General features: G+C 41.4%; 1 protein-coding gene across 1 annotated transcript; it reads right to left on the reverse strand.

The window, feature by feature from the left end:
• Window positions 1–38,404: 38,404 nt before the first annotated feature.
• Window positions 38,405–40,170, reverse strand: LOC147446204 (uncharacterized). The gene is made up of 6 exons (XM_086524676.1): window positions 40,152–40,170; window positions 39,841–40,071; window positions 39,413–39,774; window positions 39,128–39,328; window positions 38,835–39,062; window positions 38,405–38,767 (listed from the first exon to the last, which is right to left on the reverse strand). The coding sequence occupies exons 1-6, from the start codon at window positions 40,168–40,170 to the stop codon at window positions 38,405–38,407; spliced, it is 1,404 nt and encodes a 467-aa protein (XP_086380802.1).
• Between the last annotated feature and the right edge of the window lie 31,919 nt (window positions 40,171–72,089).

A 72,089-nucleotide genomic window follows, 5' to 3' on the forward strand; every position in this document is an offset into this window, starting at 1 on the left:
GCCTAAACAGAGAAGATGCCTAGCTAGTGCTCTTTTAGTCCACCTCGGATGGCTTAGCAACTAAACGGTACTGTTAATTTGCTGACAACCACTTTAGAACCTTGGCAACTGTAAGGCAATAAGTCTATGAAGCTTTCAGACCACATGATTTTAAAGAGAAATTCTTGGATGAGTTGGCCAACTTGGTGCTCCAACCTGATAAGACATTTTTAGAGTTCATGACGAGAACAAAGTCTCTGGTGGCCAAGCTTCCCCAACAACCACAAGAATTCAACTCTAGAGGAGTTTGTCGCCGTCACTACCAGAATAGAGGGAGCAAGACAGTTATTCAAGGACCTTGCTTAAATAGATCCCACCTCGGTCCTCATGGAAAGTGCCTTTGTGAACCCCTTGATTTTCATACGCAGGGAACTCAAAACACTAGAGTTACAACGATCTCTTCAAGAGGAGAGGTCCTTCTCTCTTTGACAAGAGAAGTCGTCAAGAAGCTTTGGACCAAATCAAGGGAGATCTATAAGGGCTTCAGGCACAACAGGAGTCTAAGCATTTGGTCTGGTATAGCTCATGTTGCTCTCCAGGGCATCCTCCACACGAATACCCACTTCGGGATTAGTGCCACCTCTATGAAAAGTCTGGACATGAAGACAAGGATTTTTACCACCTAAAGGGATTGTGGAAACTACAACACAGGCTTGCTCCTACTCTTCAACAAGGGCTAGTACCTACATACTTCTGAGTGCAACCATTAGAGTCCTATATGATATCCTACCCCACTACTCCCGTCATTGATTATAGATGCACTCGTCTCATTGTATCCATCTTGGGGCAACAATTCTTAGAAGTGATAGTGTATGGTGGATTTGGCATCAACCTGATGCTTGAGTTCACTATGTTGACATTAAGTCTGTAGCCTACCCGACACGCCCCCTTCATAGTTACTTTAGCTGGCTAGAGGACAGTCTACCCATTGGGCATAGTGGACAAGGTGCCTTTGCATGTATAAGGCTTAACATCTAGCTTGGAATTTGTTGCGGTTCATCTTCCCCAGGTTGAGGGTGACTTTCCTTGCTCATTGGCACACCATGACTATGACACACTAAAGCACTGCATGACTAGGGAAATGATGCAATGTGGACTCATACTCGCCTTGAAGGGGGTATCGATCCGGTGTGCATCATAATTCCTTGTCCATGGAGTCCAACCCTGAATTGGAACAACCCACTCCACCTGATGGATCAGAGGAGGACCTGAGGGCCTTTCACTTGTGAAGTTTATCTTTCTTGGCCGTCCACTTGGCTGGGTAATTCTTAGTGACTAAGTTATACTCCGATCAATGAGCTGACTCATCCTCTACATTGTGTTGGGTGTGTGTTGGCTACCTATATTTTGTTGAGGAGTTTCCTTATTGCCTGTCAAAGTTGACGATGGCCTGTAGGGTGCAGCTCCCTTTGTGGCTTCATTGCCTATCCCAATGACTCAAGTTGGTTGATAGCAAGATGTTGCAATGATGGCCCCTTTCCTATGTTTTTGCCTTGCATGTAAGAAATAGCTTTAGTGCTTTGTAAAATAGAATTTGCTAGATCCATGGTGCATCTGTTGTATAGGGATATCTGACTTTTGAATCCATCCCTTGCCAACAAACTCTCATGCTTGCTTTTAGCAAGGTTTGTGCACGAAGTGTTGGGTCCCTCGTCATTAGTTTTTATGCAAGTCATGATGCCACACCCAATGGGCATGCAAATTTTCCACTAAATCATTCATGAATACATGTATGGAAGGTTCTTGTCCATACAATGTCCATTGCATCACCATTGCCGTATTAGACATGACTCATATGCCACTGTGTCCCTAGATGGTGCTTTTGTTGAGTTTCAGGCCCATGGCCCATTATGGTCGGGCGGCCACTTATTGTCTTGTGTATAATGAACAATAAGGAGGTGAGAGGATTACTCTCACAAGCTCCACCAAAGAACTCTGCGTATTGTTCTTCTCTTCCCCCATTCTCATTCCTTCCCTTGCAATCACCACCTCTGCTCCATAAAGTGGTATTAGAGCACAACGGCTCTCCTGGGTCCCATAGGTGCTTGCACGGTTTTCTATTTTGAGCTAAGGCTGAAGGCCTTGCAGAAGTGGAAAGTTATGTGAAAGGAGGAGCTCGACTAAGCTGGAAAATCTATGGAAAGGGGATTGAAGCATTAGATTCAATTTTCTCTAAAGGCTCACAACGTTACAAGATTTGTGTTAAATCTTTTAACGCTAAGGTTCTCATGCAGCAAATCGTTGGCAGCATTTGGAGACATCGCAAGGCAACAACGTAGGCTTATCAAAAGCGCTACTCATAGAGAGAGATTGAGAAAGAGAGAGGGACAATAGCGCTATAGAAAATTTCAGCATGGCATTAATTTTCAGCATGGTGTTAACTTCCTCAGCAACAAATGTTGCAGGGTGGCAACATAGAGAGAGAGAGAGAGAGAGAGAGAGAGAGAGAGAGAGAGAGAGAGAGAGATTCTGGCTTCTTCGACATTCCGGCTTCTTTGACATCGGCATCTCGTCTCCGGGTTCCTCGCCTTCGGCTTCTTCAACATCCGCATCTCGTCTCTCCAACTCCGGATATACAACATTCGTTCTTTCACACACACACACACACACACAAAAACACACAGTGTGTGTGTGTGTGCACACCCAACATCATTCTCAACATTGGCCTCGACTTCGACCTTTTTGACATCAAGTTTTCTCTCAGTCTCGGCATCGGGTTCGGTTTTCGGCATCGATTCTCGCGATTTGACATCAGATCGACTTCACTTCTTATTGCGGCAGATATTCAACATCCGACCTCAACCCTGAGCGTTTCCCGCGGATGAGCACTTTCTCGCGAACGGTCGTGCTTACCACACGCACAGGTGAGGTGCCTCTACCATAAAGGAGTGACACCGGCATCGGTATCGTGCGCATCGATCGCGCTCTACGACACGATTTTCGGCTATGATACCTTTGGCGGCTTATTCGACTAGAACATTTCCGAACGGCGGCGAAAATAGGCACATAGCAACACCGACACATAGGTTACAGGTTATAGGGGGCTTTTTAGCCAATTTACACACATATTCTCCAAGTTTCCAGACACAGGTTTTTCACAGGTGATTTGGCAGTCATTTTGATAGCAGTTTCTATACGGACATATGCATTTTTGTGTGGGCACACCTAGTGCTACTGAGCTCCTTTGAGAGCAGATATCCCCGCAAGGATCACTTTTACTGCATGCAATAGTTTTTGGCGCCTGTTTGAGCGCGGTTCACTCATGTACATTGAGTTGCGGACACTGCCCATTGTACTACCTGTGGAGCCATTTTTGGCTATTTCGGCAGTTTTTCCCGGCTGTTTCTGAGACTCGGACCAAAAGAGCCCTTTCTAAGACTGTGGCTAGTCCATTTGTGTCTGCATTAGCCTTTTGGAGGGTCGATAGCATGAGGTTTTCTTTGAGCTGGGGTATTCTTAAATGTTGAGATACTTTCAGTGATACAGGTAGCTACAGTTCCACTTTACGGTATCCTCGCCATAGGACATGTATCTGGATGGTTTTTTGTGCTTTTGTCGTCGAGTTGGCGGTCGCACGGCAGTGGTTTTGTGCAGTACATGCCCAATGATTGTTATTTTGAGCAGTTTATGCGGTTTTGACTTGAGTTCTGACTCCTCATACAAAGGAGACTCTCCCCGATTTTTCTTGCAAGTCTGCCTTATGTGTTCTTGGCAGTTCTAGTTGTTCTTACACAATGATTGTACTACATTTTGGTTTGAGTTTTTGCTCCTATACTAGGGGAAACTCTGCTGAAATTGTCCCAAGAAATTTGCCATAAGTTTTTGGCTACATTCTCTGAATCATGGCTGTGAGTAGTGTTTCCGAAAGAGAAGAGTACTACATAAAAAAGTTTGATGGCTCAAACTTTGTCATTTTGCGGCACCATATGCAAGATGTTTTGATCAACAAAGGCTTGATCTCACCCTTGCGTGAAAGAAGAGAAAATGTCTACACTAATGATGAGTGGGTTGACTTGAATGAACGTGCTATGGCAACCATTTGCCTGCATCTTGGTGAATCCATTTACTTTACCACAATGGGTAAGACCAACGCCGAAGATTTCTGGGATGCTCTATGTCAGGCTTGGGATGGCAACAACGCCTCGAACAAGGTTTTCTTGATGAAGAAATTGATGTGCATGAACATGAAAGAAGTCAATAATGTTAGTTCTCATCTGAATGAGTTCAACAAGTGTTTTCACAGCTTACTTCAAAAGGTCTCAATTTCAATGATGAAATGAAAGCCATTTTCTTGCTATGTTAGCTACCATAGTCATGGGATACTTTCAACACAGCCATAAGTAATTCTGCACCCAATGGCAAGCTAGATTAAGGTAGTGTTGATGATGTGTTGCTAAGTGAAGAGATTCGACGTCAATCTCTTGATGCAAGTGGGCATGGTGATGCATATGTGGCTACTGGAAATCGTGAAAAAAGGGAATTTCAAAGGCAGCGTGGTCATAGCCGCGATCGTTCGTAGGATCACAGACAAGGTCGTAGCAAGAGTCGCAGCAAAGAAATGCGAAATATAGAGTGTTACTACTGCCATAAAAAGGGACACTTGAAGAAAGATTGCCGCACAATGCAGTGTGAGAAGGGCAAAGAGAAAGCAAAATCTGACAAATCTAAAAGCAGCGTAAAGATTGAAGAGCTTAATGTGGTTGAGTCTCCAGCCATTGAAAAAGTTTTGAAGTGTCAAATGATGTGTTGATTTTCACATTGATTTGAGTCATGATGCATTGTTAGCTCATGATGAGTGTTATGTGCAAAACTGGATTGTGGACTCAGGTACTAGCTTTCATGTGACTCCTCACAAGGAGTGGTTTTCTATGTACACTTCCACGCATGGCACGGGGAAGCTACGCAATTCTTATGAGCTCGATATATGCGGTGTGGGTAGCATCAAGTTTTCTATGCATAATGGCACTGAGTTTATGCTACATAATGTCAAACATGTACCCAAATTGACAAAGAGTTTGATGTCAGTTAAACAACTGGATGATTTGGGTTACACTACCATATTTGCTCATGGTTCTTGGATTATCAAGAAGGGAAATCTTGTCATTCTTAAAGGCCAGAAGTCTGGCTCGTTGCCCACTTGCCTAGGTAATAAGGAATTAGTGCATAACTTATAATAGTTTCTAATTGATATGTATGCATAGCTACATTTAGCTTATATACCAAGTGTTGATCTCTCTCTCTCTCTCTCTCTCTCTCTCTCTCTCTCTCTCTCTCTCTCTCACACACACACACACACACACACACACACACACACACAACAATTAGCCTACCCCCAAGAAGTTGATGTGTGTTAACGAGACGTGTTGATAAGTAGGTAAGAGACTATCTTTCTAAGTGAAATAGCATCAAAATAAAACCTTACTTCAACGGGAAGGAAGGATTTTTCTCAAGAATCTCTAGAAGAAATGAGGAGATACCATTGTGTTGATATGAGGAGAAAATGCATTTATTTAGAGTCATTGCTACCACCAAACATAAGAGGATTGTCTCTAGAGCTGCTTCTACATAGCAAATTTGGAGAATAACTCGAAATTTTGAGGAAGATTTCAATGGCGAGAACTCCCAAGGATGATAACAAGAGATCATTTGGTATGTCCAAGAAGACATCATCCTTGACAGTCTTCGACCTCCTTAGACAAAAGAGCAAGCCCTTGTCCAAGCTCTTGCTCTCCTAGAGATCTATGGCTATGAGTGGCCAAAAAGACAATGAGCAAAAGTATCATCACCCACTCACACATGTAGCATAGCAGCATTGGATATCACCCAAATTCTTAGATTTGTCGATCCAAGCTTAGCTACCTAGGGATGAGGAATCCCAAACTCTGAGCGAACTTTTTCGAGCGATGCTAAAATCGAGTGAGTAAATGAGAGGCACTTTATCAAAACACACATAGCCAAGAGTTCATGTAAGTCAATCATTTCTTCATTTGAGAGCCCAAATAAATTGGCCCTATACCTCCTAAAGATGGCGGTTAGATTTAAGAATGGATATGCAAGAGGAAGGTGCTAGCAAGCCTGACATTGGATAACTTTTGAGCTTGTTCTTTCTTATGTTTTTTGCTACCAAGTAAACAAAACCTCATAGCTTTTCCATTGCTCAAAGGAATTTTGTAATTTTATGAAAATCATTTTTCTCAAACGTTGGTCTAAAATAATACTCACATGTTGTCTACATGCCTTTCTATGTATCATCACTTGACCTTCTAGGCATCCCTCTCCCCCCCTTGTTTTGCACTATATTTAAGTATTTTTCAACTCTTTGCTCATGGGCCAACCTTATTAACCAACTATTGTGAATATCTTAGGGTGTTGCGAATTGAGACCATTGCCTATTTGTTGCTATTTGGTGACCAGTATCAGTATCCTTGTTGAGTTTTATTTATATTTTATGAGGAAACTACCAAGATCCCTAAAGACAAAATTGAAGGTTGATTGCATGTAAGAAGTTTGTGTTGCGTTGACTGTTGCATGCTTGTCTCTCCGCCTTTCTTAAAAGGAAGAATCTTAATAAAATCATTGAATTTTGTTCTGCACTTTTTCTAATCCCCCCCCCCCCCCCCCCCTCTCATTGTGTATGCAATAAACAAAGACTCCAAAGTCTAGACCCTTTGTTTGCATGTGAAAAACCTCCCTCCCCTCTCTCTCTCTCTCTCTCTCTCTCTCTCTCTCTCTCTCTCTCTCTCTCTCTCTCTCTCTCTCACCCTGAATGTGCAACATGCCTTTGATGGCTCTATGGAAATTCATGTGATGTAGCCTACACACAACAAGATGTAGCCTACGCACAAAAAGACCCTGCTCCTTCTCAGCAATGCTGCCTCTCCATCCCCTCTAATCACAGATCACAAGCCTCACGTCCACCATGCCCACTAAATTGACAGAGCAGAGTCCCCCCCCCCCCCCCCCCCCTGTTGGGGTATAAAGCCCAATGTGGTCGCCCAGGTAAGTGGGTGGGCCGCCAGGTATGTACACATATTCTTTTGTAAAAACCTAATAAGAACTCACTATGCTCTACACATTACAGTAGAGCGAGTTCACCATATCGTCGTGCTCTTCTTCTCGCACTCTCTCTCGCTTCGCACTTCCGCTCGTACTCCTTGAACTGGTATCAGAGCTCAGATCGAGGCTCGGGGCAGCACTGCAGGAGGCTAGAGTCACCAGCTAAAATTGGAGCAAAATTCGACAAGCAAAGACACGGCCCCAAATCTTGTGGGGGGCCCGTAGGGCTTGGTGTGCTCAGAATTTCATTCTGAGGTCATCTCGGTCACCGTTCGGCTTCGACAAAGTTCTGCGCAGGCCATTTTCGACTACGTGGTCTCAGCGGGTGCAGATCCAACTCTGCAAATTTGCGTTTTTCGGCCTACGACTGCAGGTGCTGAGGATATCGACACTCCCAGACTGTTGATTTGTGGCTGTCTACACATCGAAGGACGGCTCACAGTTCTTGGAGGCGTGTCACATACGACACGGGCGCATCTACACACAGACTGTAGTCGACATCCACTAGTTCATTAGGTAGCTTGTGTTTGCTGCTTGATATTCCAGATTTCATCCTGACATTGCAGGTACTTCCACAAGGGATGTATTGTCAGAGATGATGTATGTCTGTTGAGGGTTTGCTGGCTGTGAGTCACGCAGCAAACAACCGCCGGTTACAGCATACATTGGGAAATTTGTGGATGTATGACTTTGTGGGAAGTCTATGTACTGTCAGATTTACTGCAGCCTTTGTTGAGGGTCGAGTTTTATTGAGCTGGGGGATTCTTGAATGTTGAGATCCTTTCGGTGATACAGGTCTTGGAGCGATCCCTCGAGCACCCTTAGATAGGCAGCTAGGATGTATTGACTATGAGTTAGACAGTTGGGATTGCATCTTTGCTTTACTGTCGTTGAGGCATTGTCGCAGTCTATGCTTACAGGACAGTGACAGGACAGTCAGAGACAGTACAGGTGCAGGACAGGTTTACCCACAGCTTACAGTGTTAGAGAGACAGTGGTTTTTTGAGCTGTTTTCTGGTCTGTTTTTAGTACACCAGAGCCATTTTACAAAGGAGACTTTGGCAAAATTTCTGCAGAATCTGAAGCTTTCTTGGTTCATTTGACAGGTTGATATTGGTTCAGAGGTCAGTTTACAGGGGAAACTCTGCCGAATTTTTCCAGAAAAGTAAACTACTGTGAAGCGTAGCTATTGATGGATCAAAGGACACTGCTCTTTACAATATCAAGAAACTGGATGGAACCAATTTCCCATTGTGGAAGAAGCAGATTTGGCACGTGTTGGTACAAAAGAAGCAGATAAAACCTATAAAGCTCAAGGGGATAAAACCAGAAGATATGGACGAAGATGAGTGGAGCGAAATGGATGAATTGGCACTTTCTACCATTATGCTGACTTTGGCAGAAAGCGTTTACTTCAATGTAGCATACGAGATGTCGGCTTATCAAGCATGGTTAAAGCTGAGTGATCTTTATGAGAAGCAGAGTGCAGCTTCACAGGTATACTGGCTTAAGAAGCTTGTTGACTTGAAGATGAAAGAAGGGACACCTATGTCCAATCATCTGAATGAATTCAACACAATCTATAGTCAGTTGTCAGCTCAAGGTGTCAAGTTTGATGAACCTGTTAGAGCTATGTTCCTGTTGATCACATTGCCGGAAAGTTGGGACACTTTTCGCACAGCTTTGAGTAATTTTGCACATCCAGATGGTTTGAACATAGCAGGTGTAGAAGGAAGGCTGCTTACTGAAGAAACCAATAGAAAGACAATGGACAAAGGCAAAGGAACGGCCTTAGTAGTCAGGGGAAGGACCAAAGAAAAGTACAAAGGTGGAAAGAGGAATCAGTCTCGTAGCAAGTCCCGCAGTGCTAAAGGCAAGAGTGACATAGAATGCTACCATTGTGGCAAGAAGGGTCACATGAAAAGAGACTGCAGAGAATGGAAAGCAGAAAAAGGCAAAGAGAAAGCTGAAGACCATGGTGAGAAGAACAAGTCCTCAGTGAAGATTCAAGAAATAAATGTGACAAACACTGTTGCAGAGGATGACAGTCTAGTGTCAGGAGACATCTACTTCTTGAAGAATACAATGGACTCAGCTCTTTTTACAGCATCTGATGGAAATGCACTGAGTGACTGGATTATAGACTCAGGGGCATCACTTCATGTGTCTCCAAACAAGAAGTGGTTTACCTCTTATGTGACCACTAAAGATCATGTTCGGCTAGGCAATGGGCAGACATGTGAGATCTTAGGTGTTGGAGATGTTCAATTGAAGTTTCAGAATGGCTCTTCTTTCACGCTGAAGAATGTGAGACATGTTCCCGCAATTACAAAGAGCTTGATCAGCACAGGTTTACTTGATGATGCTGGCTACGTCACCACTTTTGGACAGAACATGTGGAAGATATCCAAGGGTTCTATGACAGTAGCACATGGAGTAAAGTCTGGAGGACTTTACATGATTTATGCATCAAATGTCTCTAAAAATGTAATCAATGTAACCGAGCAGCCGAACGTTTCTTTGTGGCATAGCCGGTTAGGACATATGTCCAAGAAGGGAATGGAAATCTTGTCTCGTTCTGGTTATTTGCCTGGCTTTTAATTTAATGATTTTGAATTCTGTGAACATTGTTTGTATGGTAAGCAAACACAGCAGCCACATAAGCATAGAAGCAGTAGAAGAGATACACAGTTGGCACTTGTTCATAGTGATTTGTGTGGACCTATGCCTAACCTATCTCTAGGGGGAGCTTCTTACTTTATGACATTTATAGATGATTACTCGAGGAAAGTATGGGTTTACTTTCTCAAGCACAAGGATGAAGCGTTTAGTGTTTTCAAAACGTTTGTGACACTTGTGGAGAATCAGAGTGGCAAGAAGCTTAAATGCTTACGCACTGACAATGGTGGAGAGTATGTTTCAAAGGCCTTTCAGGACTTTTGTGAGTCAAAAGGCATAAAACGTGAACTTACTGCTCCTTACAATCCTCCTCAAAATGGTGTTGCTGAGAGGATGAATAGGACCATACAAGAGAAGGTCAGAAGTATGTTGTCTAATGCACAGCTGCCAAATGGGTTTTGGGCTGAAGCTCTATCAATAGCTGTTCATCTTGTAAATAGATCTCCTAGCAAGGTTTTGCAGAAGGATTCAGTGCCAGAGATGGTATGGTCAGGCAAAATGCCCTCATACAAGCATCTCAGAGTCTTTGGCTGTGAGGCATATGCTCACGTTCCAAAGGAATTTAGGAACAAACTTGAGCCAAAAAGTAGAAAGTGCATCTTTCTAGGCTATGGTAATTTTGGTGAGATGGGGTACAGACTTTGGGATCCCGAATCCAGAAAGGTTGTCCGCAGCAATGATGTTCACTTTAATGAATCCAAATATCATTCTAAACCAGAGAGGGTTGAGGAGATTAGAAGAGTTGTCTTCCAAGAAGATGGACCTGCACGTGCAAGACAAAATGCCATGGTCTCAAGAGGAGCAAGGACAGGATAGAGTGGAACCACAGGTTGTGGCTGAGCCTGAGCCACCTATTGTGCGTAGATCTGGACGTGTCACGTGACCTCCTGATAGGTTTGTTCCATCTATGAACTATGTCATGTTGACTGATTGCAATGAGCCTTCATGTTACAAGGAAGCAGTGCAAATGAAGGACTCCGGGAATTGGCAATTGGCCATGCAGTCAGATATGACAGCTCTGCATAAAAACAAGACATGGAAGCTAGTTAAATTACCACAGGGCAAAAAGGCTCTACCTTGTAAATGGGTTTACAGGTATAAGATCACCACTCATGATAGTCAGCCAAAGTACAAAGCAAGGCTTGTTGCCAAGGGCTTTAAGCAAAAACAAGGCATTGACTTTGATGAAGTCTTCTCTCTGGTGGTCAAGATGACTACATTGAGATGCTTTCTTGCATTGGTTGCCATATTAGATTTGGTGTTGCACCAAATGGATGTCAAGACAGCGTTCTTGCATGGTGATTTAGATGTGGAAATTTACATGCAGCAGCCAGAAGGGTTTGTTGAGAAAGGCAAGGAAGATTGGGTATGCCAGTTGTTAAAGAGTCTTTATGGCTTAAAACAATCACCGAGGGCATGGTACCATAAATTCCACAAGTTTATGCTTTCTCAAGGCTACAAACGTAGTGAGTTCGATCATTGTCTATATACAAAGAAGGCTAAGGATGGTAGTTGGCTGATCCTTATTTTGTATGTGGATGACATGTTGATTGCTGGCAAGCACTTGGAAGAAATTTCAGCTTTGAAGTCAAAGATGGCAAAATCGTTTGACGTGAAAGACATGGGTGAGGCAAGTCATATACTTGGTATGCGCATTGAGAGACACAGATCAAAGAAGTTGATTTGGTTATCTCAAACAGAGTATATTGACAAGGTTTTGCAACATTTCAATATGGAGAAGGGAAAGGCACTGAGTGTTCCATTACCACCATATGTGAAACTTAGAAAACAAGATTGCCCTGTGTCTGAGGAAGAACAGGGTGAAATGGATAAGATTCCATATGCGTCTGCAGTGGGTAGTTTGATGTATGCAATGATTGCTACTTGCCTAGACATTGCATTTGCAGTGGGAGTAGTAAGTCGATACATGTCAAACCCAGGCAAGAAAATTGGGAGGCAGTGAAAGGAATATTGAGATACCTGAAAGCTACAAAGAGTATGCGTATATGCTATGGGAGTCAGGAGCTAAGTGTAAAGGGTTTTACAGACTCAGATTATGCAGGTGACTTAGACAACCGAAGGTCTACGTCAGGGTATGTCTTTACATTGGCTGGTGGAGCAATATCATGGCGTTCTAGATTACAAGATTGTGTTACTCAGTCTACTACAGAGGCTGAATATGTTGCAGCATCAGAGGCATGCAAAGAATCAATTTGGCTTAATCGATTAGTAACAGATTTGGGAATCAAAGAAGAGATGCCTGTGTTATATTGTGATAGTCAAAGTGCTATACAATTGGCTCGCAATCCAGTTTATCACTCAAAGACAAAGCATGTGGATGTGAAGTATCATTTCATCAGGGAAATGCTCGAGGATAAGCAACTTCAGCTTGTCAAAGTTCACACCACAGAAAATCCTGCTGATCTACTTACAAAAGGAATTCCCTCAGAGAGCTTTGCGCATTTTCGCAAGCAGTTAGGTGTAGGGTAGTACATCACTTCTCTACATCTCTTGTATATTAGCTTGTATAGTAGCTTCTCTCACACTTAAAGTACCACATTGGACTTTAAGTGGGAGGTTGTTGGGGTATAAAGCCCAATGTGGTCGCCCAGGTAAGTGGGCGGTCCGCGAGGTACGTACACATATTCTTTTGTAAAAACCTAATAAGAACTCACTATGCTCTACACATTACAGTAGAGCGAGTTCACCATATCGTCGTGCTCTTCTTCTCGCAGTCTCTCTCGCGTCGCACTTCCGCTCGTACTCCTTCACCCCCCCCCTCCCTTGGGGCACCACTTGTTGTCTCCGATTGTCCCATTGAAGCGACTTGCACTCTCTCGCGTGACCCTACATATTGTTAGACTTACACCAATCTGCTGCTTCACAGGTCTAGGGCATGCATGTATGACTAGTGTGCCTTTGGGTTGGCCACCCTTTGCATATGCATTTAGACTGCATCACTGTCCGGATGCCCACTTCGGGTTGGCAGCCCACATATATTTCCATATATCATTTTTTTGTTGGGGCGTGGGGATTTTTATCAGGCCTTGCCCTACCTCCCCTTGGGCACCTATATATGGGGCCAGGGGTGTATCCACTTCCATCATATTAATTGTATTGAGGGTCTCATGCTCTAGTAGTCAGGGGGACTGATCTCCCCCTCTTCCTCTTCATATCAACGTTTTGTGTTGGTGTTCTCTCTCTCTCTCTCTCTCTCTCTCTCTCTCTCTCTCTCACACACTTTCACACATGCACACTCTCACATGGTATCAGTAGCTTCAGGCTCTTCCTGTTCCAAGGTGCTACATTGCATCACAAACTTCTCCCAATATTAGCAACAACCATTCTTTTTTGCAATAAGCAACAGATCAGCCAGCAATCTCTGCACAAAGAGGGTGGCGCCATCACTTGGACAACATCCATCGTGAGGGATGTTCAGCCATACTTGCGCTTTTTGCAGAGTGACCGCTAGCGACATGAGATCCTATCCCTCGATCCTTCGGAGATCCATTCATTCCAACCATCATTCACGGCAGTTGCGCTCTCCAGAGGGGGTGGTGACTTGTGGTTTTCTTTGGACTCACCTATTCAGTCATTAGAGGAGTTCACACGAGATATGGCCATGCTCATGTCATATGGGATTCCGAAATTCTCAGAGAAGACACCACCATCTTGGGTGGACAGACACTTACCACTTGACCTCGACACGTCAAATCACTTGCTTACAGAGGAGCATCTACGTGGACTTAGGGAGAGGATCTTGGATCTCTTCTTGAACATGTTCATTGCTTGGATCTACAGACCGGAGTCGGACTTTAGTGCTTTGGACTCTCTTGGAGAGTTTACCCGCAAGATGCGGGTGATCAGGCATCCCTCAACTACATCCGGAGTCACTCGGATCTTGGCTTGGATGGTAGTGCAGTTGCTCTTCTACACCCCTGATCATTTGGATTGCTACCTTCAGAGTTGCTTACACTCACCCTTGGTAACCTTACGACAGACTTATCCCTCGACCTGGGTAGTAGGATACTCCCAAGTCATTCACATTGAGAGCCAAACAGAGTTGCGATTTGGTGGCATTGTTGGTGCGGATTCTGTTTTGGTTGACATCGGACGATTGGAGGCAGGAGATACAGGCAAGGTGACACAGACAGATTGGTATGACCTTTCTTCTTCTCAAAGAATCTTCACAACCCAGACTGCTCAATCTGGTTTCCCTTCTTCATACAGGATGATTATGATGCAGACAGCTTGGTCTAACCACACCTCTTCTCAAAGGCCCTTCACAACATAGACTATTGAGTCTGGCTTTCCCCTCATCTTGGATTACCCTACCTACTGATAGGACACCATCCAATGGTGGTCCGTGTGGTATATCGGTGACTGTCTTACAATAGCTTCTACAGTGCAGACTGTTTAGTCTCGCTTTCCTTGTTTTGAAGGATGTCTACGATGTAGATTGCTACACCTAGCCTTCCTAGAGTTTTACACAACTTAGCCACCTAGCCACACTGGGTTACATGGAGGACATAGATTTTGCTTGGTTTAGCTTTTCTCATTGCATACAAGCTATCATGCAAGATTATGGTAGATGGTTATGACTAAAAAAAAAGGCATTGGCCCATGTGAGGGACATTGTACAAGGATTGCTAATTATTAGTCAGACTCATCCTTTGAATGACTCAGAGAAAAACTTTGTATGCCAAGAGAATGGTGTGATATGTATTCTTCAACAACTATGCTTACAAAAATGGAAAATATGAGCACGTCAATGTCAGTTGTAGGACAAAGGTTGTTCTTCGAAACAAATTTTCAAGAATCTACATGTTGAGAATGAATGCCATAATATTTAGCGATCAAAAGAAGTGATGGTACTTGGACTTGCACACAATGAGAGCTTTCTCAGGAACGTGTTTCACATTTTCAAGATCTTCGTTTTACATCATCTTTGTCTCTTGATATTAATTGTTGCAATAGAGTGGTTCTGGTTTCTTGTTACTCCTATTGTCTCTTTAGTATAGGCAATGCAATTGGAATTACCTTTCACAAGGTATGAATTGGATGATGCCATGGATCATCTTGGTAAATCAAATCCATTTGGATGGGATGGTCTAACTGTGGAATTTTACATTACTTTTTGGTATGATTTGAAACATACTTTGTTGGCCAAAAGAAAGATTAGTTGATTGCTTACAAGATTAGCCACCAATTACTCTTATGCCTCTTGTTTATAAGCATGCAACCAAAATGGTAGTACATCACTTTAAAGACATTCTTGTAGATGGCCTTCATCCGTGCTAGTTTGGATTTGTCCCTCATCAAAAAATAACTAACAACTTGGTTAATTCCTTGATTAGGATTGAGCATGCAAAGTACACAAAACAAGATGTGCTCATTATGAAGGTGAATGTAGCTAAAGATTTTGACGCTATCCTTTGGGATTTCATATCTCAAATCATGTTAAGGCTGGTTTTTGTCTCTAATATGGTGACATTGATATACTAGTTATATGTTGGTCCATCTTCTCAGTGCATTTTGGGTCATAAACTTTTCCCCTCATGGTCGTTGGGTAGATCTATCAGACAAGGTTTTCCATTGAGTGCTTTGTTCTATGCTATATTGCTACTCACCCTTTGCTATTACTTATGGATCAACTCACAGAACAAGGGTTGTTACATACTTTGCTACTTCTTGATGACACTTTTCTTTGAAAGACCATAGGGAGACTGAATGCCGGATCCTCCTCCCAGCCAACCTATTATAGGAGGGCCCATGGCCCTTTGACCTAACTGGATCCCCTGTCCACACCTTCAGTCCGGCCCTTGGCCTAAGTCCCTGACTCCCCTAGGTCGGGCCCTGCCCTCTAGCCCTTAGCCTAATATTACTCCCCCTTGGAGAAGCATTTTCGTCCTTGAAAACAAAAGTGGTAGGATCTTCATAAGAACACTAATTTTTTCCACATTGGTATCCATCATGGATCCAGATGTTTGTTTGATCGAAACATGGTGCAATAGGAGGTCCAATATAAGCAAGAATAACATCTTGATTTTGCACATTGTTGTCCATTTGCAACCATCTTGTGTTACTGGTTCCTATACAATCATAGTGTGTAGACTCCATTTAGAACGTACATGAGCATGCTAAACGAGTTATCACAACAAAGATGTACCTAAAAGAGTATCGCTTTTCACTTTCCATGAAGGTAACTTGCTAACATAACTCATCAGCCAAGTGTAAGTCCTTGACTTGTTCTCAAATTTCATTAGTAAACAATCCCACCAGAACCAATGTTCAAGGTTGAGAACTTGACTTATACATGAAGAGAGTAAACCTAATCGCAAACATGTGTTATCTGATGGTAAGCAAACTCCAAGTAGAGCAATAAATGCCTATTAATTAGATTGCTTGGTGCTAATGTACACACTTTGCATATCCTTTAGCACAAGATTACACTTTGTAATCTTGTGATTACACTTTGTAATCTACCTATCCCCTTGGATAACTGATAGTACTGAGATGTGTTTCCCCCATGGTTTACAGACGGTCTTCCCAAATGACTGGTAGATTACACTTTGTAATCTACCTATCCCCTTGGATAACTGATAGTATTGAGATGTGTTTCCCCCATGGTTTACAGACGGTCTTCCCAAATGACTGGTAAACGGGGATCACAATATCGTACTTATAACATTGCTGAGGAATCAACAATGTCCGGAATAATCATCGTGGTTAACTTGAAAAATCCACAAGAACCCAAACCGAGCCATGACCTCTATTGGTGATTGGTAGACCCAAAAGTAATCTCATAGAGATACTGCACATAGAGTGCAAAATGCTTCATAAGCAACAACTTGATGAATACGCGTCCCGTTCCAAATCAAAATTTGCTAAACACTAGGGCCCATAACACCTAGTGTGCATGCATTTAGCAAAAAATAGATCCGAGCCTGTATATCCATGATCATCTTTGCCAAACTTATGGCGAATGTGATGCTCCTAGCACACATTAAAAAGGAATGTAAATAGTTCTGAAAAGAAACTAAATACTTGCAGTTGTAGTCATTTGCAAGCCTTGTTGAAATGTTTGAACCATAATAGAAGGTGAAATAGTAATCACTTCTAGGTGCAAACAATGAAATCTTTTCATTAACAACTCATAGCCTTGCTATATGCATAAACAACCATCTGTAATGTTGTTTAGCTGCACTTGTACCTTAACAAGTCATTCTAAGTATCCAACAATTTCTGGCCATCAAAATTGCTCATGATACATCGTGCTAAAAATGGTCTAGAAAACATATTTGACCAGCACCGAGGGACATCGTCGCAACACATAATTGAAGTAGCGGTGCCAGTGTTAGTCCCAAAGGCTCATATTCTCCACATGTGGAATATGTCTCATGTAAGGATGTCTGAAAAAAGAACATCCTGCAAGTACAAGATGTACTTGGGTGTGGAGGTAACCGTAAACAGGCATGCGATGTGCATGAGAGAGACCCTCATTATCCATGCTCCACACTGGCTAAACCGAACTCCTTGAGTTCGTAGACCATGTTGTATCCCATGTGACAACATGTGCCAAACAAAACCCTACCATGTAGGTCTATAACTGTTTCAACAAGAATCAAACCTAGCATAGTATCCTAATGAACAATGAAAGGAGAAAGTGACAAAACTTGCTCAGAATGCTAGGCTCTTACATGACCTTGTCACGTGGCTAAAGAGCAAGCTGGATGAAATATTTCTAGCTGAAACATCCCTTTGGAATCAACTGGAAAAGTTGAATTTGTCCACTACCCCGTGGTAGATTGCAGAATTATTTTCTTGAAAGTATAACTGTGATAGATCAAGCTATGATCCTCAATGCCTATGCATTGATTTAGTAATCACCCGCTGGGTCTTACCCCAAAACTGTGTTTCCATAGACACTCGTAGTGCTATAGAGAGAGCAGGAGATCCACGCAGAGCAAGACTCCTAAATCTTATGGACAACTATGTTGTTTGAAATGTTTGCTACATCTATACTCTATGGTATAGATCAATTGATGTGAGTTTAAGAGGATCGGACAATCAACTTGAGCGTCGCACCCAAAACAGTATTAATGGCAAGACTCTGGCTTGTCCATTATCATCGATGGGTACTCCCCTGGGTAAATCTATTCAAGCTGGAGAACAATCACCCAAGAAATGCAAACAGTTGGGTCTTACCCCGCTGAAAAAACAAATGGCTCTTAGCCGTTGTGGCTCATAGCCCTTATGCCACTTAGTGTTCAATGTGCGAACCTTTTGTGGCGTCTTTGCTACTTTCTGGTTGAGAGTTAGAGCATCTTGGCTCAGAATGACTCACAACCAAAACATATAACAAAATATTATTTAGTAGGTTTGCATTATTCCCTTAAAGAATTTAGGAAAGACAGAAATAAAGAGAGAGCATGCTGGGTTGAGGAAGTTTCCTTAAACTACTATGACGTGTATAGTCTGTTCCCATGCTCTTCTGCATCTTATGCCTAGCGTGCAACTTATCCTATAAGCATGCAAAAATCTGCCTGTGTAACACTCTCATCGAGAGAGATAACAGAAAACACAAGTCAGATCTTGACCCATTTACCATGTATGAGATCGTGATTGTACGAAAATGACTTAAATATGGCACTTTGCTGGTGAATGAAGTCTAGATTTAGGTTCCGTTTAGTGGGTTGTGCATTAACAACAATTGAAGAAACATAAATGAAAATCATGTGAAACAATCCATAATGTATCTTGTCCGTGACAGAGTTGCGAGTGTGATAGCGGAAGCGTAATTCACGAGTCGGTAAAATTGAATCCACCTAGCTAGAATGCCTTGCATGTAGAATTGTAAGCCCTTGCCGAGAGTGATGGCCGCAAACGTGAGCCAAAACAAAAGTGCCCTGCACAGTAGCCTGTACTGCTAGGGAGACATCCTAACTTGATGTTGCCACACATAAAATGAGAGCAAACATCCGTATTTTACCAGTTCCGCAAACGTGAAAGCCAAAACAAAAGTGCCCTGCACTGTAGCCTGTAATGCTAGGGAGACATCCTAACTTGATGTTGCCACACATAAAATGAGAGCAGATACCTGCATTTTACTAGTTCCATAAACGTGTATATCAATGTCCTTGATTTGAAGTCAATGGGATGTATCGGCGTACACGTTAAAAGCCTTGCTTCACGTGAAATTGGCAAAGCACTTTGCTTTGCACAACATACAATTTTTTCTAAAATAAATGTGAAAACATGGAAAAGCAAGCAAAACGTAAAATTGTCTAACCTGGTCATTGCGCTGTAACCAGTTGTCTTGAAATTCTAAAGGACAAACTCGCTGGAAGATGACCCATAGCCATAGCTGCTACACAAGAGAGAGTTGTTCCGTATATCATATACACCCTCTTTGCATGTAATGAAATAACACGCAGACAAACTGACAAGTTCCTCCAAGTTTTTATGCTCATAGCACAAGCCAGACGGAAAAATCTCAATGCAAGATGCCAAAGTGGAAGCCTTGCTTCCCTTTAACAACTTATGGAGTTCGTGAGAGCTCATAGCTAAATGATATTTATGCTAACAAACAGATGTCATAGTAAAAGAAAGTCGACCGTGTAGATCATTCACAAAAAGTAGACCTTATCTACTTGTAGATCTGCTGGAAAAAAAGAATTATATGTGCAAAGTATGTGCATCTTGTACATACTTGAGTCTATGAATGATAACCGTGATCAATCATAGACTCCCATTGCATACCATGCTCAATAAACAAATATCAACTGCGCACCTCATTAAGTACACCTGCCGACGAAGCTTGCCATCGTAAAAATTGAATGAGTTGCCAGCAAGAAGAAAACCGAGGAATGATTTTCCAGATACTGATGTTTGGTTCAATAGACATGGCCGACAGTGGATTCAACTTCACCATTTTGACAGTGAATTCAACTCCCTCACAATACAAATGATAGGTCAACACTCTCGGCCTTGCCGAATTCCTATTCCCTACAATGCATAGGCCTTGCCTGTACATGCTTACCTAACCAATGTACTTTGGGCATACGGAGCCTGCTCCAATCTAATGACACCTGAATTGCCAATATACCCATATACGACCGTGTGTTCATGTTCAAGGTTGAAACAAAATTTGAAGAAACTTGACCGCGTCGATCCACCACCTCGTTGATTAGGACACCATATTGAATGCATATAATTGCAACACTCCAAATCTAGTGCAAGCATATAAACAAAGCGTACCTGTTAATAGTGCCAACCTCATATTGGGCAATTTGCATCGCAGTGACGTAGAGCCTTGCTCCTCTCTACATGCTTCCCTTGCACTTTGCACTATGATCGGCAATGTTGCTTTAAAAAAAAAAAAAGTGAATTATTTGTGTTGCTTGCATGCCTTGCATGCTAGTTGACGTAGCTTTACCTAACCCCGTTTTCCATAGCAATGCAAATTCTTGCATATAAGCTTTTGAAAAATGGTACATCTTGCATGCGGATGGTGTACTAAGGCATGGATGGTCCATGCATAATGTTTGAATAGACGGATTTTGCCCATGCCTTCTCCGTGGCACCTGTTCTAAGGAGAATTTTGCGTTTTTGTTAATTTGCCCTAAGGCCAAGGGCCTTTGGGCGCCGGGTGTGAAATAAGGCGCTCCACACAGCAGCAATGGTGCATCAGGTCGCCAAGTGGTCAAAGGTGCACCCTCTGCGCACTGCAGTGCTCCTCAGTGTGAGCGAAAGAGTTGAGTTGTCTTGCTTGCGACCTCACGCAGTCATCAAGCTCCGCAGTGCAGGATTCTATGCTGGTTGACCCATCACCTTCCCGCCTCAAGCGGCTCTGCACACAGATCCCTTCATCATCGTCCCCACCTGGCAAGAGATCCTGCACACACAGTGTGCCGCATCCCCGACCTTGAACACCACGGCTTGCATGATCATGCAAGACCATGCATGGCCTGCTCTCAAAAACGAGGGAGAGAGAACAGACTCCGAAGAGAGGGAGGCCATGCCTCATGCTAGAGAGAGAGAGAGAGAGAGAGAGAGAGAGAGAGAGAGAGAGAGAGAGAGAGAGAGAGAGAGAGAGAGTCCTTCCCCCTCCTCCATAGCTCTCCCCTCCCCTAAGCTCTGATACCAGTGAAAGACCACAGGGAGACTGAATGCCGGATCCTCCTCCCAACTAACCTATTATAGGAGGGCCCATGGCCCTTTGCCCTAACTGGATCCCCTATCCACACCTTCAGTCCGGCCCTTGGCCTAAATCCCTGACTCCCCTAGGTCGGGCCCTGCCCTCTAGCCCTTGGCATGACATTCTTGGTCAAGCTTATGTTGATTACTCTTTCTTTATGCCATGAAATAATCGAGTCGATGTATATGTACTAATGGACACTTTGAGGCTTTTTGGTTTGGTAGCTGGAGTGCACATGAGCTTTAATAAATCAAAGTGGCTCCTCTCATTGTGGCTAATGAAGTTACCGATATTCATTGTCGTCTGCATCTCGATATGCATATGTGATCTTGGTCAAATGCAATTGCTTGAACACTATTGGGTTGGTTGGCTTTTGACTTTGACTTGTGGAAATCAATTGAAACTTTTGTCCTTGATGATCTTCTTAGAAGCATTTGTCAATGGATTCAGATTGAATGTGGGTCAATTGGGCACTTCCAACAACAACCATATGATCCTTTGATGACTTTTTCTTTGAAGGGGTCTGGCTAGAAGATCTAGGGCTTCTAACTAGTGTTGCATTTCTTGGTACAAGCACTAAGCTTGATGGGTTTGTAGCTCTCACCTTCCTAGGGTGATGATTAAAGCTTTCTCCCATGAGCTACGCTCAAAACTGTTTAATTTGATCTAACCTTTTGAGACTGTGAAGGCACATAGTGAGTAGCACTGTCAATGTTTGTCATCTGCAAACCTTCTGCATAATTTTCTATGTACCTCCGTGAAACATGACAAATGTTTCTCAAAGTCCAGTTGTATATAACATTATCTTCACCTTGATATTCTCTATCCCGTGGGTCTCCTATGATATGAACTTTTGTGGTTTCAGGACCCAAGTCATCATAGATCTTAGACTCTCGTCTATCTCTACGTCCATTTTGGTCATAATATGTGCTTGTTGGATCATAACACTAGGCTTGACTTCAGATGGATGAGAGTTTGTCTCTGAATTTATTTTTGGATTCACTTGGGTAATATCATTCAGCTCTAGAGAGGATGGGCTATAATAGATTCTTTCGTCTAAAATGAACCATCCTTCGTGATCTATCATTGGGCATAATTCTATGAGCCGGTATGTGGGTCTTCTTAAACATTGGTCGATCCTTTTTGTATAGTTGCCCTTTTCGATCTACATAGTGTGCATATGAATTATGGGTGCCAGAAAATGCTAACAGCATTCGCTTTGATGTGTCCCTTAGACTCATGAATGATTGTACACTAATGGCTGTGGATGCAGAATCACTTGCAAACCTAACACTATTTTTGACCTTCGGTGATAACTGGATGCTCTGACCAAATTCACGTATGAACTTGTTGTTCAAAGGATCAATTTTAAGCTTTTCACGTGCTTGTGCATCTTCATGCAAATTTTGACCTTGTCGTGCTTTTACTGGTGCTTCTAACAGTAATGCATAATCATCTAATTGCACCAAAATTGATGAGTTAGATGCACTTATATCATAGTTTGCTTCTTCAGACTACTCTATGCTTTGCTTTGCTGTTGCTATGTCCCTGTTTTTTGGATTTCTTGGACAATCCTCTAGAAAATGTCCACATTTTCTTCTAGAATCTGAGAAATACACCATGACTAATGGTATTCCAATTGGTTCTGTCATCTCAAGCTCTTGTTGAGAAGTTTCATCTTCTGTGCTCGCCAAGTTGTCCAGATCTTCTTTTAGAACACTAAGCATTAGGCTAGAGACAACTCCATCTTGCCCTTTATGTTGCCTTTGACTTGGTTCTCTGATCAAATTGGCTTTTATTGGCTGATTTGTTAGATTCTTCATTTCTAGCTCTCGACTGTAGATTCGACCACCGTAGTCCATGTACAATGATTTTGATTTCATATGTACCAATTGGATGGTTTGCTCTTGCTTGGAGTATCCAAACAGTCATAAAGAGAACATAACCTAGGATCCACAAGGCTCAGAAGGACAAGCATCAAAGGCTAAAAGAAGAAATGGAAGCACTAACTAACAAAAAGCAAAAAGGGATCTCCATAGAGACAAAGCACAAGAGATGGCTTGAAGTAAAAACAAATCTTGCCTATCAGCAACTCGAAGAAGTAAGGAAGGCAAGATTATTGTCCACGGAGATTTACCTCAAACATGAGGTTGTGAATCAAGAGCACTTTATAGAACTCTAAAAACCAAAAAGAGACGGGGTACCATCACACTAATCACAAATTATGTAGGGAGTGAAGAACATGACCTATACATAATGGCCAACAATATCATAGGGCAAGCAGATGATCAATCAAAGAGGTCAAAGAAGCAAGAGTCTCACTGCTCAACAATTTCAACAGAACTATAGCACCCGCTAAAGCAAATCTCCTAGAATATACAATCTTTGAAGACAAATTCTTGCTTTCCTTCATTGGTTGGGCAAGGAGAAATTGCTAGGATGGATGGAATGACAATAGAGTTCTTCAAGGAGTTCTAAAAATCCCATCACTCGCTTGGCAAACAAAGGTCTTCAAGAGGGAGAGCTTGATACTGGTATGAAAAGAGGTCTTATCAAGCCTATTCTCCTAAAGGTTTGCTATTCCCAGTTAAATCACTAGTGGCCTATCACAATGATGGCATACAAAATTATCGCTAAAGTTATTGCACTAAGCTTGTATCCAATCTTGGAAAAAGTGACCAATCCCCACAAACATGGCTTTACTAAAGGAAGGTCAATATGTGACAACATTCTTGCAATGATGGTCCGCATAGAATATGCAAACATAAATGTATCCTCCTCAAACTCGCCCTTGACAAAGCTTATGATCGGGTCTCTTGGTCATACATAGAAGAAGCCATGAATGCTTTGGGCTTAGGTCCCCAAATGTGTCAAATGATACACACCCTAGGAACAGGCAGCTCTTCAAAACTTTTCTTTAACAACAAAGTTGTGGGAGCCATCAAAGCCAAAAGATCAATCAAACAAGGCTGCCCTATGGCCCCTCTGTTCTTTGCTATTGGCTCTCATGCCCTATCTACCATGCTCGAGAGAAGTACTGAGGAAGGGAACATTCAAGGCCTCCCTCTCCCTAGTGACAAACTTGCGGGCCAAACTCTTTGCTGATGATTCCCTACTATTTTTGAAAGCCACCCCCCAGATACTCAGAAAGGTGCTTGAGATAGTTGAGATGTTTTCCATAGCTTCAAGCTCTAAATGAAACATAGACAAGTCGAGGCTAACCTCCCTTTCAGAGAATGATTCATTTGTCTCGTCTGATTGGTCAGGAGAAATTTCTCTAAAGGAACGGTGTTTTGCCACCTTGGGGCTGTGAGTGCACGAATGCGGTGCATGTGGGGAGAGTGTGAAGGAGAGAGAGAGAGAGAGAGAGAGAGAGAGAGAGAGAGAGAGAGAGAGAGCGGCACAGGATGGGGGGTAGAGCTCCCAAATCTCACTGTATGAGCACAATATGAGAATGAGTGAGAGCTCCTTATTCTTTGTATGTAAGGAGATAAATGTGGGTGGCCGGACATTGGTCGGCAGACACGAGCAAATAATAGTGAGGCACACCGCCTTTACCTAACATTCTCCCACTAAAGGCTGTGTGCCTATAAGTGGTGAGAAGACTAGCCTCTACAACTAGTATATACAAGAGGTGAGAGAAGACGTCTCTCAATCTATGCCCACTGGCTCACTCTATAACCACTCTAGTATAGATGCAACATGCATACCACTAGGGCTAGAGCTATGATGATACTCCTGATGCAGGTATCAAGTGACAACCTACATGGCTCCACAATGCACAATGGCAATGTCAGTCATCGTACGACTGACAACTCCCACTACAAATGCACCAACCGCATAAGCAAGATCAGGTCTTGAGACCAAAAGGTCAAACATGAGAGACCCAAAAGCCGATGAAACATGCACTATGTGTGCCAACCTATTCTTGTTAGCAATCTCAGTGCCATATGCATCCTCAACAAGAACCACCTGACTATGCATCACCATGTCAGCATCGTCTGGCAAAGGCATATCTGCTAAGAATGACTGCAAAACCAAAAAATCAGCACCACTACAATCACACACAGCTATCTAAAGGACACTGTCATCCTCAAATGTATCAGATGCATCATAGAATAATGCATCGGTCTCTGGCTCAACTGATGTCACCTGAACTGATGACTGACCAAGGTCTGCATCACCAGAGATACCATTGTCTATGTGAACGTCACGACAAGAGAAATGCACAACCTGATCTCCATGCAGCACATCCGCAAAAGAGACACGCCTCGTCTCTCGCTCCAAACATGCCAACAACAAAACCAAAACTACGTCGTCTTGAACCTCAGACACATGCATAGGATATACCAGGCAACTGCAGGCTCCTCTGACAATCACTAGTGAACCGCAATGCATCTAGAAAGACTGCTCTCTAAGCAGTACATGACAACCAAAAGCTTCCAACTGTCTCACTGAGATCAAGCTCTGCCTCATATGAGGAACATAGCACACATGCTGTAGCCTGTATGACGCACCACTGGGCAAAGACAAACAAGCGTCTCCTGCACCCTCTATGTCGAACGCCAAAACATCAGCCAAGTGCACACAGCCAAGTCTCCCACTAGAAAATGTGCTAAACCATTCACAACATGGTGTGACATGGAAAGCAGCATCGCTATCTAGTAACCACTCTGGAGAAAGTGTGCTAACCATAGACAAATCTACAAGAGGTACACTGGAGGCAAGTGTGACATCACCGTCACTGGCATAGACTGCCATTGGGACTGCCTCTCTAACCTGTGTCAAAGCCGTATCTGCATCATGCATACATCTTCACTGTTGTCTCATACATTTGAAACAACAGCGTCGAATGTGCCCTGTGTGACCACAATGCCAACAATGCAAGTATCGGCAAGAATGAGACCGTTGTCTCTCATGAGCCATCAGTGTAGACTTAATTGTGTCACACATCATGTCAATGCATATGCGTCAAAAGTGGGAGATCACTCGACCACTGCGCTAATCAAGCATAAACCAACCAGTAGCTCAATAGTGAAAACCTGTAACCTGCATGCTGTAGTCTCACACTCGGAATATGCGTCAATGTGAGAACATGAAGAAAAATCAAAGGAAACTTGTAACCATTATGAGCATACCATAAATGTATTGCTAGAACCGAAGTATGGCAAGAAATTTGGGAAAAATCTGACAGAATCTCCCCTGAGCAAAACCTCAAGTGCAATCTCAACCATAAACCATGCCAAATTGGCAACAAAGTGGGAGGTAAGTCGACCACTACACAGTGCTCAAAAGCATGATCAATCGCATCAAAATTGATGCAGACATATGCATAAAATAACTCCACAAATTGCAAACTTTGCAAGCATAAACTGTGACAAACTGCTCAACCGAGCGTAAAGCGCACAACCATATATGCAAGTAGAGAGCAAACTAGCTCAAAAACGAGTCCCACAAGAGAAACTGCCTACAGAAATGTGCAAAAACTGTGAAACCTGTGACTAGCCTGTATTGTAGCCACACAAGCATATGCAAATCCTCACTCCCACGCGAGTGGGTACAAGAACACCAAACTGTGTCCAAACTGACAAAACCTGTCAATGTGAGAGCTAAGCTCGATCACAAACTATGGCGAGTAAACCCTAGCCACTATCCCACAAAAGCATACACAAAGCAAAAGCTCAAGACACCTGCTGTGTCGAAACCGGTATGCAAGCCAAAACACTGTAGAAGATGTCCTCAACTGCAAATGGTAACACCTGTGGGAGTACTAGACTCAACATGTAGCTGGGAGTCAAAACTGGAAGCTCCAAATGGCCGAGCACACACAGCTCAAGACCAAAAATGCAAAGCAAAACACGCTCACAATGCACGCAATTCCCGAGTGCTACAAGCAATCACAATCTCGATCGCACCAACAATGCGCATAAAACTGATGGGAAAATTTTACCAGAGTTGCATCAGGAAAACGGCTACAAAACCAATAACCAAAGTGACTGCACACTCAAAACCATGAGCAACCAAAGCGCATCAAACTACACTCCAAATGCATGCACCAATCTCCACACTTTGCATAAATCATTGCAAACACCTGCAAATCTAGTACACAAATACCTACTCTACATGTGACTGCCAAAAAACATGCTCGAGGCATACATTGCCGAGCTCAAATTGCAATCACATGAGTCTCCCTGAGCATCAAACTACATAAGACATACATTGTATCCTCCCACATGTGAGAAAACTTGCAGCCAATACCACTCTCACATTCGAGAGCAAACCATGTGTGGAATCCTCGACACAGATTAAACAACTATTGCTGCAGAAAATTCAGCGCTCAGAATTTCAAAATTTTGACATGACCAACACATCCGGAACGTGCCAATTCCTGGATTACATGCATCCGAGTCCGGGTGTGAGAGATATGCCAAAAACCTCCGTTTTTGGCCCAAAACGCAGCATAAACTACCAAAAGAGAGCTGAAAAATGCAACTCCTGAAACGTAGCTCGAATGAGATTTTTGATGGCACGAATGGCTCTGAAAGGGGGGTAAAACCTCAGGACACCTACTGGAAACGCTCTCGGAAAGCTGAATTTGCTGATGCTGAAGTTGGAACCCTGTTTGCACTCTTGAAAGTGTGCGTGCGTGAAAGCGATTTTGAGAATAGTTGTGAGTGCACGAATGAGGTGCGCATGCGGAGAGTGCGAAGGAGAGAGAGAGAGAGAGAGAGAGAGAGAGAGAGAGAGAGACATAGGATGTGGGGTAGAGCTCCCAAATCTCACTATATGAGCACAATGTGAGAATGAATGAGAGCTCCTTATTCTTTGTATGTAAAAAGAATAAGGAGATAAATGTGGGCGGTCGCCGAACACTGGCCGACAGACACGGGCAAATCACGGTGAGGCACAATGCCTTTACCTAACAGGGGCCCCATGTGGGGTAGGAATCTCTTACAAGTAAATTATGTACTTATTCCCTTCCATGGCAGAGCAAAGGTCGTCAATTTGTTCATGATCGCGTACTTGTCCTTCTTCCCAATCCTGAAGATGACCAAATGCCATTCGAAAGAGTTCCTAAAATCATCGAAACATTTTTATGGAAAAACAATTACAAAGGTACAACATCTGTTAGAGTTTTGGCATCTCAAGTGAGCTGCCCAATGTGATCCCGTTATTTAGTTTGGCTTTTAGGTATTTATTTTACTTATTTGTCAAAGTCTGGGTAGGGCAATTTATTGAGGTTGCTATATAAGCAGCCCTCAGTCCGCATTGTATTACAATTAGTTATTCATTGCCAACTTTGGTTGTTTCAAGAGACTCTCTCTCTCTCTCTCTCTCATGCTTTCTCCCCTTGGTCTCTACGCTTTCGCATCGTCGACTTTGACATGGTATCAGAGCTTAATTCTCCATGACCTTGGGTGAGCAAGGCGTCTTGAAGAGACCCATGTGTGAGGAGTCTATCAATCTTTGTCATCGGCGTTACCCCCACTCTCTGCTGTCTCCTGTGGTGCAAAAAAATGTCAAATGAGACTCCCTATGCCCTCGCTAGCGTTTCAAAATGCTAAGCATTCACATGCAAAAATATCTTGGCGGAACCGGAAAGATCTTCCTCGTACCCTACATTTTAAAATTATGTCGGCTACGACAGCCCAAGCATCATTGATCACCCTCTTTGCTACCCCTTGCCCCTAGCGTTTTAAAATTCTAGTCGACAGCTTCAACTTGGGTTGACACTCAGTTGTGCCTTTCAATACGCTTGCAACGTTTGCTCCTTGACAGCGACTCAACATTCCGGCAACCTGATGGCCCCTCCTTGCCTTAGCGTTATAAAATGTTGCAGGTTGAGGGCTTTTTAGTGCCTCTTGGGCTATTAGAGGTAAATCCCCCCTCCAGTTGACTGTCTTGGAGTTCTGAGGTGCAAATTTGTGGAGCTATCTCCCCTCCTTGCTAGTAACGACGGTACTCCCTCCCCCTAAGCTTTGCATTTTAAAATGCTGATACCAACTCAAGATCCTTGACGACAACCACTCGGCTATGGCTTTTGAGCGCCCCTTGGACATTGGTGGAGACGCTCCTTGGGTGGATTGTCTTGGGAATTCCGAAGTGGAAATTTTTGAAGCAGAGATCATCTCTCTTGGAGACTCTTTTTTAAAAATTTTGAGACATTTCTGAGCAATTTGGAGGCCAGGAGTTTGGAGCTTAAGAGAGGGGCAAAAGAGTGCTTTTTGAGGAGCAGCTTGGGAGAAGAAAATCATGTGGAGATTTCTATGCAAAGCGTATGGAGCAGCTTGGGGATTGTGCGGCCACCCTTTGGAGTGTGATAAGGACTTACAAATTCTAGATCTTGTAACTTCAACATGGCCTCCCCTTGCTTGAGTGCCCGCAATATCGACCAAAACCAACTATTGGCTATGGATAGAAAATCAACCACCATCCAATTAGTGGCCTATGCATTGACATAGTTCTCAAGGAAATCGGCAAATTGTTTGGCTCGAGATTGTGAAGCCAAAAGCAATTGCACTAGTTCGCTAGAGGACAGAGGCAAAGGCAGGCTTGACAAGGATGGCACTACCAGTACTCAGCTAGCTCCCCCAGTAACCACGAGGTCCAACACCCATTGTTATAAATGTGAATGCTTTGTTTGGCTCGGGAGTTTGAAGCCAAAGGCAAAAGCAAGAACTCACAGATAGAGGAAGGCGAAGACAAAGACAAAGGCAAGCTGGGCAAAATTTTTGGTAATAACAATTTGACAAAAGAGATCCGCATGGCACATGTGGTGGTGATCCGGGGATTCACCATGGAAAATTTACCGTATCACGTAAGTGTAGGGGAGGGTTTTTTTTTACAAGTTACATAAGCATATAAGTTAGGGGCAGCCCCCAATAATTTATCTCCCAAGCTTAAAAATAAGGGAGGGGGGTATCATATTTATGGAGGGAGGGGAGAAACCGATCCAAGTTGATTACTTCTAACGATTGGTCACCGGTGTGCACTAGAACTCGGATGAATTTTGGGGAAATTTTTATCAGGCCACACATCAAATCTTTCATCAGGCTAGTCATAGATAAGGGCTAATTTGGAGCAGTTCAAGGGTTGATTTATACCGCTTTGAATAGGTCAAAATTGGACGAGTAGCCAGAGTGCAGAATGATACATAGTTTGAAATTCAAACTAAGACACATTGAGGGTACATCTAATCATCAATAGAAGTGGTTTCTTAGTATGTTGCCAGTCACTATGCTACACACTCTTTGACTAGTTTTACTCAGTTAGATCAAGCGAGACCTAAATTTTATACATAAGATAGGGGTATAATAGTTTCCTTCATTGATTGTCGTATAAGCGTAGAAAGGGGAGTCATATTCCTTAATATGAGTCATATATAGGGGTTTTATCAAAGTTTTCCGCTCACAGCTGGCGACCCATTTTGTATATAGAGTGAATCCCCCGGGGGTGCTGGCGACCAGTGGCCACGACACCAGATTTCTAGTCGAAGGGCAGTTGTCGCCACTAGAGAGAGGCTTGTGAGTGGCAAAGAGGAGCAAACAATGCTCCATAAAATTAATTTGGACCCTTGTGTTGGAGTTCAAGTTATCGGTGTTTGAACTCGTGGGTCGGAGTGCAAGGCACATGCATCTGGCTCAGAACCAATCACACATATCTAAAACACTATGGATGAGTGCACCAATCCATTATTGTTGGTCGGATGATGGATAGGATGTGTTCCACAGTTCATTATCTTGGAGTGTTATTTTTGGACGTGATGTGTTCACAGTCCACGAATGGGGATTTTTGGACATAGTGTGGTCTACAATTCAATTTTCTAAAAGGCAATTGATGCTCAAGATGGCATTATTCTAAGGTACAAAATTGAGGGTAGCAAATCCGAGGTGTATCCAGCAAGGAGCTGTTGTTGGGGTGTCCATGGTAGCTTCTTCATCGAGTTGGCCTCACTATTTATGTCCACTATGAGCTACAGAGACGGTGTTAGAGTTTTGGCATCTCAAGTGAACTGCTCAATGTGATCCCATTATTTAGTTTGGCTTTTAGGTATTTATTTTACTTATTTGTCAAATTCTGGATAGGGCAATTTATTGAGGTTGCTATATAAACAACCCTCAACCCCCATTGCATTACAATCAGTTATTAATTACCAAGGTTGGTTGGTTCAGAAGACTCTGTGTGTGTGTGTGGATAGTTTCCTACGATGTTAAAACTCTCTTCTTCTTGGGGGGGGGGGGGGGGGTGTTGGTGTGTGTGTGTTTGTGTGAGCTAATAAAGGAGGAAAATGATATACCTTTCTATCACCCACGTGTGGTAGATTGGTTAGTCTTGAGTTCAACTCTCCTCGTCGGCTAGATCTTCTTATTGCCTGTCAAAGTTGACGATGGCCTATAGGATGCAGCTCCCTTTTTGGCTTCATTGACTATCACAATGACTCAAGTTGGTTGATAGCAAGATGTTGCAATGATGGCCCATTTCTTATGTTTTTGTCTTGCATGTAAGAAATAGCTTTAGTGCTTTGCAAAGTAGAATTTGCTAGATCCATGGTGCATCTGTTGTATAGGGATATCCAACTTTGAATCCCTCCCTTGCCAACAAACTCTCATGCTTGCTTTCAGCAAGGTTTGTGCACGAAGTGTTGGGTCCCTCATCACTATTTTTGATGCAAGTCATGATGCCACACCCGATGGGCAATGCAAATTTCCCACTAAATCATCCATGAATACATGTATGGAAGGTTCTTGTCCATACAGTGTCCATTGCATCACCATTTCCGTATTAGACAGGACTCATATGCCACTGTGTCCCTAGATGGTGCTTTTTTCCACTTTTCACACATCTCCTTGTGAGTTGCTTGAGATTATGCGAATATGTACAAAGTGATGTGTTGAATCATGCTCTACTTCTAGTAAAAAAGGCAAGAACACTCCCTGCCATCCATCACATTCCCGTTTTTGTCATTTAGAACATATCATAATGCATCTCAAGTCGTTTGCACTTGGTCCACCATGGAGTTAAAGAAATCTAGGTTTGCAGCCATGGTTGTTCATTAGTTCATTCAGACACTCCTAGAATAAGCATTGTGATTCCATACCCACCTCCTTCACCTAGGAACCACCAAGAACAAAATCTTTCTCCAAAAGCCCCTAATTAGCAATCACATCATGATCTCTCTCACCTATGTCAATGGAGGTCTTGCATACTAATTCAACCAAAACCAGAATTAGCTCAAAAATTCGATGACTTTGGATGAGCATCATACCTTGGGTCATAAACATGGCATGACATCATCACCCAATCTACCACATACCAAGTGTGATCAACCTGCACCTAGGCATAAAGGAAAAGTCTTCTTAGAAGTAGAAAAGTTTAGGACACAAGCCATGACTACTAGAGACATAAAAGAACAAAGAGCGGTAACTAGCTTAAGGGGAAAGAAAGTGATTTACAGGCACTATGAAAATGAGAATTACGAGGCATAAATAACTAATCCTTCACTAACTAGCGGTTGTTTTTCTAATTGATTTATTTACAAAAGAATTTTTTTTCTAAATTTGATTATTTGTTATTAAACAAGTGATAAAATCACAGGGCCTGCCAATAGATGAGACAAATTAAGAACATGGAAGGGAAACACAAAAGCGCAAGGACAGAAGTCACATTGATTGAGAAAGTGATTAGGATATTACATTACAGAATGTCGGCCTCAATGAAGGGCTGAAGAGTACAAAAATTTTGTCATTTGAGGATGAAGGTAGGCATAGAATATGGAAACATGGTTTGTTTTTGTGGAGAGGATGAGGGAAGGGAGAGATGACGGGAAAAAGGGAGGGAGGGAGGGTGGGAGGTATAAGAATCATTTAGGAATGATTAGATGTGTGGATGAATGATCGGACCAGAAGCAAAACCGTGTGCCTGTGATGAATGATGCAGGGGGATTTTTAATCCAAACATGATCGAGCTTTGAGTTGTACACAGTGGTCACATCATGAATTTGTTGTGTGTAGCCATGTGCTTGGAGCTTCTCCTCCAAGTAATGATATTGATTGTTTGTGGGTTCATTGTCTACATTAAAGTCTCCCATGATGACACTCATTCGTGTAGAATGGGATTGTTGCAGCAAGGTATAGAGTTGTGTGACCAACGCGGTTGGAGATGTGTTTGGTGATTTGTAGATGCATATGATTTCCCAATCAAGGTGTTCATGAATGGTTAATATAACTTTGAATGATTTCTATTCCTGGAGCTAGGAATGTTTTTGCAGAGTGGAGCTTGATGCTAGTCTTGTAGTAGATTGAAACACCTATTTTGCTGTGGTGATGGACATGATGAAAGTTTGGTGCAAGATCGTTGGAAGGAATTTTTTGCTTTGTTTCTTGGAGGCATAGAATGTCAGAACTTGTAAAATTCAAATCCTCTTTGATATGTTTGAGATATTTGTGACTAGAAACGATGTTCAATGATTGAATGATATGATGTGTGTGTTTATATGCGAATGGAAATTTTGTCAAATATTCCCATTTGGCATCATTGTTGAGGCGGTCAAGCTCATCAAGCACTTTTTTGTTGACTTTGATTTGAGCTAGATGAATTGGATTGAGAATGTGGAGGTTTGATGGATCTTTGATGCGGGAAAGAGCTGTGTAAACCAATCCATGTGAGTTTATTGATGTTGGATCAAAGGCTACTATGCTCATTGTCAAGCCTTGTGACCTATGGATAGTTCGTGCATTTGCTGCTTGTATTGGAAATTGAGTTCGAGAGACATTGTTCAATGAATTTTTACCGACTTGAAATTCTTTTGTTGTTTGAAAAATTGGTGTCCATTGAGGGCTAATGGGAATCGTATTAAGATGTTGGTTCACTTGTCGTTGTTTGCAGCCTGTTGAGGAATCAAAAAACTCTATCCATGCAATAGGGCAGTTAGCTTTATTGTCGACAAGCTTCAGAATTCCATTTGCGCCATTCACAAGACCGTCGGAAATATCAATATTGCTACCGCAAAGCTCGACAATCATTCCTACTTTGAGCTCCAAGGTTGAGGACAATCCTGCTGTGTTTTGTGGGTTGTTTGGAACAACTAGGTTTTTTGAGCAAGTTTTATGGTGCTTGTCTCTCGCATGGATTACGTATGCGTGAGTAGGCAATTCCTCAAAGACAAGTCGATTATGTGAGTCTTTCAAGTTGTTAGTGAAGTATAAATGGGGTGTTGTCAATTTGTTAAAGACGTTGTTGGTATGGTTGGTATTTAAGAGCAACAAATCCTCGGCTATGTGTTTTGCTTTGCGTATTCTATTGAGAATGGCAATGAAGTCATTATCTGATTGACGCATTGTTTTTGTGAGCTCATGGCATTTTATATGGGTAAGCCAGAATGAAGGCGAGAGTAGTTGCGTAGAATCTTGTGGCTCGCTAAATATCCAACGATCTCGAACTGGGCTTGCCTGACACAATTCACCGCAGAAGATGACATCTAGACCACCGAATGGCTCTATGTGATTGTGCTTAATTGATCGCAGCCTTGTGTTTATGATACGCAAGAGTCTATTCCCAATCAAAGATGCCTCATCAAACACAACAAGCTTGAGGTTTCTATACAGTTGCGAGAGTTCGGCAAGGCTCTCAGAAGAAAGAGAAACATTTGGTTGGAAGACAAGGGGCAAACGCAATGCTGAGTGAATTGTTGTTCCTCCAAGGTTGAAAGCTGCTTTTCCTGTATATGCCATTAGCAATGTTGAGGGAAGATGTACATCTAATTCAAGGGAGGCATTGTAGTGACGAATAAGCCTTGCACGATTGTTTGCAAAGTGAAAGTTTTGCCCGTGCCTGCACCACCAGTCAAAAAGAGATGGATTGGTTGAGTTGGTTGCAAGCGTTTTCTAATCATAATGTCGTCGAAAAGGGAACGTTGCTCGATGTTCAACTTGGACACAAGTGAGTGATACTCCTCGTTGCACAATGCCAATTTTCGAAATGTTGGTAAGGATCTTGTAGTGGGCTTGCTTGGTTGAATATCAAGTGCCAACTCATATTTGTATGACTCACTAGGCTTAGATCTTGAGGATGAGGGCAATGAATGTGTGTTTGAGGTTGCTGCATGAAGTTCTAGCTTACAATATTTTTGACGATTGTCATGTATTTTCGCATAGTTTGTGGTAAATTTGTCTTTCCAACAATCAACACTTCTCTCAAAGGTTTTCTCATCGCCCGTAAATGGAAGGAACAATAAGCAAAGTTCATGGAAATGTCTCTCTGCATCCTTCTCTAGAACGAAGTTAGCATATCGTATGACTCGAGGGTTCTTAGACTTGCAGGTAGAGCCATGTACGCACTGGTAGTTGCTTGCATAATCAGCCAAACATATGTGTGCAAGGTTGTCTGGACGATGGGTGTACTTGGTGACAATATCGTCAAAGAAAATGTTAGAATCATCAGGATTCAAAGTATTCAATGTAGCTCTTCTTTTCAACAACAATGTGTGTTGGCTTTCAAAATCTGCATTGATGAACACGAATTGTCTACTCGCACTATGTAAAGGCAATGAAAGAGAGATATATGTGGCTTGCTGTGATGTCATCTCTTGTGTATTGATCAAAGCACCGCCAATTTTTTTCAACCGGTCCAACGTTGACACACTTGTCTTCTTGCAATCTTGCAATATGTGCTTGATTGTTTTGCTTGTGGTCGAATCGTTTTTAGTCATGTATGATGTGCAATATGCAGCAGCGCCATGGCCATTGAATATAAATTGAATGTCAATGTTTGTATCCCATAGACTACACAACTCTTTGTTGAAATTGTTTGTGTAAATGTCTTTTGGATGTCTTTTCAAGAGAAGTGTTGGCTCTGTGATGCTCACAGAAAGGGATTTAATATACACTTCTTCAGTGATTCCCAAAGAGGTTAACCATTCATCGTATGACACTTTTGAATCATGTCCAAGAGCAAGCAATTGATCGTCAATGGACTTTTTGCAGGCTAACAATGCGTTTTTCTCCTTTTGAGCCACTGTGACTGGATATAGAATTATAGTTTGTCGGGAGGGTGGACGCGGGAAACCAAACCGGCAAAAGCTTTTACGTTTTCTGCATGTTTTACGATGGTAGTGAGCTTGCACGCTTCTAAGAGACTCTTCCAACAAATCCTTGTCAGTAGCAATATATGTGTCGATAAAATGTATTGTATCATTATCCGGCGCTACACCAAAGAGAGGTGCATGTTCTACCCAAAGCAATCCATGATCATGCTGACTTCCTCTATTTTGAAACTCGGTCACAAAAAAATAATCCCTCAACTCACCAAGGATGGCATTGTTGCGTGTCAACTCTTTTTTCATTGCTTGAAATCTATGGACATAGTAGCGCGCTGTTGTTACAGGATCAGAACGTACAAGTGCACGGATGAATGAGGCCTTGGTTGGGTAATCTGTTTCTTTAATATGAGGATTCAATGCACACAAACATTTTCTCAAAGGATCCCATCTTTGCTCAGCACATGAAAATGTTACAAAGAAAGTCGGCTGACCCAACTGATGAATCATTGCAAACACGTTTCGCTTAAGCTTCACCTTGGAATTGATTGAAGTGCGCAATGATTGGAAGTCGTGGTACCCTAGGTCGGATGAAAGTAGCTGCTCTATGTTAGTGCTAGCTTGAACATCTTTTGCTTGTAATTGCTTGCCACAAAGTTTTCCCTTGCGTAAGCGTACCCATATAGATCCAAGCACTTTCGCAATAATAATTTTCATTGTTTTGAAGAACAAATTTTCAATGTTGCTTGCAAATCGTCTATCTACATTTTTAAGCTCCCATTGTGCTACTTTTTGGTATTTTTTCTTCGCCAACACGTGATACTTTCTTCTTCGACCAAAAAACAATGTTGGGAATGACAACTCCTCACAAGATTCATCATAAAAAATGCTCAGAGGGCTGAATCCCTCACAAGGCGCTACACTTGCAACTTGTGAATTATGGTCCACAACTTGTTGAGCGGAGTAGATACCGTGCACCAAAGTGTCCGTAGAATCATCCTCGTCTTCAACATCTTCTTGGTGTGGACTGCGACACACATCTTCATGGATTGTGAAACTAGATGACCAAGACATATCCATAGAAACACCATGCTCAATGTACAAGGGAGTACTCAATAGGTCAACCAAAGCTTGAAGCACATAGTTTGGCTGCACAATGCCACTCAAGTAGGCATGATCATAATCAAGCTTTCGATTTATCTCAACTAGAATTGAAGCTTGATCACTAGAGAAGCGTGGCAACACTCTTTGTACTCGTGACAAATCTGCCATTACATTCACAATGCTTCCGCGCAAACCGTATTGACCTTCGAAGTTTAGTTCACGAATTTGAGCGAATGGTATGCGCAATGATACAAGACGACTCTCTATTGAATTCAACCTTCCTACACTAGATATTTTGACATTAAAAGTCATCTCTCTTCTCATGCAAAATAGTGTCTCCTCTTGTTTCTTCAATGCGGCCTTACATTGGTGACACACTCGAAGCACCTTATCGTCAACCACCGCAATTGATTTTAATTTTTTAAGAAGCAATAACTCCTCCTTAGACATGCCATGCAAACTTTGACGAAACATAAGCGAACCACATGAAGCACAATCAAAAGAAGGGGTATCCTCGATGATCTTTGTATATTGAGAAGTTCTACCAGATGAAGATGAAACTATAGAGATTCTTAGATGTTTTCGAGATGACCTGGACATATTGTAAATTTTGGTTGTGACTTGCTTAAGCGTAAAGGTGTTGGAATATAGACTCAAGAACATAGATGCAATTTGCTGAGCACCAACATTATGGTTGTCGACAAGAGTAGCTAGAGACACACTAGCCTCTTTAGTCCATACACATCGTTTACGTTTAGGACTGTCAAAACCAGCAGGAAACCATAAAAATTCACCATGCATACTCAACACGACCAATGACGGGAAAGTGGATGAAGATGGACAATCATGCGCAACAAAGGACGGAGCTTCACGCATAGCTTCACCTTGGTAAAGTAAACTTTACATGCACCAAAAAACATTCTGCACATTATACCAACCAAGTGTACACTTAACATCATTGAGGATTGGCGACTAGACAAAAGAGATATTATAAATACTCTTTGAACAAAAGAGGGCGATAGAAGACTTATGGTCCAAGGCTGCACCCAAATTTTCAAAATGTCTTCATTTCTTAATGCTATTTGCTCTACAATAACATCAACAACTTTGGACTCAAGAGATTGCAACAAGAGACTCAAGTTAAAAACTTGAAGTAAGCTTAACAAAACATCTTTGTTGCTCGGAAAGTTACATATAAATATGGGATCAAGGTACAACCTTTTACTTTCTGCCCACAAAATGAGATCACTTGCCATTTTACAAAAAGTTCAACTAAAGAAAGAGAAACAGAACTAAGCACCTTTGAAAGCAGTAACCTGACCCGACTTGTCAATAGTGAACCAACCAGCCTTCTTAACGTTCAAGAGTGAAGATTTTAAATCCACCAAGCTTTGCTCAAAGAGATGCAAAAATGGACGAGAGAATGCTAGAACTGAGTCGACTACAGTACCTTGTAAAATTACACCAACAGCCTCTCCATCTTGAGGATATAATTTGGCAGGTAACATTGGTTGCTTATTGATTGTAGAATGTCTTCCACATGAGTAGCAAAATGGGTTGCTAGCTTGGCGGCTTACATTGAGACCTTTGCACGTGCCACAAGAGAACTCCACATCCAAGCTGTTCACACTCACAATCTCCAAAGTTCCAAACACCTACCAATTTCACATTTATCAATGAGGATTATAACGATTTTTAATTGTTATGCAATAAAAAATTTACCTTCTTCCCAAAGCCTAAATTCGAGACTTGTTTATGAAGGTATTCTTGGAAGACATCAGCCAATGAAGGAGGCAATGGACATAAGATTGTAGCATCCACAACACTTAGAGTGTTCGACAAGTGCTTGAAAACATTGATGTTACGAGCAACACAAGTGTAGAATCCCTTTTCTTTGACCTCATTTACCATAAGTTGATAATCGAGGCGCCGGGTTGGGACAAACAAAAGCTGCCATAGAAAAAATCTTAGAAAAAGGGCACGAACTATAAATTGCAGAGATGGGAGACACTTACACTAGCTCGATCGCTTGTTGACGGCCCATCAATAATAGTCAATCGAAAACTAGGAGTACCATCACTTCTAGTTGCATTCTCTATTTTGACAACAATGAAGGCAACAATAGCCATTGACTCATTAGCATTAGAACTTTGGGCCAACAACTCTTTGATCTTCTGTTCTGGATAAAGGTAGAGGCAACAGTCAAAAGGCTCTGCCTTAACAACCAAAGTAGTTGCATCAGCGAACAAAGCCCACAAGCAAGTACCACCGTCTTTTGCAACTGCTCTTTTTACACATGCCCCCTCAATGCGCACATAATCATGGACAGCAAAGGCCTCAATAAAGTCTGAGAGATATATCTCAGTCACAACAAAAGTAACAGTATGGCGAGATTCTCTGTCGAGGAGATCTGCACGTAGGTATCTACCAAAGTTAGATTTGGGTATTCTATAAGTACCATACTTACAGAGCGCTTTGCCTTCAAATGCAAATCTAAAATTTGCAGTCTCTGACAGCTCGGAGATAGCTAGATTTCTTAGGGCAGGGGTTATGGCTAGCTGTGAAGAGAAAGATTCAACATTAAGCTCATCTTTCTCTTCACGTATATTTTTTATCAAAGGGGACGAGAATGAGGTATCTGCCAAGCACCTAGTTGCCTTACCTGAGGAAAAACCATTGGTGTGAACAATATACTCTAACGATCAAGAGAGAAAACAGTAAACATTACCTCTCACTGCAAGCAAGGCCTTTTTTATAGCTGAAGAAGAGGCTTTATTCAACTTTCCTCTTGGGCTAAGTTTTTTGTTGTGCGGGGAAGATTTAGAGATTTGATTAGGATTTCGAGGCAAAGGTGAAAATTCAGCAGCAGTGGTACACTTGGTACTCTCAAGAAGCTCTACTTCCAACGAAGGTGCTTCTACACGCTCAGGCTCAAACAATACCTCATCAAAACTAAGATCTACAAACATATGCTCAAGTCAATGCTCAATATCATATGCTCAAGATAATCACAGCTCAAAATCTTGTTAACGTACTCACCCTTCATGGGAGTATCCATAGTATGAGGTATCTTAACTAGAATTGCAAGCACCTATGAGCAAGAAGAGCTTAGGCCTCAAGAAAGCATATGTAAAGTGTCCAAGGAATAGTTTTATATATAGGAGCTGCATGAAAGGCAGAGGAAAGTAGTGCATATGTTTCTATAATGAGTGCCACAGCCTCACGTTCAGCATAGAAGCCAAGACAAGAGAGATTGCAGTAAAATGATGCAATATCTTTTCATAAATGAGAAGATATTATTTTACACTTTCAAAGAAAGAGCACGTCTTTTGAGGCAACTTTATTACCCGACTTGATTTCAGGCAGCTTTATTACCCGACTTGGTGGCATTGAGAGTAAGTTGTTATTATTTTATTCTTTTTAGAAAAGTAAGTCTATATTTCACACTAAATCTGAAAAAAAAGACATAGTCAAATATAAACCATGAGTTGTATTTATCATGGCATACACGTTTAGTGTAAAAGATTTAAAATTGTCAATATGAATAAAATAAATTTAGAAATATTAATTATAATATTAAAAGCTGAACTTCATTAAAAGCTGAGTTTCATTCAAAAGAACATGTTAAATTCGACCTTAAAAATAGAACATGTTTCTCAAAAGTAAGATAAACCTATCTAATTTATAATATTAAAATTAAAATTGTGTACAATAATATTTTCTTAGTTTCGATCAATATTTTATAGGAAACTATAATACCATAGCATCTGTTTCACTCAAAGATTATATACTAAGTTTTAAAAAAACAATTTGCAAATAATAGACTTCCTAAGAATTGCCGAACAAAATTACCCACAAGAGCAATTAAATTCATCCTTGACAGTTGTCTTTCCCTATCCCATAAGCTCAGAACAAAATACCCAACATGAAGGATATATATCCATAGTTGGGTATATAGTAATCTTCACAGCTTATCCAAAATACCCGATTAATTGACAACAAGCCAAATAAAAGGCTCTATTCCTCTGCCTGAAGAGCATAATAAACTTACTTTACTTTAATACGCAGGAATTTGACTCATGCTACTTACAAAGCTAACCGTAATAACAAAACAAGGGTTCGTAAAATGGCTACTAATCTCACATCACGATGAAAATAATTAAAGATGCTATCCGAAACTCAAAAAGGGATATTCATACTGTTCCAAGATGTGCCTTGCGAATATGAGGAGCTCAAAGTAGCAAACATTTTTGAAGTACTTAAATCTTTATTAATCTTGAAAGAAATAACTCTTGTATATTAGTCTTATCAGTAACAATTACAACTGCATACACAGACCAGCCTTGAGCTTCTTTAACATCCACAAACCAAAATTAAGCATGGTGTCACAACTGTTCAAATCGATAAGCTGATCGACAGAGATGGAAAACTATGTGTATTTACTCGAGAAAGGCTTGCCTTAGCGCATCTGCAAAGTCACAAGACAGTTGCTATCAAACAAAACAAGCATATAGAAAACCCAATGTACTCTCTTAACGTTTATTTACCAAGAATACCAATCATGGCTTCCCCTTGTGTGTCAAGATCAAACTATTGAACCCCTCCACTACAATTGAAACCAAATAAGTACAAAAACAACAGAGCTTTGAATAAATACAAAAACAACAGAGGCAAAGCAAAAGCTAAGAGGCCCCAGTCCATATCCGAACCCTCAATTTCCGAATACTCGAAAGACTCTGAAGCCTATATTAAATCATATTCTCCAAGTGGTAAAGCTTGCAGAGTGTCTGAGCCCCTCTCAACAACTGCCTGAAGCTGCATCCAAACAATCCACCTCTACTACTGCCCTGCAATTCGATGCAATTTTGCATACACAATAACAAATGCATAAGCAAAGCATGGGAAAATAAGCATAGCTGTACGCACCTCTGCAAAAACTGCGCATCAACACAGAAGCAAGCAAAGCATGGGAAAATACGTCTATAACTGTACGCACCTCTACAAAAACTGCGCATCAACAAAGAAGCAAGCAAAGCATGCGAAAATAGATATATAACTGTACGCACCTCTGCAAAAACTACGCATCAACACAGTGAAATGACTGCAGCGCCCGCGAGTGAGACGCTGTCATGGACCTGTGGAAGCCGCCGAAAAGAAGGTCCGATGGGGGAGCCCGATGGGTGACGCTGTCAATGTGTCAAGGGGTTCAACTAGCGCTGACCTGCCAAGAGCATAATAGGCGCACAGTAAGAGAAAGAGAGAAAGAGAAAGAGAGGGGGAGAGAATGGGACGAAGCATGCAGACCTTCGAGCTCTGTGGGAGCGAGGGCGTATGCGCGTAGCAGGAAGTTGAATGGAGCTTGCCCCGCAGCACGAAGTTGATTGCACTCCGAAGCTCACTGTGTCGAGCTCGCCATCCCTCAGTGCTGTCGATGCAGATGGGAAAGAAACGCTCAAATGATGAGCTGGCCTAGAAAACCTAAAGAGCGTCTCTTATGATTCCCTCCAAAAATCATCGTAAACCAACAAAAATGCGACACATCAGCAATCCCTATCTCTAACTCTACCACCCACCTAGGATACCCACTTCCCAAGCACTTTAATCATGCCAAATAGCGGTGCTTGATAAAACCACAAAATAAACATAAAACAAATAAAAAACATTTTAGTCAGCAAAAAGAGAAGTGATCTCTATAGCCTTTGCCCTTTGGGCAAGCCAAAAACGTTTTTCCCTCTTCTCTCCCTCTCTTCCTTTCCCTACCCTCCCTCAGGACTAAGTAACACCCATATTTGAGGGGGGGGGGGAGGGGGGGGATGGGATCAAAGGCGAAGAAACTCACGCACGAAAGCAGAGGAAATCGCAGCCACAACAATCAAATCAAAAACTAAACCTGAACAGGCACTAAACTTGGACAGCTTGCAAAATGCATATCGCCTCACAATATAATGCCATAAAAATGCCTAGGCATACATGATGCGCGTACAGGTGAGGTGGTTACCCTATGCGACCCTCAACCCGAACAGCAAGGCCACCGGTTCAAAACCCGATAGTGCACCTCGTTTTTCCCGCTGGTCGAGTCTACTGCGCCTCGCTTTTTGTGCGGCCGTGTTTAGTGCGCCTCGAGATCCCGTCCCTCAACCCGGACCATTGATCCCATTACTCCACCCTGCATTCAATATGGGTGTTACTTAGTCCCAAGGCCTACCCACCCCCTTCCTCTCAACCCCCTCCCCACATCTTCTTCCCTCCTCTCTCTTCTCTCCTATATGCGCTCTCAGAAATGAAGCTTTAAAATAATATGTTTAAAAATAAACACGTTTTCCACACTAGCTATCTATACCTCTTCCCTATTGTCTTTATCCCTTCCTTTCCCTTCCAATCCCCCCTTCCTCCTAACCCTCTCCCTACATCCCCCCCCCCCCCCCCCCCCCCCCCCCGAGCTTTCTCTCATGTGCAACCTCTCCACAAAAAATTCAAAAAATTCAAATAAAATTAAACATAATCACCTCCCCTCTTTGTCTCTACACCCTTTCCTCCCTCTCGTTCTTTCCTTGCCTAAATACATAAGTTTAATACTCACTCTCCCCAATGCTTTGCATGCACATCACGTGAGTGGCACTTCAACAAAGTATTCACACGAGATGGAAGGACCAACTGCGGACTACTCAAAATAGGAGGACCAGCCACACTTCACATGCACAACGTGCCAATTTTTTTACAGGTAGTAGGTTATATAGTTGTATGTTTATAGGTGGTGGCATGGTGCCATGCTGTAGGTTTAGTAGTTCTATATTTATAGGTGGTGTCATAGTGTCATGCTGTGGGTTTAGTAGTTCTATGTTTGTATTACTATCCATGTTGTCGGCATAATAGCTCTATGCTTGTAGGTGGTGGCACAATCTCATTTTGGCACGAATGCAATTTCCAATCCCCAAGTATTCCTCGCGGGGGGGGGGTGTCACTATGTATAAATTGTGTATATCACGTGTGTTCAAGGACTATTTTTAAAACTCTTTATTTGTGAGTTTTTGACTAATAAAATACACCCTTTTTCTACTCAATCTATAGATTTTTTTCTCAATTCCATTTTATGGTACCCTTTTTTATGGAAGGGACTTGACAACTTGTAGCCAGTGGCCACATACGGACATTGCTAAGGGGGCAACCCTTTGGTCTCACACCCTCTTCTGCACATACTCTCTTGGGAGATTTGGAGTATGTGGAAGTGTGCATTGAGCACACATAGGAAGCTCTCTTGCACTTCGGCCTTGCACACACATAGAGGGTAATCATTGGCCTAGCACCACACGACAGAGTGCTAGCATGCACATGCAACCATCGGCCTTTCTTGGAGGCACATGCAAGAGAGGACTTTTGACAATCGAAGGATTATACCTGGTCAATGGGGGTGTTTTTTTGGCATTGTGATACAATAGGAGCAGATTTCTAGGGGGTTATGCATCCAGCCTCCATCGATAGGTGCACACACACACACACACACACACACACACACACACACACACACACACACACACACACACACACACACACACACACACACACACACACACACACACACACACACACACACATACATACACACACACACACACAGGAATACCTTCACACAGACTGCTATGCAAATTTGTGTTTTTCTCAGATCAAAGTCTTTTCTATAGCCATATCAATTTCAGCTTGATGTATGCCTCATTTGGTTTATAAGACCGTGTATTTGAGTTTAGGCATAGCCATAGATTGGATTATTGGATTGCTTCTATAGGCTTATGTGTACTACGAAATATAGGTTAACAGGGACACATTACATGTTTTCTATACTTGGCAGTTTTAGAGTTTTGCAACATACTTTTCCTACTATGGGATGTGTATGAGCATTGATTTCCGTATGGTTTATGCATAGTACTATGCATGACCACTGTTGATTAAGATTGATCTTTTCTAAGAGTATTCTATCCTTGCAAGGAATGGTTTATGCTTGCATCTATATTGGTGCTTCTTTATGAACAGATCCTACTACATATAGTTGTGATTACTTGGTTCTATGTTCATTGAGTTGTAGATACTACCTTGTATGTGAATTGTGGAGCCATATTGGCACTTATGGAAATCTTGATTATTTCTGAGACTTGATTAGCATGTGGTCATTATTGAGCTTGACCATAGCCTTGAGTCTTTGCTGAACCTTTAGATGGTTGTGGTGAGGTTTTATTGAGTTGATAGATTCTCTAATATTAAAATCCTTTTGTGATACATGTTGATAGAGTACCACTTTTTACAATGCCCTGCCATATGATTTGTATAGAGAGAACCAGGTTCTTTTGACATTGTGTACATAGTCTTTTGGGTCATTTGCAATCAGTATTTGATGTGCATATAGCTAATTGAAACTCTTTATGTGTATGTTTATGTTTTTTACTCGTTTTAATTTGAGATTTTTCTCATTGTACCAAGATTTTGCGATAAAAATGACACTTGGCAGTGATGGTTTCTAGTTTTAAGGATATTTATAACATTTGGAAGTTCAATGGCACAAACTTTAATATTTGAAAAGAGTGGATTGAGGATGTTTTGATCTAGAAAGGTCGATTAAAGCCATTATTTAAACACCCAGATAGTGATGGTTACAGTGATGCCTAATGGTGAAATCACTTGATGCTATAGCTAGATTTACTATTCATTTACATCTTGCAGTGTCAGTGTATTTCACTAATGTTGTTGAAGTTACTTCTTGTGCCTTATGGGAGAAGTTTTGCATTACATATGAGAGGAAGAGTGCAAGCAATAAGTTTTACTTAATGAAAAAGCTGTTTTCAGCCTCGTATGAAAGAAGATAGCACCATTTTTGGACACTTAAATGCATTCAATGTTGTCTTCAGTCAGTTGACATCACAAGGACTCAATTTTGATAAAGAGGTTTAGTCTATCTTTTTATTATTCTCTCTACCTTCCTCATGGGATATATTTTCCATAAGTAACTCTATGCTTCAAGGAAAGTTGATTTACAATGATGTAGTCGGTAGTTTTCTCATTGAGGAAATGTCTTTACCTACCAAGAGTGATAATGCTTATGTTGCACATTCTTGTAATGAGAGAGGCTACACTCATAATTGTGCCAAGTCTAAGGATGGCAAGAACTCTCATAATAAGTCTTGTGGCTCCATGCATAAAGTTGAGTGCTACTATTGCCACAAGAAAGGGCATGTGAAGAAAGATTGTCTGCTGCACAAAGAGACAAGGTCTCAAGAGATTAAGAAGTCTGACAATGATGTAAAGGACAAGGCTAAGCTTTAGGAAATCAATGTTTTTGATTCTCCCAAGACCCATAGTGTTTTTGAGAGAACTCATACCTCAGAAATCCCAGTTTTCACCATAGATTTCACTGCAGATGCCCTTGTCACACAAGATGCCAACTATGCACATAATTGGATGATAGATTCTGGTGCAAAAATTCCATGTTACACCACATAGAGAGTGGTTTTCCTCTTATGCAAAGAGATATCAAGGAATAATTAAATTGGGTGATTCTCATGCGTTTGAGATTGTTGGAATTGGAGACATAAAATCGGTACTTCCAAGCGGCAGTGAATTCATGCTAAAGAATTTTAGACATGTTCCTAAGTTAGTTAAGAGTTTTGGATAGGTAGACAACTTTTGATACACAACTATGTTTACAAGAGGGTGAAAACATGTTCACGTTCGCGCTTTTTGTGCTAGTTAACATATGCCAACAAGCACATCTTGTAAGCATAACACATGGATAGGACACTCATGTTTTTTCAAGTGTGTGGGCCACCATCATGAACTATACAAAGTGTAATACTTGGACTTCGAAAAAATGAATCGTAATATTTTCAAAATCTCTAACACTTAAGCTCAGTCGTTACATTGAGGTAGTGGTGTAGTCATGAAGCATGGAGGGAAGCACAGCGTAGGGGCCATAGGTCAGAGAGAGGGAGAAAAGCGATTGCGAGCTGCAAGCAAGTCTGCAGCAGCCGGAGGCTAGTAGTCAGCCCAAGTGGAGGATAGCTCAACACTAGAGCCAGCCACCTCCGACAACAATCTTGATAGTACTCCACCGAGAACGAAGTCGAGGGGAAAAGGTTCTGTTGCTTCTCCTCCGCCCTGCAAAATATTGAATTCTTCTAATTCCCAAGGATCCCCAATGTCAAAGTACATGCATGCAGGGAAGAGGAAGCAGGACTCAGGTACTCTCTCTCTCTCTCTCTCTCTCTCTCTCTCTCTCCCTTCAATGAGGGGGCCTGTAACATTTAATGGCCTAGTAACTTGTGTCTAGCGAAAAATAGCATGAACATAGTGAGCATTTCATTAGAATAGATTCCTAATGAGATTAACAAGAGTGCTTGGGTGGAGAGAGCAACAAAAAGGATAACACCTAGTTAGATAGCATGAACAATACTTCAAAAGAGAGAGAAATTAAGCAATTGACAATAGTTGAGGACTGGATTTGCATGGAGCCGGTCCCCCCTCCAAAAGGCTTTGTATTATGGTTTCTCCCATCAAGAGAGATATTTTGCAATACAATTCTTTGTGTTCCTTCAATACTAGCTAGTGCAATGAAGATGGAAACTTCATGCACTAAGCAAAACACTTATCAAACACAACATCAGTTCCCTCAAGGTCTCAGACCCAAGACCTCACACACCTTTGAAGATGGTGAGAGCTAGCAGGGTATGAGAGTAGATTGAGAGGAAGAAGGAGTATTCTTACGAGAAAGATGTACATCTCTTCACATAATCACTCATATTAGCATAGCTTAGCTTAGTAATTAGCATGGTAGAGGAGATGAGCATGCATTGAAGCTTGGCTCTTGGTTGGATTTGCATCACAAAGACAAGAGTTGTTGGTGTAGGCCTCCCTTCTCACAAGCTTGGAGTAGGTGATAAGCTTTCCATTAAAGCTTGAAAAGGAGAGAGAGTCTTCTTTCCTTCCCAAATGAGCTAGTGTGAGTGTGTAGGTGATAATGCCTTGCAAAAATCAGCCCCCTCCCTCTCTTGGTCGACCCTCTTGCTATTTGCTCTTGCTAGCATCCTATTGGACCTCCCCAAGCTTAGCCAATGGTAATTAAGCAGCATAAGTGATAGCCTTTTGACATGTGTCCCCCTTTCCCCTTTTGTGAGAGCTTTAGGTAATTAATAAATGAAACTAAAGTCTCATTGGACCCCTTTTCCTCCTGGCCAATAGGAATCAGGCAAGCCATTGGGTTGCTGAATGCTCATTGGACCCCTTGGGAGACTATCCAATAATCTTCTAGAGAGCTTAATTCCCATTGGTTCTTTTATTAAGTGTTTTAAAATTAATTAAACTAGATCTACTCTAGCCTAATTCTCATTGGTCCACCTCCAAGGCCATCCAATAGGAATTGGGTACACCTTGTGGGCATCTGGGCTAGGGAGCTGACATGTGTCCCTCATTCCCTTTGTGTAAAGGGAGCTTGTGTGTGTGTTTGTGTGTGTGTTTCTCTATCATCCCCTACTTGCAAGGCTCACCCCCTCCTATGTAGGGATTGACAAAGACTTTTTGTGACACACACTAAGCATCCAATTTCCCTAGTTTTGGCCTTTGGACACAACCTTTGAATTTTGGAACCTTAGCATTTTGGAAGTCTTAATGGGCTGAACCTTAGGGTCTTTTAAGCCCATTGTTGCACATTGCTCTTTTGCAGATGGCCCCCCCTTTGGATCCCTATTTTCCCTCCTTTGGATCCCTACTGTGTCCTGGTCTACTAGCTTAACCAATATTCTAGATTTTTCTCCCTTGGCACTTTCGCATATTAAATGATCAGTTTAACATGAGAAAATCATTTAGGAGAATTAGATATTGATTATTATGACATTACCTCTCTGTTGAAATCATAGTCGTCCTCGACTATGGGGTAGAGAAGATAAAGCATATTCATTAGTCCTTTTTCCTAGCGGGTAGAGGATCCCTATGTTACCCTACGTCATCATTCCACAATAAATGACTAGTCCATTTGGTGCTTGAGAGCGTGAGGCTGCCGCAAGCATGTCTGCACATTAGTCCTATCATCTTCCATAGTAGAGTGACAAGCTCTACTTGGTGTTCGGGAGACGTCGTCTCTGCAAACTTGATCTAAGCATGCATACTACTTCATTTTTGTGCACAATAAAGAAAAAGAGAGTCTTATAAGACAAAAATTTTGTTCATTTTTAACATTTGTACATTTTCTTACTCTTGGGAAGCATTGTAAGCATTGACAAGGTTTAGGTTATCCTTTAATTGTATGCCTTGCATCCATCTAGCATCTTCAAAAGGATAATTATTAAACTTAATAAGATATCGTCGGATAGTCTTACCGCCTCTTAGTACCTTGTCTTCATGTCGGAGAATGGACTCGGGCTGCAGCACCTCTTCTTGGTCCTTGATCTCTAATGGGTCTTCAATAGTTGGTTCTTGAGGTGTCTCTCCTTTGTAAGGCTTTAGTAGGCTCACATGGAAAGCATTGTGTATGAGCCAATGATTGGGCAACTTGAGTTGATAGGCCATCTCATTGATTGGCCTAAGAATCTGGAAGGGACCATTGGACCTTTTTGCTAACTTAGAATAGTACTTTTGGCGTCCCTTAGGATTCTTGCCCGTCGTGTGCCTTAATCGAGCCTTGGGAAATTTGAGTAAGACCCAATAATTTTCTTTAAAGGCTGGGCTCTTCTGTGCTTGTCAGTAGCAACCTTTTGCCTTTGCTATGAGATAGAGATAGCATCCTTAATCTTTTGGAAAGATTCTTGTAAATCTCAGCTATACTCATCTGCAACAAAGATCTTCTCGTGTACCTTAAGTAGCAAGGGACTTTTTGATCTTCCCTCTATTACCTCAAAAGGTGCTTTTCCCGTGGAAGTATGTACAGTGTTATTATAGGCATACTCCACTAAGGGTAAGTACTTCTCCCATTGGGATCTTTGATCTACTTCCGTTACATAGGCTTTTAGTAGATCGAGAATTGTTAGGTTAGCTATTTCACTTTGGCCATTTGTTTGCAGGTGATAGGCCGAAGAGAAGTTTAGCCTTGTTTCTAAATTCTCAAAGAGACCCTTCCAGAAATTACTGGTCATTCTAGGATCTCTATTCGACACTACAGACATTGGCAAGCCATGGTACTTGAAGATTTGTGAAATGAAGAGGGTTGCCATTTGATGGGCTTTAATAGTCTTTTGACAGGTATAAAATGAGCTTGTTTACTGAACCTGTCTACTATCGTCCATATTCCCGTATTCCCATGGATAGACTTAGGCAATCCAAAGATAAAATCAATGGATATGCTCTCCCATGGTGAATTAGGGATTGACAAAGGCTGAAGCAATCCAGGTTGCTTCCGTCTATCAAACTTTGTCTTTTGGCATACCACACATTTAGAAACATACTCTTGTATGTTTGCTTTCATGGTAGGCCAATAGAAATATGTTTTGATCCCCTTTAGGGTAGACTGAATCCCTCTATGCCCTGCATAAGGAGGAGCATGAGATTCATACATTACTTTCTCACGTAGTGAGCTAGTAATGCATAGTCTATTGCCGTGGAGAAGATAACCATCTTGTAAAGTAAATGGTTCCTCTTTCTTCCCTAGTGCAAGGGATGAAATCACATCTCTAAAATCGGGATCAATAGCATACTTATCTATCATAGAAGATAGATCGTTGTGAGTTGCTATGGAAACCGCATTCACTCTCGGGCGTCTTGAGAGTGCATCGGCTACTTGATTATGCTTGCCAGAAATGTGAGCAATATGAAAATGAAATTGCGAAAGAAAGTTTTCCCACCTCATTTGTTTGTCGGAGAGCTTGGTCTGTGTCATGAAGTACTTAAGACTTTGGTGATCCATTCGCAGAATGAAAGAAGTCCCCAATAAATAGTGCTTCCATGAGTCTAAGGCATGTAGAATTGCAAGGAGTTCCTTTTCATATATGCCTAGAGCTTGCTCAACAGGGTCGAGCCTTCGACTTTCATAGCCTATGGCGTGCCCTTCTTGAAGCAAAACAGCTCCAAGGCAATCACCACAAGCATCACATTGGACCTCAAATGGCTTTGAGAGATCCGGTAGTGTAAGCACAGGTTGAGAGATAAGCTTTTCTTTAAGATTTTCGAAAGCATTGTTCTCCTTGGCAGATCATGTGTACCTAATGTTTTTCTTTGTTAGGTCATGTAATGGTCCTGCTATTAGTGAGAACTTTTCTATGAAGTGTCTATAGTATGCGCACATACCTATAAAGCTTCTTAACTCATGAAGATTCCTTGGTTTAGGCCATCCTTTTATATTACCTCTAACTTTGATGGATCCATTTGGATGCCATCTTGAGAGATAATGTGACCTAAATACGGAATCTCTTGTAAGAAAAATTCTTTTTTCTTTTGATTAACATAAAGTTTATTCTCTCTTAGAACTTGAAATATTACCTGCAGGTGTCGCTTGTGCATCAAGCGGTTGAATGTGTCTGGTGCATTGGTCAAGCCAAAAGGCATGACAATGTATCCGTAAAGACCAAACGTAGTGCGAAATGCGGTCTTTACAATGTCTTGATCAACTATCCTTATTTGATGATAGCCACTTTTAGGTCACTCCTACTGAAGTAGGTGGACCCTTGTAGCTTATCAAATAGGTCTTCTACCCATGGAACGGGAAACCTATTCTTGATAGTGATCCTATTTAGTGCTCTATAGTCGACACACATACGATATGTGCCGTCTTTCTTTTGCACTAGTAGCACAGGAGAACAAAATGGAGATGAGCTAGACCTAACCATGCCCTTCTCAACTAACTCATGCACTTGCCGCATAATCTCCTCTTGTTGAGCTTGAGAAACTCTATAAGGAGGTTTGTTAGGTGGTGAACTTCTTGAAAAAGTTCAATTGCATGGTCATCATTGCCTCGTTTAGGAGGTAGCTCACAAGGGATGTTGTCAATAAAGACATCTTGAAACCCCTTGAGAAAATTGGATAACTCTAATTCCTTTTGATTGTGTATATTTTCTTTTGCTAAAACATTAGGTTCATTTTGAGAATCTTTAACAAAAATCATGTACACGAAAATAGAGCTCTTTATTGACTTGTTGAAAGCTTGTGTATGTACAATGGGTACAGTGTTAACCATTTCCTTAGCATCTATATACATATCTTTTTCCCTGAACTTCAAGGAGATTCTCCTTTCAGGGAATTTAACATTGGAAGCCATGCGATCAAACCATGGTGCCCCTAGGATTACATCCTCATGCTTGAGAGGAGAGATAAAGAAGTCCTCTTTGTCCACATAGTTTTGGACATGGAGCCTCAATTTCCCGATTAAGGGAGTGACTGAAGCTTCTTGCCCCTTGAAAGCACCATCTACGGGTAGGACATCTCCCATCTCATAGGTTTGTATGCCTAGCTTCCTAAAAAGTTTACACCTAAAAGTTGTTAGAATGGCTGACAATAGTAAAGAGAGTGAAATTAATGTTGATAACTTTGATTTTGCTAATGAGTAAGCTACTAATGATGCCCCGATGCTTGTTAACTATCTTGTTTCTAGGCTTCAACAAGCCATGGGCAATCCATCCCTCCAAAGTGAAGTGCAACGACAGCTTCGTGCTCATGGGATTCTCCAAGCTCCCCACCATGACGAGAGAACACCTAGGAAGCCTCCTTGCGAGACTTCCAAAAGAGGTCTCTCTCCGATTCGGGAAGAAGAAGAGGATCCCTATGAAGGGCTCAAGAATTTGCTCCTTGATGACACATCTCCTTCTCAAAGGAGAACTCAAGAGCCTCCACCGAAGGAACAAGAAAGAAGTGAGTCTCCCGCCACCTCGACGGAGATGGCTCCACAAAGACGGCGGGCTAAACGCTCTCCATCGCCTCCAAAACGGAGAAGACCATCACATACTTCTCCACACCATACTTCAAAGAGGAATGAAAAAAATCAAGAGAAGAAAAAGGCGAGAAACAGGACACCCTCTTCTCCATCTTCTTCATCCTCTTCCTCTTATGAAAGTGATGGTCAAGACAACGAAGATCAAGGCAAGAAAAAGGCGAGAAAGAGGTCACCCTCTTCTCCATCTTCCTCAAATTCTTCATCTTCTGAAGAAAGTGATGGTGCAACCTTTGAACCATCAAAAAGAAGAGGCCATAGAAAATCCTATGCCGCATGGAAGAGGTCGTCCAAGCTCAAAAAATTCAAAGAGGGAGGGAAGAGCATCTCTTTCCTTACCTATGATGGCACTTTTGGTGCTACGGACAAAGTCTTGGCCTTTATCCAACAATTTGATGCGGCGTTCGTAGATGAGGGCTTCACGGAGTCCTCTAAGCTACGCCATGTAGCTATGCACTTTCAAAAGTCCGCTAGACAATGGTGGTCTAGCCTACGGGCGAATGGTGAAGCTCCACAAACATGGAAAGCTTTAAGAGCTTCTATTATGAAGCAATTTTTGGCCACTGATGCCAAAGACAAATTACTCACCGAATGGCAAAGCTTGAAGCTCTCTCCCTATGAATCCATCCACAAATATGTAGACAAGTTTTGGGACCTACAACTCAAAGCCACTGTCTTCAAAAATTTGGAATTTGGAGAGCAAAAGCAGCAATTTTGTGTGGGCTTAACCAAAGAAATGGCAGAGTATGTCAACTCCCAAAGGCCACGCACCATATCGGCGGTAATACATCATACTATGGTGGCCTCTCGAATCAATTTCCAAACGGGGGCTAAAAGAAATTCTAAGCCCATGGAAAACAAGGGTTCCAATGAGCCTAAGGGGAAGGACAATGTCCAAAAGTCTCCTAAGGGCAACTCCAACAAAGCTAAGGAGAAGGGAGTTTACAAAGGCAAAAATAAACTCTCTTCTGAAGAGGTTGAGCATTATCGCAAGGATAACCGGTGTTTCAAGTGCGGCGAACAAGGGCATGCGTACCGCGCTTGTCCCCAAAAGAACAACCGCCATGATCCTCCTAGAGCTACCTTGGTCGAAATCCAAGAGGAGGAAACTCACCACAAAGGATCTCCTCTATGCCATGCTTGGGGAAAGGTAAGAGAACATGATGCTTTTATTCTCTTTGACCCCGGTTCTACTCATAATATTATATCTATATAGTTGTCCACCACTTCAAGCCCTAGTTGCTACTCCTCTTTACCCCTTTAGAAAAGACACTCAAGCTACTGTAACCGTGGCTCGAATACCATTAATTGCAAGGAATAGAAGAGAGGGTCGTTCAACACCAAAATAACACTGGCTCCTGTCAAGCTTCTAATAGCTCAATAGTAGGCAAGCCCCATAAGACTCCACTGTTAAGACCATAGTTCTCGACGGTGATGCCCCATTAACTGCACAAAGGAAGGCGTACTGCAAGGCTAAAAAATCCCTATTCTACTTACTCACATGCAATTAATAGTACCAACCATTTATGGCTAGCTTGAGGACCTCCCTTCTTGACCAAGAAAAGAGAAACCTTGTGCTTTGATACCAATGTAACATTTAATGGCCTAGTAACTTGTGTGTAGCGGAGAATAGCATGAACATAGTGAGCATTTCATTAGAATAGATTCCTAATGAGATTAACAAGAGTGCTTGGGTGGATAGAGCAACAAAAACCATAACACCTAGTTAGATAGCATGAACAATACTTCAAAAGAGAGAGAAATTAAGAAATTGACAATAGTTGAGGACCGGATTTGCATGGAGCCGGTCCCCCCTCCAAAAGGCTTTGTATTATGGTTTCTCCCATCAAGAGAGCCATTTTACAATACAATTCTTTGTGTTCCTTCAATACTAGCTAGTGCAACGAAGATGGAAACTTCATGCACCAAGCAAAACACTTATCAAACACAACATCAATTACCTCACGGTCTCAGACCCAAGACCTCACACACCTTTGAAGACGGTGAGAGATAGCGGGGTATGAGAGTAGGTTGAGAGGAAGAAGGAGTATTCTTACGAGAAAGATGTACATCTCCTCACATAATTACTCATATTAGCATAGCTTAGCTTAGTAATTAGCATGGTACAGGAGATGAGCATGTATTGAAGCTTGGCTCTTGGTTGGATTTGCATCACAAAGCCAAGAGTTGTTGGTGTAGGCCTCCCTTCTCACAAGCTTGGAGTAGGTGATAAGCTTTCCATTAAAGCTTGAGAAGGAGAGAGAGTCTTCTTTTCTTCACACATGAGCTAGTGTGAGTGTGTAGGTGATAATGCCTTGCAAAAATCAGCCCCCTCTCTCTCTTGGTCGACCCTCTTGCTATTTGCTCTTGCTAGCATCCTATTGGACCTCCCCAGGCTTCGCCAATGGTAATTAAGCAGCATAAGTGATAGCCTTTTGACATGTGTCCCCCTTTCCCCTTTTGTGAGAGCTTTAGGTAATTAATAAATGAAACTAAAGTCTCATTGGACCCCTTTGCCTCTTGGCCAATAGGAATTAGGCAATCCATTGGGCTGCTGAATACTCATTGGACCCCTGAAGAGACTATCCAATAATCTTCTAGAGAGATTGGTTCTTTTATTAAGTGTTTTTAAATTGATTAAACTAGATTTACTCTGGCCTAATTCTCATTGGTCCACCTCCAAGGCCATGCAATAGGAATTGGGTAACCTTGTGGGCATCTGGGCTAGGGAGCTGACATGTGTCCCTCATTCCCTTTGTGTAAAGGGAGCTTGTGTGTGTGTGTGTGTGTGTGTGTGTGTGTGTTTCTCTGTCATCCCCTACTTGCAAGGCTCGCCCCCTCCTATGTAGGGATTGACAAAGACTTTTGTGACACACACTAAGCATCCAATTTCCCTAGTGTTTGGCCTTTGGACACAATCTTTGAATTTTGGAACCTTAGCATTTTGGAAATCTTAATGGGCTGAACCTTAGGGTCTTTTAAGCCCATTGTTGCACATTGCTCTTTTGCAGATGGTCCCCCCTTTGGATCCCTATTTTCCCTCCTTTGGATCCCTACTGTGGCCCGGTCTGCTACCTTAACCAATATTCTAGCTTTTTCTTCCCTGGCACTTTCCCATATTAAATGACTAGTTTAACATGAGAAAATCATTTAGGAGAATTAGATATTTATTATTATGACAGGGCCACATTTGGAAGTTGTAAATCAAGCAAAGCATGACACATTTCTCCAGCATGCCCTGACTACTAATCTGTTAGTGAATCCTCTCACCCAGAGAAAATTGTCTTGCTAAGCATATGCTGCAATCAACAGAGAGGACTATGTATTCATCTTATATGCTTGTTTTTGCAGTAGCCCCTGGCTGCAATCTAGTTGTGGATTCTCTCACACTGATCAGGTGCTTGTGAATTGCCTTAGGCATTCAAGGTGCATGCTTAGATGACTGCATCTAAGGAGAGCCCGCGCAATTGCCTGTGTAGAAATTACTTGACAACCCTATTCTAGTGGGGTTTTGTAAGGTTTTAATCTTATAATCCTGTGTGGTGTGCATGTTGACGGAAAGCTCCCAAGCTGAACATCCCACTGCAGGAAAAGTTTTGTGTAACAACAGAAGAGTTTAATGTTGTCCATGGCCTCTCCATGGACTATGACGACCCCAAATTGGTGAAGTGGGAGCAGATTACAGATTTGGAGTGGTTTAGTGTATTCAGAGAGGCAAATGATCGCAACAAATATCGCTTCAAATGCAGTAGCATTCATAGAGACATGTACGACCAAGTACTTTAGCTGCACTACAGGGTGTAGCAGAAGCCCCCAACCAACATGGAAATTAATTCGGCTTTTGCGAAGGGTTTTGTAAAACAATTTAGTCCAGTGGGAATTGCAACTGGCTTAATCATGCAGTTCAATTGGGCTGAGTTTGCTGTCCAGCATTTGCAGGACCTTCGAGAAAAAGGATACTACGATGCCCATGTTGAAAAGTGGAGGGTGCGTAATACCCACCCCTAGTCAAAAAACAGAGGAGGGCTCCATGAAAACAAAGGACGATTGCACTGGCCAAGTATCTCCAAATGTTGTTTCTGCTGCTAGGGCAACATCGCTCTCTATTAACAACTCTCACAAAGTGATAGCAAGCCTGTCATATTTTGGGCTCTCTGATTTGTAGCACATCATGAGTGCAAATGACCATCTCAGAAATCAACTGCAGGATGCTAAACAGCAGCTCAAGAATGCGGGTCAGGAGCTTGAAGCTGCGAGGGTTCTAAAAGCAAGCCATGATATGGTCAGCCCTGTAGTACTTGCTATGAGACATAAGCTTCATGATGTTGAGAATGAATTGCGGTGTTTAGGGCTCACTAACAGTGTGGATGCAAGGAGAGAAATAGAGCTCAAGGTAAAGATTGAGACACTGAAGGAGACACTGGATGGTTTGGGGTTTCCTCATAGTGAGCACACCCCCACTGTTGTTGATATTGATATAACCTATTTTCATGTAAGTGCCGATGGTTTTTGTGATTGAACCTTATGTTTTGAATATGTGCACAACTGTCCCATGTACTTACCATACCTCTGTTTTGATTGGCTTGTAGATTAATGTGGAGGTGCAGGAAGCAAAAGTACACGCCTGTGATAGTCAATTGTAGCTGCTCATGGAGATAAGTAGGATGATACAAGGCTCCTTATCCCCACTGCCCTATGCAAGATAGCTATGGAAACTTTTACAGAGTGTATAGGAGGGGTACGCGATGGACAACAAGCAATGTGTGTACTGGCTGTGTTCTGCCACTAGAAGTACACAAAATCAATGCAATGGTCAAAATTCCATGTAAGCATACCTATCACCTAATCTGCTTTGTTGCTGCATGCTCCCTGGGGATCGAATGTAGCGCTTTCACCTGCAAGCAGAGGATACCAGTTGAATGGTGTGGCAAGGTCACAGGGAAAGGACCTCCAATCACACAGAGTTCTGGTAAGATAATGTTAAGGAACAGTTATCCAGCCTTGATTCCTACATTAGCCCTGTGTATGCTAGTTAGCTTAGCGGGTATGGTGTCTAGTATATTGTGTATGGTAGTTGTCAAACCTAGTTATGCTAGTTAGCATACTATGAGATATAGCTAGCATACATTGTCATCGTGGTAAGCATACTGTGTATGCTAGTTAGCACAGATAGTAATCCTAGCTAACATATTGTGAATACTAGTTGACATTTTTTGTATGCTAGTTAGCATACTGTATATGCTAATAAGCATACCTTCTATGCTAGTTAACAAACTATGCATGCTAACTAGCATAGAGAGTTTCCCAGTTAGACAAAAAGTATGCTAATCAACATGTTAAATAAGCTAATTAGTGCACAGTGTGCTAAGTAGCAAACAAGGTATGCTAATAAGCATACCCTGTATGTTAGTTAGCACACACAGTGTGCTAACTAACATACAGGTTATGCTAATTAGCATATTTAATATGTTAATTAGCATACTTTTTATGCTAATTAGAACACTGTATGATGGCTAGAATGCAAGTATGCTAATTAGGAAAAAGGTATGCTATTTAGCATGCATAAGCATACCTTTTCTTATAGTTATCATACTTGCATGCTAGCCATCATACACAATGTTCTAATTAGCATAAAAAGTATGCTAATTAGCATATTATATATGATAATTAGCATACCTTGTTAGCTAGTTAGCACACATGGTTACTAGCTAACAAGGTATGCTAATTAGCATTTATAATATGCTAATTAGAACATTTTGTATGATAACTCTATAAAAAAGGTATGATAATTAGCATACTCAGTATGCTAACTAGCATACCTTGTATGTTAGCTAGCATAAAAGCATTTGGTGCATGCTAACAAGCATTCAAAGTTTAGTTAGCATACATTTTGAGCTAGCTAGCATAATTTGTATGCTAGTTAGTATACATCTTTGCTAGTTATCATAATGTATATTTTAGTTAGCATGCACAATATGCTAACCAGCAAAAATGGTATGCTAATTAGCAGAGACGTTATGTTTATTAGCATAACTTATCCTCTAGTTAGCATACCATCTATGCTAGCATACAACTTTGTATGCTAATTAGCATACCATTTATGCTAATTAACATAGCATGTATGCTAATTAGCACACCATCAATAATAAGCATACCATTAACATACACACAATTTTTGCCTATTAAAATTTTATATATGCTAATCACCATACATTCTCTACTAGTTAGCATACACACTATATTCACACTTCCTTGTTAGCATATTGATCATGGTGGTTAGCACACTTTGTATACTAGTTAGCATAGCTAGCATAGACAATACGAATGTCTACAGGATATAGATGCCTACCATACATCGAATGCTATTTGTCACACTGTGAATACAAGCAATCATAATGGTATCGATGAAAATTAATGAGTGAATGGAATACACAGGTATCAATGATGTAGGATGCGAACCTGACAAGACACCTGTCAATCAAAGGAAAGAAGAGAAGCTCTGTAATGATGAATTTGATGAGCTGGATAGACAGCATGAAAGGGAAGATGTAATGCTACATCATACGCTAGCGCACGAGGCTGCTGCAGATGGTAAAGAAACAGATGATGATGATGAAGATTTTATCATGATTACTCGTCCCAAACCCAAGCCCCCTACAAATGATCAAACAAGCGTCTCAGAGGAAACAATTAGGAGTGTGCAAGAGGAAGGTAGGAGTGCTCAAGAGGAAGGTAGGAGTGCTCAAGAGGAAGGTTTCAGGAGTGACAGTGGGCTGACTGCGCAAGACGCCGGTGATGATAGCCCCCTATAGGGTTTTGTAAACAAAGTGAAATTAAAGAGAAAAGGTGGCAGATTCTGGAAGAACCTGGGGATGAGAAATGTGCTGCCCCTCCGAGCACCCTGGATGACATAAACAAACGCAGCAGAGGTGAAAAGAAATCCATTTCCTTACATGCTTGCAAGAAATTATGCTGAATGTGTTCCCTATTGTGTCCAAGTTATGTAGTGTTAGCAAGATCCACACCTTGTGGCATGTATCTCTCTAGATATTTATAATGGAAAAACTCTTTTCAATATTATTTTACTGTGCAATAGTTCAATAGTTTTTTCTTGTCCTTTATGATGTCTTTATTTGATACCATTTCTTTGTCACATGGCAAGAGAAATTGCAGCTAGTTGCCCTGCATGATTTGAATTATGCCATTGCATGCAAAACCATACGAAAGTGGCGTATTGCCAAGCCTAGACAACTACAAAAAGAAAAAGCCGAGATTGAGAAGCACCTGGCTAGCTATCTTAAACGCTTAACAAAAATAAATGAGTACTTTAGTTATGTTCATCCCTCGAGGGAAGTTATTTTTGCTGAGTGGTATGCACTGCCAGACCCAATATGTGTGCCAAAGCCATTGCCAGACCAGGGGCACGCATTGGTTTTTGATTTAAATGGCCTGCTTGTTCAAGTTGTAGAGCCAATGCACGGTGACATTCCCCCTAAACATGCAGGGAAAATGATAAAGTACAATGTACAAAATAGGAGGTTGGTATTTTGGCGCAAAGACAACCACAAATTTTTGGATTGGTGCCTACGTTTTTTCCATGTGTATATATGGAGCACCAACATGGCACCTAAAGTGAATGCAATATTAGAAACAATATTCAAAGAGCAGCAGGATAAGCTGAGAGGTATTTTTACACAGGGTCATTGTAGTGGCCAGCCTTGGCAAATAAATAATAAGCATGTATTCTTGAAGGATTTGAGATTGTTTTGGAAGAACTGCAACTTTGGGCCCCAAAATAGTCTAATTATTGACGATAGTATGTACAAAGTGTGCTAGAACCCTGAAGGAAGTTGGCTTGTTACTCCTAAGATAGAGGACCAACAGACCAAAGAACAACGGCAAAACTCCTGATAGATACTTTGAGAAGCTGGTTGTTCCTATGGCTGCAATCAAAGGATCGTGCAGTGTATACATCTGAAAATGCGTTTGATACTGCCCCAGATTTTTTTTCACATCAAGTGATCAGGAAGTTGGAATCAGAAATGCACCAGCACAACATGGCCCAGCGTAATGAAGCCATGCGTAGGAGACAAAGGGAAGCTGAAAGATATAAGAGAGAGAGGCTACAGAGGGAGAAATTAGAGAAGCAGCAGCAAGAAGAAGAAGAAAGAGAGTTGCAAGAACCAAAAGCTTAGCATAAAGAAGAAAGAGAGCAAGACCCAAAAGCTCAGCAAACAAAGAAGCAAACGGACATTGGGCAAAAGCGAGTGGACAAGCGTGCTAAACCACGATCTTATCCAGAGTAGAAGGCTCTCTGCAGTTTTCTAACATTATGAGGGAAATTTGTAAATTGCCTTTCCAATGTTTTTAACTATTCCGACATTCACTTCAGATAGTAATGATCAAATCCTGTACTATTCTTGTTTTGAAGACAATACTATGTGTACTAATGGCGTCTTGTAAACATTGAATTTGTATACATTCTCGTTGGAAATCAACAAAGGTATGCTAATTAACATAATGTTTATGCTAGTTAGCAGACTGGTTATGCTAACACAGTCAAAACAATATGCTAATTAGCATAGCATGTATGATAATTAGCATACTCACAGTAGCTAATTAGAATACATTCTAATTAGCATACTGGGAATTTTTGTTTGTGCTAACTTCCACTCACAACATACCATAGTATGCTGATTAGCATATACAGTATACAAGAAGCTGCCATATTTTCTCCTTGAAACCAACAATGGTATGCTAATCCTCATATTGTCTATGCCAACTGGCATATACAATATGCTAATTAGCATGCATGGTATGTTAATTAGCATTCCTTCAATTAGAATACTGTGGATTTTTGCTTTTGCTAACTTCCACTCACAGCATAGTATGCTAATCAGCATACACAGTATATAGAAAGTTGCCATCCCTTCTTGAAACCAACATAGAATATGCTAATTAGCATACATGATATGCTTATTGGCATACATAGTGTACAGAGAGCTGTTATCTCTTCTCCTTGAAACCAGAGAACCTATGCTAATTAGCATACCCACAGAATGCGAATTGGCATAAACAGTATGATAAATAGCATACACAGGATGCAGAGACTTGTCATCTCTTCTCCTTAAAACCAGCAAATATATGCTTATTAGCATACTGTATATGCCAACTGGCAAAAACAGTATGTTTATTAGCATACCTAGTATGCTAATTAGCATACCTTCAATTAGCATACTGTGCATTTTTGTTTGTGCTAACTTCCACTCACATCATAGTATGCTAATTAGACCACACAATATACAGAAAGTTGTCATCTCTTCTCCTTAAAACCAGCAAAGGTATGCCAATTAGCATACAGTTTATGCCAACTCGTATAAACAATATGCTAATTAGAATACACAGAGAACTGAAAACTGCCATCTCTTCTCCTTGAAACCAGCAAAGGTATGCTAATTAGCATACACAATATACAGAAAGTGGCCATCTCTTCTTCCCCAAACTAGCAAGGGTATGCCAACTGGCATAAATAGTAATTAGCATACGATTTATGCTAGTTGGCATAAACAATATGCTAATTAGCATTCCACTCACTGTAACCAGTCACGGTGTAGCATGAAGTAGTGTTGCACGAACAACGTGTCATGCACGAACACCCTCTTGTTTGTAACCAGTCACGGTGTAGCATGAAGTAGTGTTGCACGAACAACGTGTCATGCACCTTGTCATCTGGTATGAAGGAGTGGATGGTTTTGACTACCTCCCCTACCCTGCAGTAGTGTGTTATGTGTACAAAAATGGTTACTTGACTAGAGTGCCAATGCATTGACTGAATCTCATTTTGTTCCTTGAAGGCATAATTCTCTGCAAAATCAACAATTGACACAATGACATCGTCCGAAAATCGAAGAAGGCAGTCCTTGAATTGTTGTCCTTGCCATTGAGCCACATAGTTATGAGTGATAAAGAGCTCCAACTTGGTCTTCAAGAGTTGAAGAAACTCCCAGCATTGCATTTCTTTGTGCAAAAGATCTTTTCTTTTGTTACTATTTCCATGCTTGTCTTGAGCTTGTACATATGAAAATACTTTCACATTAATACTATTAACTGGCTTTGCTGTCTCCAAGCAGCATAATTCCAACGTATTCACTCCACATGTCAAACACTCTCCCATCAGGCATTCCCTTCTATGGAAAACTGCATCTGCGGGCTTTGGACAGAGAACAGACTCCCACATATGTGTGACACCTTTGAACGTGTGATGTGAAGCCAAGAAACCCTTGATAATGTTCCCACCTAGGGCACAAATACTGCATATATAGTCACAACCTACTCTATGCAGCCCAAAAGTACGAGAGTGCATGTGGTTAAGTGTGTCCTTCTAAAAAGACATTTGCACATGGTATTTGCAACAACATGTGTATCTATCCTTCAGTCGCCTACAAAAGAATGGCTTCAACATCTCAAACGTTTTGATGCCAATCTTGTAATCTGGATGTTTTTCCTTGAATCTACAAAAGAACTCAACCTGCAACATCCAAATGATGACCAATATTCAGATTGCTAACTAGGACATCCAGCAATTTCATGAAAACAAATCATAGTGACAATCAACATCCTAATGTGCATGCAACAACGTATGTTAACTTGCATAAAGAGTGTTAGATAGCATATATCTTGTGTTTACCAGGTAACTCTGTATGCTAGGTAGAGCACAAGGCATGCTAACTAGCACAGACCATATGCTAACTAGCATACTCATTAGGACACCCATCATGCTGTTGAGCATACAAGGTGTTAACTAGCAGAAATTATGTTAATTAGCATACATCTTGTGCTAACTAGCTAGCTCTCTATGCTAGGTAGAACGCAAGGCATGCTAACTACCATAGTCCATATGCCAACTAGCATACCCAGCCCAGCTGCTAGTTCTAACTAGCATAATCCTTGTCTTTAATAGCATACCCATCATGCTAGTGAGCATACTAGTTGTTAACTAGCATAAGTGGTGTTAACTTGCATACTTTTTGTGTTGATCAACTAACTATATATGCTATTTAGAACTCAAGGCCTGGTAACTAGCATACTCCATATGCTACCTAGCAAACTCCTGTGCTAACTAGCATATTCACTTTCTGTTAGACAATGTACTTATCATGAAATTGAGCATACTAGGTATGTAACTAGCATACTATGTATGTTAACTAGCATACTAGGTATGTTAATTAGCATACATATTGTGTTAACCAACTAGCTTTGTATGCTATTTAGGACCCAAGGCATGCTAACTAGCATACTCCATATGCTAACTAGCACAATCTATGTGCTAACTATCATACTCACTATGCTAACTAGTATACGCATTAGTACACCCATCATGCTATTGAGCAAAGTGGGTGCTAACTAGTATACATGATGTTAATTAGCATACATCTTGTGCTGACTAGATAACTTTATATGCTAGGTAGAACACAAGGCATGCAAACTAGCATACTCCTTATGCCAACCAACATACTCCATATGCTTACTAGCATACCCAGCCCAATTGATAGAACACAAGGCATGCAAACTAGCATACTCCATATGCTTACTAGCATACTCCTTATGCCAACCAACATACTCCATATGCTTACTAGCATACCCAACCCAATTGCTAGTTCTAACTAGCATAACACTTGTCTTAAATAGCATACCCATCATGCTAGTGAGCATACTAGGTGTTAACTAGCATAAGTGGTGTTAACTTGCATACCTTTTGTGCTGACCAACTAACTCTGTATGCTATTTAGAACTTAAGTCCTACTAAGGATCATACTCCATATGCTACCTAGCAAACTCCATCTAACTAGCATAATCACTTTCTATTAGACAACGTATTTATCATGCAATTGAGCATACTAGGTATGTAACTAGCATACTAGGTTTGTTAACTAGCATACAAGGTATGTTAATTAGCATACATATTGTGTTAACCAACTAGCTCTGGATGCTATTTAGAACCCAAGACATGCTAACTAGCATACTCCATATGTTAACTAGCATAGTCAATATGCTAACCAACACAGTCCATATGCTAACTAGCAAAAGTCTACAAATCAGTATGCTATTGATCAACATATACAAGTTACTAAGCACTAGAGATGCAATGCATAAAATGCATAAGTTATGGTACAAGTATTTGATTGATCACTTGAGGCTGGTCTAGGAGGTGCACTGGGTGTTCTATGTACCTTTTCCTCCCCAGCCTCTTTCGACAAACATCCTTCTTGTTTGGTGAAATGCGAGTCTCCACTTTCCAAAATGTGTAGATCAATTCCTTCATTTCAACTGTACAGGGCTATGACAATGTTGCTTGTGACATGCAACCAATGAAAACAATCAACCATCAACATCGGCTTCGCTTGTCGTGATCTCGCCTTGTACAAGGTGCGATGATTGACATTTAGGACCCTAGCAATTTTTGCAATAGACATGTTTTCCTTTGAATTCAACATCATCTGCAATGCTGCATTCTTCAAAAACAACTCCTCATTGGAACTTGGCTGCTTGACGGTAGCTAGTGTGATGCTGACATTGGAGACAATTGCGGTCTATACAGCAACCTCCTCCTCGAAAGACTCATCATGGATCGCCTGAACATGTTGATGTTGAGCAACAAGATTCCAGTTTTCCCACTTTGCTTCTGTACTAAAACCTTCAGTCCTTCTCTTGAAAGCTCTCACAATCTCGAAAGAGATTTTCTTTTTCTCCTCATCTTTGAGGGCATGATGTTGTCGCTCAAATTTCATTTGATTCTGCTCCCGTTGTTTCCTCTTTCTTACTCTCTCATATTCCCTGATTGAAGAAAGAGCTGGATCTTGGGAGTTGTAATTCATTGCCTGTAGTGGCTCTCTTCTGCTTTTTCCTGAGAACTGTAGACGTGCATAATATGTTACTTACTTAAATCACTTGAATGTATAGCTGTCAACACTTGATGTTGTAATACACACATACTATGAACAAATGCCCTCACAAAACTATAGATGTGACCAACAAAACCAATGACTTCATTTGGAGTGGGTGGGCTACACATAAGATTTGCTTACCATCAGATTACAGTACGGCTCCATTTCCAGCATTGGAGCTAGTGGCAATAATGTTGGCTGCTGGTTCTCCATTTCTATAGGTTTGTGTCAGAACGAGAGAAAGAGCTCAACTTTGACACTAATCTCTCAGGCAGGATTCTCGATGCAAGGAATGAATGAGAGAGAGAGCAAGACTCAACAAACCGCCTGCTAGTCACAGAGAGAGAGAGAGAGAGAGAGAGAGAGAGAGAGAGAGAGAGAGAGAGAGAGAGAGAGAGAGAGAGAGAGAGAGAGATAGATAGAGAGAGAGAGAGAGAGAGAGAGAGAGAGAGAGAGAGAGAGAGAGGAGAGAGAGAGACTCCCCACGTCGTCTTTAGTAACTGAAACAGAAGCACATGAGGAGGGAAAATAAATTTTTAATGGAAAATTTGAAATTCAAAGGGCTTGCCCATCCATTTTCAGTATATGCTCACAAGCACAAGTAACTAGCATTGTCCGGGACAACATATTCAGTGACACGTTAACATGCTTCTACCCAAGAAGGGAAATCTTGTAATTCTCAAAGCTCAAAAACATGGTATCTTGTACTCCATGTATGTATCTTTTTACAATATGATTTTGTTTCTATAGCCGAGTTGCTGTGTCGACTAGGTTATGGCATAGCTGGCTAGGTCATATGAGCTAGAAGGAAATGAAAAATCTAGCATTTTTTGGCCTATTTTTTCAGTTTTAAGTTTTTGGGACTTTTGTTTGTGTGAGCATTATGTTTATGGCAAGCATACTAGGACTATTCATTTTCCATTGAATGGGAGACATGTTGTGCCAGTAGAGCTTGTACATAGTGACATATGTGGTCCTATACCAAAATCTCTAGGGGGAGCTACTTACTTTGTAGCATTTGTACATGAATTTTCACAAAAGGTGAGGGTTTACCCCCTTGAAACATAAGGATGAGGTATTCTCTACATTCCAGAAGTTCCTTACACTTGTTGAGAATCAATCAGGCAAAAGGCTTAAAGGCTTGAGGATTGACAATGATGGGGTGTATGTCTTAAAATACATGATAGACTTTTGTGCAAAGAGTGCAATTTGATGATAGTTTACTCCACCACACACACCCACTCAGAATGGAGTTGCTAAGCGTATGAATCACATGATTCAAGAGCGTGTTACAACTATGCTTTCTATACTAAACCTTATGCAAGGCTTCTAGGATAATGGTTTTTTGACAACGGTTCACATCATAAAGAGATCACCTAGTATGTCATTAAATTATAATACTTTAGAGGAGTTATGGTCTTGCAAGAAAACACACTATGATCATTTACATGTCTTTGGTTGCACGGCATATGGTCATGTGCCAAAGAAGGAGCTTCAAAAAAATCTTGACTCAAAGTGAGACAAATGCATCTTTGTTGGGATATGCTGCAAATGAAAGACGTTCTATTGTCTCTGGCACTCAAAATCTCATAAATTATTTTCAATTCACACATGATCTTCAATTATTCAAAGATGCATAAGAAGTCAGTCAAAGAGGTTGAGTACGAAAGAGTCACATTTGAGGATGCTGCCTTGGATTTGATAGAAACTCACAAGTCTAATGAGGAGCCTTCTGTTGGAATTAGGGTTGCAAGAAAACACACACAATTTGGAGAAGACAAAAGGAAGCTCAAGGCACACAACATAGAGTATATACTTAGTGTGCAATGGAAAGATAAGTTAGCCCTAGAGTGATGGGCGTATATACAATGCACAGGGGGAAAAAACCTCCTAGTGAGGGAAAAAATGCCCCGGCAGTCCTAAGTGTGTTCACACACATCACTACCACATGTATAGGGTAACAAATCCCCCCTGGAGTGATGCGGTGAATGAGAGCTGGCACATAGAGTAAAGGGAAGTGCCATGTCCTGAGGACATGATCAGTCCACAAAGGCAAGTAAGCCCAAAGCTTTGAAAAAATCTTTGAACTTATCATGAGACCATGCCTTTGTGAAAAGATCTGCAAGGTTGTCCTGTGTTGGCACATAAGCCAAGCTGATCTCTCCTGCTAAGAGCCTCTCCTTGACATAGTGGTAATGCACCTCAATGTGCTTTGTGCGAGCATGAAAAACGAGGTTCCTCGCAACTGCCAATGCGCTCTGGCTGTCAATGTAGATATTGTTGGCAATGTTCTATCCAACACCCAAATCAGCCACCATAAGGCGTATGAGCCATATACACTCAATTCTAGCTGTGAAGACTGCCCTTACTCAGCTTCACAACTCAAAGTGGCCACAATAGTTTTCTTCTTGCTCAACCATGATATACATGAACTGCCAAGCATGAAACAAAAACCACTTGTGGACACTCGCGTGTCAAAACAACCAGCCCAATCTGAGTCCAAAAAAGCATGCAGGTCTGGCGGCAATGATCCCCCCTTGGGATAAAACAAGCCAAGATGTAAAGTGCCACTCAAGTAGTGGAAAATCCTCTTGACAGCCTGCCAATGCTTAGACCCTAGGCTATGCATAAATCTGTTGACCTGTGAGACTGCAAACTGAATATCCGGCCTCCTATTGCATACATAAATGAGGCATCCAACAACAGTTTGGTAAAGAGTGACATCTGTAGGATCAGGAGCATCATGAAGACTCAATTGCAAACCTATTTCTATGGGAGTGGTCTAAGCTTGTTGAGAAGTGAGAGCCTACACCAACACTCTTGGCTATGGAATGCAAATCTAACAAGAGCCATGATTCAATGCTTAAGCTTGCCATCTTCTCCATCTTCATTACTATGCTATTATGTATGCTAGCAAGAAGAGTGATGATAAGTGAGGAACTATTTATTTCTCCTATGGAATGTTTCTTCTTCCTCTTCCTTACCCTCATTCCCCGCTAGATCTCTCCGCCTTTGAAGGTGTTTGAGGCTTTGGGACTGAGGCCGGGGATGGTTAATGCTTTTACAAAGTTTATGTTATGCTCGTAATGCATGAAGCTTTCCATCTTCATAGCATCACCAAGGTAACAAGGAACAAAAATATTGTATTATATCAAGTCTCTCTTTATGAGAGAATCTATAATACAAAAGCCTATTGGAGGGGGGCCTGGCTCCACATAAATCCGATCCTCAATTGTTGTCAAGTTCTCTAATTCTCTCTCTCTCTCTCTCTCTCTCTCGCAAAAGTATTGTTCATGCCAAGTTAATTAATTACTATGGTTATGTTTCTATTGCTAACTAAGTTCACCCGCTATGCTCACAAAAAGTAACTCACAAAAGTGCTTTTTCTAATTTCCTAATTCCTCTACTCTCAAAGTTCATAGGCCATATCCGTTACATTGGTAAGAGAGCATTTGGTTTCTCTTTTCTTGCTTAAGAAGAGAGGTCCTTAAGTAGCCTATAAATGGTTGATTCAATGGCGAAGTCCCAAAGACATGGAAAACTCTACGAGTTTCCATCATGAAGCAATTCCTTGTAAGCAATGCAAAGGACAAAGTGCTTATTGAATGGTGGAGTTTGAAGCTTCTCCCCCATGATTCTAACCACAAATATGTGGATAAGTTTTGTTACTTACGTCTCAAGGCTATTGTCTTTCAAAAGATAGACTTTGGTGCCGAGCAAAAGTAACAATTTTGTGCGGGATTATTTGAAGAGATGGCCGAGTACGTCAACTCCCAACGGCCTGATTCTATCATGGAAATAATCCACCACTCTATGGTTGCTTCACGCATCAATTTCCAACAAGGGGCTAAAAGGAATGCCAAGCCCATGGGAGACAAAGGTCAAAATGAAAGCAAAGGAAAAGAATAATGCTCAAAATTCTTCCTAAGGCAACTCTATCAACAACAATAAAGCTAAGGAGAAAGGACTCTACAAAGGCAAGAATCAACTTTCTCCCGAGTAGCTAGAGCGTTATTACAAAGATAACCGGTGCTTCAAGTGCTGGGATCAAGGAAAGGCCTATTGTGCCTACCCCAAAGAAATGTGTACAATGAGCCACCGCCTAGAGCCTCTATGGTTCAAGCTCCAAAAGAGGATGCTCATTGCAAGGATTTCTCCTTTCCTATGCTTGGGAAAAGATGCAAGAGCATGATGCCTTTATATTGTTTGACCCTAGTTCAACTCACAACTTCATATCCACGGAGTTGACCACCAAGCTAGGCATACAAGCCCATAAGATGGGAGATACATTGAAAGCCGATGGAGCTATCAAGGGACAAGATGTCTCAGTTACTCTTTTAATTATAAAATTGAGGCATCATGTGCAAAGCTATGTGGACAAAGAGGATTTCTTTATCTCCCCTCTCAAACATGAGGATGTTATTGTCGGGGCACTATGGTTTAACCGCATGGCTTCCAACATGAAGTTCCTTGAAATGAGAATCTAATTCACCTACAGGGAGAAGAGCATGTGCATAGATGCTAATGAGTCGGGGACACCATATCCCTAGTAAATACGCTTGCTTTTGATAAGTCCATGAAAATCTCTACTTTTGCATATATGATTTTTGTTAGAGAATCTGTAAATGATTCTAATGTTTTCACATGTAGCAATAAAGGGAATCAAGAGGATTTAGAGTTGTCTAATTTCCTAAATGGATTCTAAGATGTTTTCAATGATGACATCCCTAGTGAGCTACCTCCAAAATGAGGGATGATGACCATGCAATGGAGCTCCTATTAGAAAGCTCACCGCCTAACAAGCCTCCTTATCGAGTTTCACAAGCTCAACAAGAGGAGATCATGAGGCAAGTGAATGAATTGGTGGAAAAAGGGATGGTGAGGTCTAGATCCTCTCCATTCTGTTCACCAATACTTTTAGTGCAAAAGAAAGACGGCACATATCACATGTGTGTCGACTATAGAGCACTAAATAAGATCAATATCAAAAATAGATTTCATGTGCCACGGGCCACTCAAATTCTCTTGAGGAGTACAAGCGACACCTCCAGGTAATCTTTCAAGTTGTGAGAAAGAATAAACTTTTCATTAATAAAGAGAAAAGTGATTTTTCCTACAAGAGAGATTCAATATTTAGGTCACATTATCTCTAAAGGTGGCACTCGTATGGATCCAACAAAGTTGGAGGTAATAAAAGGATGGCCTAATCCAAGGAATCTACAGGAGGTACAAAGCTTTATAGGTATGTGTGCATACTATACATGCTTCATAGAAAAATTCTCGCTAATAGCAGGTCCATTACATGACTTAACGAGAAAGAACGTTAAGTAATCATGGAATGCAAAAGTGCAAGAAGATTTTGAGAAGCTTATCTCTCAATGTGTGCTCACACTACTAGATATTTCAAAGCCATTTGAGGTTCAATGTGATGCTTGTGGTTATTGCCTTGGAATTGTTTTGCTTCAAGAAGGGCGTGCCATAGCATATGAGAGTCAAAGAATCAACTCTGATAAGCGAGGATTGGGAAAATACAAAAAAGAGCTACTAGCTATTCTATATGCCCTAGATACATGGAAACAACATCTCTTGGGGACTCCATTCATCCTACAAATGGATCACAAGCCTCAAGAACTTCATGATGCAAACCAAGCTCTTCTACAAACATATGAGGTGGGCAAATTTTCTTTTGCAATTTAAATTTCATATTGCTTACATTGTTGGCAAGCACAATCAAGTGGTCGATGCACTTTCACAACGGCCAAGGGTAAATGTGGTGTCTATAGCAACTCACGATGATCTATCTTTTATGATAGATGAGTACCGAGACTTTAAGTACGTAATTATAGTCTTTGCATTAGGGAAGGAAAAAGAACCATTCACCTTGAAGGATGGTTACCTTCTAAACGGCAATAGGATATGTGTTACTCACCCATACAATAAGAAAGTCATGTATGAATCCCATGCTTCTCATTATGCTAGGCAAAGAAGGATTCCATAATCTACTCTTCAAGGAGTAGAAATGAATTTATGTTGGCCTACCATGAAAAGTAAACATACCATGAAGAGTATATTTTAAAATGTGTGGTATGCCAAAAGTCAAAATTTGACTGAGGGAAGCACCTTGGATTGTTTCAGTCTCGATAG

This window comes from Adiantum capillus-veneris, chromosome 12 (genome assembly GCF_014529385.1).
Source record: "Adiantum capillus-veneris isolate H3 chromosome 12, ASM1452938v2, whole genome shotgun sequence".
Classification (NCBI taxonomy): Eukaryota; Viridiplantae; Streptophyta; class Polypodiopsida; order Polypodiales; family Pteridaceae; genus Adiantum; species Adiantum capillus-veneris.

Coding starts and splice junctions, on each gene's coding strand:
- LOC147446204 (XM_086524676.1), bottom strand. Junction 39,063..39,127: donor CAACAAGCGATCGAGCTAGT/GTAAGTGTCTCC, acceptor TTTCTATGGCAG/CTTTTGTTTGTCCCAACCCG. Junction 38,768..38,834: donor ATTTAGGCTTTGGGAAGAAG/GTAAATTTTTTA, acceptor TGAAATTGGTAG/GTGTTTGGAACTTTGGAGAT.